At 41.1% G+C, this 72,089-nt stretch overlaps 2 protein-coding genes across 8 annotated transcripts; one reads left to right on the top strand and one right to left on the bottom strand.

The window, feature by feature from the left end:
• Window positions 1–33,251: 33,251 nt before the first annotated feature.
• PRDX4 (peroxiredoxin 4) lies at window positions 33,252–41,177 on the top strand. 2 transcript variants are annotated; one of them, XM_071430393.1, is made up of 8 exons: window positions 33,252–33,558; window positions 35,277–35,394; window positions 36,387–36,503; window positions 37,050–37,172; window positions 37,795–37,925; window positions 39,478–39,512; window positions 40,684–40,730; window positions 41,054–41,177. In XM_071430393.1, the coding sequence occupies exons 1-8, from the start codon at window positions 33,267–33,269 to the stop codon at window positions 41,055–41,057; spliced, it is 867 nt and encodes a 288-aa protein (XP_071286494.1). In that variant the 5' UTR covers window positions 33,252–33,266; the 3' UTR covers window positions 41,058–41,177. The 2 variants fall into 2 exon arrangements, with proteins under 2 accessions (XP_071286494.1, XP_071286493.1); XM_071430392.1 differs by lacking the exon at window positions 40,684–40,730.
• Window positions 41,178–45,160: 3,983 nt separating this feature from the next.
• ACOT9 (acyl-CoA thioesterase 9) lies at window positions 45,161–68,503 on the bottom strand. Of its 6 annotated transcripts, none has more exons than XM_071430387.1 (16): window positions 67,995–68,503; window positions 66,479–66,570; window positions 64,891–64,917; window positions 61,898–61,943; window positions 58,191–58,361; window positions 58,061–58,098; window positions 56,092–56,175; window positions 55,408–55,511; window positions 54,539–54,612; window positions 52,418–52,485; window positions 51,343–51,454; window positions 50,200–50,290; window positions 49,339–49,424; window positions 48,471–48,558; window positions 48,133–48,283; window positions 45,161–47,857 (listed from the first exon to the last, which is right to left on the bottom strand). In XM_071430387.1, the coding sequence occupies exons 1-16, from the start codon at window positions 68,006–68,008 to the stop codon at window positions 47,799–47,801; spliced, it is 1,305 nt and encodes a 434-aa protein (XP_071286488.1). In that variant the 5' UTR covers window positions 68,009–68,503; the 3' UTR covers window positions 45,161–47,798. The 6 variants fall into 6 exon arrangements, with proteins under 6 accessions (XP_071286488.1, XP_071286486.1, XP_071286489.1 ...); XM_071430385.1 differs by lacking the exon at window positions 67,995–68,503 and adding an exon at window positions 67,593–67,965; XM_071430388.1 differs by lacking the exon at window positions 64,891–64,917.
• Window positions 68,504–72,089: the final 3,586 nt, after the last annotated feature.

The following is a 72,089-nucleotide window of genomic DNA, read 5'->3' as shown; positions in this document are numbered from 1 at the left end:
AATATTGTACACATAGTTTTTAGTATAAAATATAACACTGCCCCGGGGGAGGCAGAGTGCCTGGATTGTCTGGCTGAGCAGACCTTGGCTGGACAGGAGACAGAATTTTATAGATGAGATACAATAAACAACATTGAGACTGAGAAATGAAGAGCTCTGACTCCTTCTTCGACCACCGGGCTGGGAAAATAGACTTTTTAAATATCTCAGGGTCACTCTGACCAGCTAGAGATCCCAAGAAGTCCCTGCCTGTAGACATTCTCCCCCCTATCCAGTTCTCCAATGTACAAACTGGCACAGTGAAACCTGCCACTAGAGTCTCTGCTTCCATGAGCAAGGGGCTACTCTTGCAGAAACTCTTCTTGGTTCATCTGCTCTCAAACAGCAAACCCAGATGGGATGAAAGTTGCTCCCAAGGGCTTCCACTGGGAAGTATTTTCCTTTGTACTGAGTAAGTACAACAGAAAACGAAGCAAAGCAAATCCCTTGGGCACATTGCCTCTCCTCAGCTGTTCAGCATTGACCTCCCAGCCTGAGTCAGGCTCAGCAGTCCCTGCCAAGCAGGGCAGAGGAGCAGAGGAGGTGCCATCCTGAGTGTGGCACTCACACCATGAGCCACCATGCAGCTCCACACCTGCACAAGGGCACGGCCAAGTGCCACATCAGCCACTTCCAGCAGGGAGGGCAAACACATTGCCAGCTCTGGGGTCTGACACTGGCTTTGCAAGCCACATCTTTCAACCTAATGTTGCCTTGAACAGCAAGGAGTGTGTATCCATGTTGCATTCAGCACACTTGCTGCCTTGGGGATACCAAAAAGATTAAAAAAACCCAGAAAGGAAAACAATCTGTAACAACTGCTCTCACCTCTGCAGTCACAAAAGCTGTCAAAAGAAAGGTCTGGAAAGTGAAGCTTCCTGTTCATTCTGAGCACGGGACAGGCCCAGAGAGGCTGTGGAGTCTCCTTCTCTGGAAATACTCACATTGTTTCAACACATTCCTGAGTGATGTGCTTTAGGGGAGTAGGGAGGTTGGGCCAGATGACCTCTGGTGATCCCTTTCACACATTCTGTGTGATTTGGTGACTCATCATTTCCTGGGAATGAGGTGGTGCTCCAGCAAACCACACAGCACACCATACATGAGAGTCAGGGTGACACAGTCAGTGGATAATGGGAAGCACATACATCTGCTCTGTTCTGCAGGGATCAAAACATCCATGCCCTTATCCATATCCTTTTTGCAAGGATGAATCATACCTATAGCAATTATGTTTTCATTAGTTAACACTGCATTGACTTTACTGAATTAAAAAACAAAAACAAAATTTAAAAAAAATTCATTTTAAAAGTTATAATTATATGAAACAATGCTCTTCTGCAGGACATTTAAACTTGCTTAATCACATGCAAATCTCTAAAATCAACATTAACATACTGCTCAGTCCATCACTTTTTTAATTGCTCACACAATTTTATTCTTATTATACTGGGTCCTCTACAACACCTTTGGAAAGTATGCCACAAAGTACAAGTGTATGTACATTCAAAGCATAGTTGCAAAAAACCTCTAGTGCAAAACATAGAACACTCAAAACTAGTTCACATGCATATGGGTTTTTAAAGCTGCATAAAACCCCAACAGAAATGCAAAACACTAAAGACTTGATTACCATCTTTGCACCACTACAGCTTCCAGGAAGATGCAATATTTTCTTAGTATTTTTCAATTGAATCTTTATCAAGAATATTATTATTTTGGTGTCACTGGGCTTTGATTAGTACCTATTCACAAATGTTTCAGTTTTGGTTTTGTGGTTTTTAATGTTCAGCTGGGAATTGTAGTGTTTCACCTGCCACAGACATCATGGGAAGCATTTGCACTTTGGGATTTTTTCTTCTATCTCTGGAGTTACAGCAAAGGCAGCTTCACCATAGAGTTTAGGATCTCCTTTAAAAACAATCTCTCAAATTTGTTGCTGCTGGGAGCTCAGTGGGTAGCAAACACTCCAGGTGCTGCTGAACATTCAGTTCATGCATTGGGCATAACTGGAATTGGAAATAATTAGATGAATATTTCAGCCCTGAACTGTGCCTGTTCCTCTAATCCTCTCAGTTGCAACTGTATTTGCTGCTTAGCAATATCAGTTTTAATTCCCAGTTCCTAATAAGAGCTATCAAGCATCACTCTCTCAAGTTCATTATACAGAACTGGATGAAACCTTAGGTCAAGTGTAACTCCCAGGTGAGCTCACATTACCATTTGCCTGCAGGTTTCTGGATGTGCTCTACATGCTCCACCTCAAGCAATGGCAGATCTTTTGTAAGTGCTGGAATTGTTCAGCTGGGTCCTCAGGGAACCCCAAAACACAGCAGACACCACAGAGAGCAACAGGCACAACTTTCCCAGCATTGTCCTGGGGAAGGCTGTGAGAAGATGAGAGAAAAGAATGAGAAACAATTCTTATCTTCACTTGCTGCACCTGTTGTTGTGAACATGTGAAATGTGTTATGGAGATTTGTTACCAAAGAGTGGTTTCTTAACTGGCCAATGGTGATGGTGCTTTAATTAAAGAACCAATTAGGTCAACCTGTATCATAGTTGTCTATAAAGGCAATGGGTTTCTTAAGAGTCTAGAATAATGGAGTGATTGATCAGCCTTCTGGAATCATGGAGTCAGTGCTGATTATTACCCAAATGGGGACGTCATCCTATGGCACAACAACTGCCACAGCCCTGGGGTTTAGCTATGGCAGGGCAGCTGGCAAAAGCAAGCAGCCCAACAGCTGATAAATGTCACCAGGGTTAGCACAAATCATCCTTCACTCAGTGTTTTCCCCATTCTTCCCATCCTCTTTTGTGACTTTGAAATGAAGTTGCATAAGCAAAAACTGGCAGTTCAGGTCCACAACAAATTGCCAGCATGAAATACGTGACAACTTTACATATTTACAAGGCTTGGAGGAGGCATTTGGATCATCAGGAGCCTTAACCACATGGTTTTTAATATGCATTTCCAACTCTCAGGGACATGATGAAGAGTGTTTTACTGCTGGCTGAGCACTAATGGATTTGGAGATGTTAACTGTAGTCTACAGGCATCCTGAAATGGTGAGCTAATGTGCATTTAATTTTGCTTATTTGGTTTCAGCACAACCAGGTTTAGTTATAACACTGTCGTGTCAGCACCAGCCATCTGAGGTTGAACACTGAGAGAAAAGGGTGTGAGTGGTTAGTGAAACCCTTTGAGAAGGGGAAATTTAAAGAGAAGCAGATGTAAAACAGAGAGGAAACAGGCAGGGATAAGAAAAAGAAAAAAAATGTCAGAGAAACAACAGCAATAACAGGCAGTGACAGAATAAAGCACCAAAAGGAAGTGCCTCAAATAAATACCCACATGTCTGGTTGCTCTACACATCTGGGTAAAGACTGCCAGGAAACTCTCTGAAAAACACTAATACCAGCAAACTGATATTTGTTCCAGTGCTCCTATTTTAGATATCAGCCCTCAAATTAGGATTTGAGTACTGGATCCTCTCCTGGAAAAACAGCAATCCTGAAACCATCCAGTAAGTCCTGGAAACATTTAGGGGCTGCATTAAACAGCTCATGTTAAGTTTCCTCCATTAAAAGCATTCAAAATGCAATATTTCAAAACAAAGCAGGGAGGAAATGATTTTCAGGGAAGAAACTTAACATAAGCTGCTTTGATATTTTACTGTGGCCTTTCACCTGTAAGCTTTGCAAGTTATAATGGCCTGGCAGGATGTTGGCATAGGAACTAAAGGATGACAAACCAAACAATAATACAGAACCACAGAATTTTCTGAGTTGGAAGGGACACACAAGGATAATGTACAGGAAAACAAGATCATCTCAGGCTTTTGGAAGTGTTGCTTCCAGCAGGAAGAGAGTCTAAAGAAGCAAAAGGATCAAAGACATGAAAACTAGAAGGTCTGAGCAGTGACATCTCTTCTGCAAACCAGGAACACAATCCTCTTCCTCAGCTCTAGACAGGCACATCCCAGCTTGAAAGGACCTGAAACCCAGACACATTCCCAGGGAGAGGAAGGTGTGAACACAAGGTGCCCCCTCATGTTCTTCAGGGTGAAGAAAAAGCAAGAGTGCAGTAGCTGGCATGTCCAGAGCTGTATGCACAGAGCAGCAGCCAGACTGACACCAGCACAGAGCAGCATCCTGGCAAGGAGACCATGAAGCAGCCCCAGCCTGAGCAGCACTTGGCACTAACAAATGGACCATCCATAAAAAAATCTCAATAGATCATTTTCATCCTTATAAATTTTGTTACTAATGATTCACATCAGTCCAAAAGAACCTCCCATAGCTCTTACCCTGGCAGGGCCTGAAGCAAGGCCAGCTCTGAGCAGACAGTGGATATATTCCCCTAATTTCTAAGACTAACTGTGTAATATAACTTTGTCATCACCAGCAACAAGGAGTCTCCCAAGAGGAGGCCTTGGAGAGCCTGGGGGGGGGACTTTAGAATCACATTAAAATATGTCTGGTCTTTAGCACTGGCCAGAATGTCACTGTTTTTCATGTGGTAAAGTAAACTGAAGACAGAGGAAAATCCACCATCCCTGAGTGACTTGAAACTAGCACCAGTTTAATCTGTAATGTCAGATGTACAAATTCTTACTTGGAGTGTAGATTCAGAACTTGATGGCAAATTAATATTTAACAGAAACCTTAGGACTTTAAAAGTATGCTGCCCACTGCAGGCTTTTTTATAGTAAAGAAAAGAAACTAAATACCAGCTAAGGCTTCATTATGCATTCATACACCTGCTTATAATGGGATATTTTTGGAGTGGTCCCTCATACCAAGGTCCTGCAGCAGTTTAGGCCAGGTAGGAGCAGGGATCCCAGCACAGATGTGCTGCCTCCATCACACTAAAGCTGCATCTCAGATATGGGAACACCACCTGAAAGTGGATCCTGCAAGGGCTCAGCGAGCTGAACCAGCTCATTTGGCCTGGTACAGGGATGGTGATTGCAGCAGAAATTGCAGACAAATCTGGAAGGATTAGTGGCTGGAGAGCAGGAGTTGAACTGAGAAAACTGCTCCTCCTGCCAAATAAATGCAGCAAGTGAGTCTTGGGTGATGGAAGTAGAGGGGGTTATGTGAAGGAAATGCATATTGCTGTGTCCTATGGTGAGGCCCACAAAGGACTGGTTGCACCAATTAAATTAAATCAATTTCATAGCCAGTATTGCACTATTGCACAACCATCTGTAGAAAGTGATATTTCAATTAAGAGCATTTCCTCTCACTTTAGATTAGGACAGTTCATAGTAAATATTTTTTAAATTAATATAAACCATTTCTGAAGTGAAATCTGAGACTTGAGAGAACACCATTAGCTGCTTTCATGCAAGCCTAGAAAAAATAACTTCTCAACAAGATACATAAAGTTGTAAGAAAGATTTTTGGGTTCTGTGAGAACATTTATTATTGCCATTTCTTTTCTAAACTTCATTTCTAAAGCATTGGGAGATTTTACTTTATTGTGGCTGGCTTTGTGCTTGAGTGCTGCAAAGCAGTTTCCACTGAAAAGGGCTTTTTTGCTGATAAAAGATACTGAGAATTCTCTTGAGCTTGGACTATTAAATGGCCAATGAAGATCTATCAACTTCCAAGCACTATTTTTTTTATTATTAATGTATTAATTCATATGAGAAATCATTGCAGGGCACTTCAAAAACTTTGGGAGTTTTTTGTTTGTTTGTTTTTATAGAAGAAATAAACTCTTGAATGGCAAAACTGGTGAACAGCGTTGGTAGGTAAGCCTGCCCATCAGAAGCAAGAGCACTCAGGATTTAGTCAGACTGACACAGGTTTACTGCAAAAAGTGAAAGCACACAGACATTTGAGTTAAGCTGCCTTGTGGGAATACCTCTTGGAGTTGTCTTCCCCTGCAGTGAGGTTTTATTGTCACCTCATCTCAGGCAAGGTCTGCTCTTGGAGTATTTGCCAGTATAATCATCTTCTCTGCATATATGGCAAAGAAGGGAGCAAGGAGGGGAGAGAGGGAGGAAACAAGGGAGAGGAGAAATGAGATCATAGGACATTTTTAGATTTGCCAGTATAGATATATTTCTGTTGGAAAATCACTTTAGCTAACCTCATTTGTTTTATTCCTTGTTTTATGGTATACCTGGTATAAATAACAATGCCAAGTGTAACTTTTTGCTGTTAGAAGCTTATAAAGTCTCCAACTGTATTAGACAACTATGAAAAATGAACATACTGCTCATCTAGAGGTTATCTGAGATGCAGAGAATGGCTTTTCACATCTCCTCAGTTCAGTTTAGTACAAAGGGCAGTGGCTTGGATTGTTTCACCTCAGCTGGTTTGAGGTAGCATAGATAGAGAGGTAGAAATCACCACACCATTCTGCAACAAACAACTTTCTGTCTGAGAGCAAACCAAGCAGTCACAGCTGCTGCACTGAAAACCTTTTGACCACTTCAAGGTCCTGCTGTGCCTGCTGATGCCATGAGAGGGCTGGGCTGTGCAGCCATTCCACTACATGGACAAGTTCTAGAGCAGCCTATGGCCATGACTCAAGAGGATACATCCTATGGCTCCACTTGCATTGTTCTGCACAATTTCTGGTCATTTCTCCATCCCCCTTATGAATAGGCAGAAATATCAGCCCCCAAAGCACAGATGAGCAAAGGTTTGATCCTGCCCCTCTGACCCTTCCTAGACCTCAGCTCCCTGGCCATACATAAGGCTTCTTTGAAGCTACACTGGTACAACTTGTGTAAGGAGTTCCAGCCTATTAAAGTATTCCCTGGGGAGTTTTTCTCACCTAGAAAAGTCGATAATGTCCTCATTTCAGTTAAGCATTCATTAGCTTTCTGTATGCAAGCCACTGAGTGGGCAGGGAAGAGCAGAAGGATGTGTATTGAGAAGACACAATGTTCTCCTCTGGCAATGTGGGAAGACTGGCACATCATAATGTTCAGGAATAATAATTGCACCTCTAGCACTTCCACTACCTACTTGATCAATGTTTAATAAAGATTTAACGTACTGATGTTTTTGAAAAGTAACCACCAGTCCAGATACACAGCTTGTGAGGGTCAGGATAAGGGCAATGGAGGAGAACTCTTCAAAATGGCTCAATAAGACATTTGATTGAAAACAAAAAGAGTTGAAAAGCAAGTTACTATTTCTGACCTTTGCTATGGGAAAGCAAAATCTCAAATGAAAAAAAAGAATATATTTTCACTGAAAACACTGGGAAAGCAGGAATAATAACTGTCATTTGAGTGACTTATGTAGGCCTTCATGTAGGCCAAGCTCTGTAGTCCAGTTGTACATCCTGTCATGCCTGAAGATACCATTCCCCCTCACAATGAAAACCATTTCTTCTGGGGAACCATTGGCTTGCAGAGCAAAATGGGGGCACGAGGAAAACAAATGGCAGATTTACAAAGGATTTGGCATAGCACTTCCAAACCAAAGGCACAGGTCTTGGCTGGGCTACCTCTGTTTTCAATGAAAAGCACCTATTTCTGCCAAAATGCTATTGAAATTCAAGTGATTATTTTATTATATCTTAATTGATTGAAAATGTTACCTCTCAATTTTTGTGAATTACCTTCCTTGAACCATTGGAGGCAATGATGGGCTAATCTTTTTTCTTAAATTAAAAAGGAGAAAATGTGGTGCTATAGTACTTGACTAATTTTGCTAGACTTTCAAATCTAATAATAGCATTCTTCGTAATTGATTTAGTCTTTCTCAATTCCACTTAAATTAGCTTTCTGCTTTAATTAAATCACAATATATTTTATGCCAGGAGAGAATTGGTCGTTTTTACCTGCTGGTATAATTACAAAATATCACCACAATGCACAAGAGAATCCTGAGGTCTATAGTTATAAATAAGCTTTAGAGTTAATGTTATGCTTCTGGTTTCCCTCCAATATTTACAGCATATTTGCATTTCTGATCTATTTTATGCTGCTATGTTTTACAGTGTTTTGCAGATGGTCTTGCAATTCTCAGCATGCAATAATAGGAATTAAATATTTATGGTTGTGCATAACTTCAGTTCTCTCTGCAGTCTTCAGAGCTCCCTGTAGAAGTCAGCATTTGTCAGCTCGGAGCCTGCACTGGCACCAGCAATGATTGTGCTGGCACTGCCTTGTGCTACAGCAAAGACTCTCCCTAGCCCCAGCTCATCCATCATTTCAGTGCATTTCATCCCATCCTCTTCACAAAAAAAGTTGTCAAAGTCAAAAATGTTGCCCTACTTTTCCAGCCTGAGGAAGGCATCATGTGAGAGCTGAGATACTGCTTTGGTTCCCGTGCATCTCATGCACACCTTGGAGTGGGAGGTGCAATACAACAGTTTGACTGTGCGGGACATTTGTAACTCATGTCTCCAGTCAGGCCAAGACTTCCCTCCACCTTGGAAGTAATAATTAATTATTAATAGGAAGCAATAGGTCACACAAAACACACAAGGAAGAGATGCACAAACTGTCTCCAGGGCTCTTGAGCCTGGCAGTGAGGGACTGCAGGAGCAGCTTTTCAGGGACAGCTGCTCTTCTTCCATCCAGAGCCACAACAGGACAGGACCAGGGCAGCATCCAAGCTCTCAGCAGAACCAAACCTGCAGCTGACACACACAACAGCTGAGACAAGTCTTTGCCTCCTGCTGTCCTGGGTCCTACTCCCTCCCGGGTCTGGGTCTCCTCCTTAAACCAGTTCTGGTGCTGTTCACAAACTTTAGGATTCTTTTCTAACTAGTAGACAGAAAAGCCCTGCTAGCGGCAGGCCATCCCATGCATTTATTCTATAAATTTCAAAATTAAGTAAGAATCAAAAATTAAAAGCACTTCTAGTGTCTGTTAAAAATGTCTAGACTTTTTATTTCTTTCTCTGTTCCCTTATCTGACCATCTGTGCTGCTTTGAGAACAGGAACTCAAGTTGTTATCTCCACTGTACACAATGAAATGGACCCTGGTAAATCTGCAGGTCCCTCCCCACAACTTTTGCCCTCTGCTATGTAAATGAAATTATTTTATGAAGTTACTTTAATTATAATATGGTACTCTTACATTAGGCCTAATTTCCTTTCAACAGAGCCTCAAAAGAAGGAGCTCATTTACAGTGTTTTAAAGCACCTGTCCTTCCTTATTGCCTGAACTTTTCTAATATGAATTCTTATAAGACAGAGCACAATGTGAATTTTGTGTATCTTTATTCACTTATAAGCCTATAAAAATTTGCATCCACTCCCTTCCTGCTTTTCTTCCTTGTTGGATTTGTTGTTTTCTTCTCAACACAATCTGTTAGGGAGCTGGTAAATCCTTTATATCAGTACGTGTAACCATGTACTTTTCAACCTTGAATGTAAGCACCTAAAGAAAAAAAATAAAGTCCAGAAAGTAAAATATTCCTTTGCTATACATACATTTTTTTTGTTCCTAAATATAATTTCAATTTTTACCTGGCAGAAGCTTGGAAGGTACAGTAATGATTTCTCTTAAAAAATGAGAAAAGCTTAAAAACTTCTGAAACAAGATTTATGCCTCCAAAGAGGTACTCACTCAAAATGCCCTGTGCCTCAGTGTGAGCAGAGTTACATGCCTTCCATTTGAAGCACTTCATCTCTGAAGTGCACTGTCTGAAAGAACAGTCTGTAACTTGGACATTCATTAAACAGAAGTGAGGAAATCCTTTTCATAATGCTGTGCATAGACACAGAAAATTATCCCTTGTGCATAATTGCATATGAGAATTCAATTTTTTTACATGTGTTTGGATACATATGTGTGCATTTATATTGATATATAAATAAGATAAATATGTTATTAATGACTCCCAATAATAATACTGCTGTGTATTCTGCTGGTAAATGACTTCAGAAATCTCCCAAGGGATGTTGTCATTGCAACAATGTTCCAGCACTGTTGGAATAGGACAAGTGGAGTGGACAATTGCTACAGTCAATTCACTCCTCATGTGGAGACTTACTGACAAGCTACTAGTCAAGCTACTACTACTTTACTACTAGTCTCTGGTAGCTTTCCATGACAGACCTCCACCTACAGCTGCACCAGCTCTCTACACAAAAATGTAACTAAAGTCTTCAAATCATGTGAAGGCTCAGAGCACTAAAACTAAGATCTGAAAATATTTTATGGAAATATTCCATATTTTAACAAAATATGGCTGTGTAGTAAGTGGACTGGTTCAGTAAGTGCTTGATGTAATCACATACACACGGCAGTGTCTATCTGGAGATCTCTGTCAGCCTAAAATCAACTTGAGTTTTAATAAAAGATTGCAAAATGAAAACAGATAATTAAAGGCAAATGCAAAAAAGTAATAACTTCTTAACTTCTAGTTTCTATCACTATGACCACAAACTAGTAGCAGAATGCAATCAATGATTCTACATATGAAATCACTTAGATGTTACCCACAGCCTGCTGATGTAGTAGCTGAAGGCAAAAGAAGTAAGGTGAAGAATAATTAAGCAACTCACAATACATTGCTGCTATACATACACAAAACATGGAGCAAAAAGAAATCACATTAGCAAGAAAAACACATAGAGGAGACCTAGTGCTTTTCCTGAAAAATTGTCCAAACTTCTTCCTTTAAGTAATACTTGGGAGCACATTGGGTGTTAAGGCCAATTGTTCTCACATATTGAAATTGTGGGAACATTGACTTTCTTCATTAAGTCAGAGCTATAATCCATAAGACTGACAATAAAAATATTCATGGTACTTTGTCCAATTTTCAGCTGATTATCATCCTCTGCAAGCAAAGCTGCAGGAAGCAAAAAATTGAGTAACTCATTGAAAAAGAGACCAAACTGCTTCTCTCTCACAAACTAAAATGTCCATCTTTGGGAACACACTGGCAAATTTAACTAAAAGAAAAGTATCTGACCATGGTCTGCTCAGCATATTACCTACTTCATATATTATCATTTACTTGAAATAAATTAAGCATTAATTAAGCATTGCTAATTATCTATTTATGCTAATTTTATTGCCAATTATGTATTTATTGAGCATCACTGGGCTTGTAACCCAAAGATCCTAATTTAGTTTGAGAGTCACAACTCTTTTTAAAAACTTTTCCAAGTCTGTCCTGTACTTCTTATAGAAGAACAAGATTGTTCTACAACTTTGCTATAACCATGTAGCATTATTAACTTGACAGAACTATTGGTGACCAGACCAAGCACTCATCTGCAGGGTAGCTCATGACATTTAACCTCTGGCCTCCTCTGCCCTGCAGCTCCAGTTTCTCCTCCAACTGGGCCAAGACCAGCATTTCTCACAGAACTGGAGCAACCTTCCCTCCTGTGGGCCACAGAGGTCTCCAGGATCACCTGCAACACACTGGAGTGCTCCTCTCAGCTTGGAATCACAGAATCAATTAGATTGGAATTAGGGCTCTTTTTGCAACAAGTCCAGACTTTTGGCCTGAGGATACGAAAGTTGCTCACAGATTTCGGTAGATTTGCAGTGAGGGACACCCTAAGCCACAAATCCCAAGCATTTGGGAGAATGTTAAGGAAGTATTTGGGAGAATGTTAAGGAAGTATCACTGTATACTTTCTCTTATCTTCCTCTCTCACTCGAGTACCTGCAGCTCAACAAGAGGCAGGATAACTGGTCTGAAATTTATTTTTTTGCTTATGTTCATTAGGAATTACTGGCCAAAATCTTATATCCAGAATTTAGAAAAAGAAAGAGGTGACATAAGTTTCCCTCATTTCCTTTTCTTTTTGATATTCCAAGGAATACAAACAACTCACTGGTTTTAAGAAATCAATGAAGACTGTCATGTCCCTGCAAGTAAATGAATGACATTTAAACTTTCCACTATACAAGTTTGAATATCTGATTGATTTTATGCTGGAGAATTTAGTTTAGGCAAGCAGTACTGCTAAAGTCTCATGCATCAAAACAAGACAGACTTTCATTTGACATCTCCTGAAAAAACAGAGTGAAACTGTCCAAACTCCTCAAGTACACTTGGATTGCTTGACCTTGTAGGGAAGCTACTTGTATCACCCAGGGAAGTGCAGCACAGAGTGAGACTGTGGCCTCCACTTTGCTATACCCTTCTATATGAATGATTAAAATTATCTCTGGAATTAAAGCACAGATTAAAAAACAAGTCCAAGATGTTCTCAGAACAAGGGTGTTAGTAGCACAGCACTAGTTAAAGCTTACAAATTGTGCCAGCAGAAAAAAAGCAGTGCAGAGACACTTCAGCTAGAAAACTTCCTGGGGGAATAAGGATGGCAGTGGCTGAAAATTTTATTCTGACCTTGTGCACATTAGAGCAAAACCATCCCCAGCCATGTCAGTGACTCCAGGTCACTGAGAACTACAGCTTCCCTCCCAATACCAAACTGAAGGGCTCACCCAGCCCTAGCTGACTAGTCTACAGTTAAATATCACCATCTGATTTAATTCTGAGTTTTAAGATTAATTCTTTTTTCTGTCATTTGACTGGATTTTCTCACCTTCCTTATTAAGGAGAAAGTTGGACTTGAGTTTTACATTATGACAGCACCTTTCCCTGAGACTGTGTGCTGATAAACAAAGCTCTGCAACTTCCATAACCATTTCTTCTTTTAGATACCAACCAAGGCAATAACAATTTTATCTGAAGAACACAAATATATTTGAGGTGACCAACAAAGAGAAAACAGCTTTTTATTACCTGAAATATTCTACAAAGTTGTCAACAAAAGAAGAGTGGGTTGACTGAAATGCACATCAGTCAGTAAAGCAACAATCATCATTTCAAATCACTCAGGGAAAAATACATTTATCTGTGGCTGCTTTTATGAGTGGAAATTAATTCAGCCAAATTTCAGAGAGGAATAAATAGCATTTTGTCAGAACCACCATGGCAAAATCGTTATTACTTTCTGAATTCTAGCACGATGTCAAAACCCAGAATCTCACATGACAAACGCAGAATCTCACATGACAAAACCCAGAATCTCACATGACATGTGAGTGCAGAGTCCCCTCAAACAGAGACCAAGGAGGGGATACAGCCAGCCCCTTCCAGAGCTGGATGGGGGCTACCCTGATTGGGGTGAAAAAAGAAGATGGTGCAGGGTGAATGTGCCAGCTCAAGCCCAAGGCAAGGTGTGCTGCTGCCTTTCAAATGAATGGCAAGTGGCAGGTCAGTTTTGGACAACAAGAAGGGAGCCACAAGCATTACATCTCAGGAAAGCACAGGTTATGATGGCCAGATCAATACTAGATAAATAACAGTGCACCCCACACAGACTGCTGTCTTAAATCAGTGCTGCCAATCTATGCCCTCTGAAGGAGAGCTAAAAATGACATTGAAGGTTTTCATGGGCTTTTACTTCAGAGTGAATCCATTCAGCCTGGGGAGCCATAAAAATCCTCTTAGAGAATCTGCTCTTATCCAGCAGCAGCATTCCTGCTTCACCAGGACACTTTTAATGCATCTGACCAGCAGGGTCACTCAGGCATCCCTTCCCACAGAACAGAGCCCTAATTTCATGCCTATGCACAGCATAACACAAAAGAAAATCACAACAGCTTTAGACCCTGTGCCCTGCTCATCTCCCCAAACAACTCCACTTCTGCTTTCAGTGACTAGTTCCCAAACTTTTCTGACAAATGAGTCATTACCTATCCACCCATGATTCTTTTGGCAGAAGAAAAAAAAGCCTTGTGCAATATCCATCACTCTGAGGGATAGCAGCAACAACTGAAAAACAGCTCTTAGCACCAGGGTGCTGCTCACAGAGAGCAAGGGACCAGTGTACAAATCCTTGTGCCAGGCTCTCCCAGGCCACAGCAGCTGCAGAGCACCACCCAGAAAGCCCCTGCTCCAACAGAGGGACAGGGCTGGCTCCCCAGGACCCCCCATGCCAGGTTTTTCCACGCTGAGAGAAGCTTGGCCACCCTGAGTGAGTGCCAGCCATTGGCAGATCTGCCCAGAGCTGGTCCCAGCACCGCAGCCCCACTGCTGCACACAAAAGTCTCCTGGGGAATGGCTGAGGTCTCCAGTTACCCTAATGCCATAACTAACAACTACCTCATACAGCAAAAAAGATGACTTTTATGCATTTTTTTCCTCAACATTTGAAGGAACAATCTCCTAAACACCACCTTTCCTTTGAAACTCTGAGTTTACCCAGGTTGCATCTCACTCCGTGCCTACCTCACCCTGCCTGACCCCACTTTTCCCACCTCCCTTCCCTCCCCCTTTTGTTTTCTCTATCATCAATGTGCTTCTGCTTAGAATCATTTTTAAATTGTTTTCATGTTAGTTCTTTATTAAGTATCTTGATCTAAGTTTGTTCTGTTTGTTGTTCTTATTGAAAAATAAGTGAATGGCATTTAGCAGGTCCATTCCAACCCAAGTCATTCTACGATTCTGTGGCTCTTTATTTGCAATTTCTTGTGCAGAGTATAATCTGTGCTGCATCTTCCCGTCACATCATGCTGATAGAAATCTAATTAAAGATTTTTATACTTTTCTCTGTTTTCTCAGACACAAAGCTCTGTTTTTTAGTAGCACCTGATTTTTATGGAAGTCATCTCTTCCAGATAGACATTCTGGAAGCAGCAGCAATAATTTCTGACCTATTATGGGCAAATCAGCAGTATTAAGTGATCTTCAAAGCACTTCTGTAGTTGGTACAAAATGTATATAAGCTGCTCCATTGGCAAAATTATCTACCTTCTGGTGCCATTACACAGAACAGCCTAATATGCATAATTACAGTAATTATGCAGAGTGCAGCACAAACAAAAACAAAATTATATGCTGCTTCACACTGGCACTCTTTCAGACAGAAATTCATTTTCACATTTACAGTATTGCAAATATGGACAACATTATTACAGCAGAATTTGAACGTAATTATGCATACCAATTCCACATTAAATTGGTGTTTTCCATCTTCAGTAAGTTGTAGGTAGCTGTTGTGGTGTCTTTTTGATAGTACACTAAACCACCCAAACTTTAACAACATGTAAGTCCACCTCTGCTTTTCTTTCAACATTATCACTGAAAGTATCACAGCATCTGTAACCACCTGCTGCCTTCAAGCTGATTGACTCTGGTTTACATAGCATACAGAACGAGTAGGAATTGCCAGCCATCGAAAATAGACCTAAAATCACATCTTCAGGTAATTCTAAAAAGAAACATCCTTCCTTGTTTAGAATTTAAAACATTAAAAACAAAAAAAAAAAAAAAAAGAAAGAAAAGAAAAGAAAAGAAAAGAAAAGAAAAGAAAAGAAAAGAAAAGAAAAGAAAAGAAAAGAAAAGAAAAGAAAAGAAAAGAAAAGAAAAGAAAAGAAAAGAGAGAGGGGGAAAATATTTTAAGCAGAATGGGCTGTTTCGTTTCAGTTCAATTATTTTTAAACAAAATGAAAACTTGGAGCCCAAGGTCTGAGACTTCCTACAACTGCAGTAACAACCTGCATGAGCACAGCTCTTTCCAAAACACACATCCCCTATAGCTTATGATAAAATTTCAAGCTACTGTTATTTTATGCATATGGTTACATAAAAAGAGAATCCCTGTGGGGACACAAGACTGCTCTGACATTGGCTGGGAAGTGTCCCAGAGCTTTTCCTCTTGTCAGCCCCAGCAGCTGGGCAAGGCCCTGGGGTAAGAACAAGAGGGAGATGAGTGAGTAAGTGTTGAGGGCACCTGGAAAGGACTCACCAGGCACCAGAGATAAGACACTGCTGGGACTGAAAGAGCATCCAGAACCCATCTAGACAAGCAGAGAGTGCTTGTAGTGCTGGGGTGTGACTGCAGGCAGTGAGTTGCTGCTGGCACAGAAATCCTGCACTTGGAAACTCAGTAGCTGGAAGAAGAATAATGAGTGGGCCAGTTTAAAGCTTCCAAGAGAAGAAGGTTGATGCCAGTGGCAGTTTTGGAAGTCTTTCTCAGCTGTTTGGACACCAGCTCTTTCAAAATGGCTTCATCTATCCAGGCTTTTGATACTTAGGAGAGGGAAGACAGAGGAAGAAGTATCACTGCAAGCAAGCTGCTGAGGAAAGCAAAACTGAATAATTTGTTAAAGGACTGAATTAGTAGAACAGTTTTCTACACTGCCACATTATGATGAGCTCCTTCAGCTCAGAGTGGATACACTGGCAGACATTAAAACCAAGACCAAGGCCAGGAAATGCAAAGATTGCTCATGTGAGAGGAAAGCCACGAAGCCTTGCTGTGGGTCAGCAGGGACAGGGATGCTCAGACTTGTCCAGACTGATCAAGCATGGGAGAGACAATCAGCCAGGCTCCTTCAGGCACTCCCCTGTCCTGAAAGCCCCAGGGCTGAAGAACCATCTGAGCAGAAAAGCACTGTTTCCTTCCAGATGTTCCTCTAGTCAGCTGAGTGAAAGTTAAAATGCTAACATTTCTTAAGGAAGCAAGGCTCTTCATGTCTGCAGCCAGGACTGTTTGTCTTTTGTTGTGTCTCTTCCCTAACCTTTTGTGAACCCATTGGACAATTTAGATCTAATAAGACAAGCCAGAAGTCTTACAGTCATTAAGTTCCTACACATTTCCTGAAAATAACATGTGGGTGGAAGAGAAAGAGCTCATTAATGCTGCCTGTGGGGGAAAGGCTGGTGAACAAACTCCCACCTCTTTAGAAACCAGATTGCACACAAGGGACAGAAAGCAAGTGGTTATGAAAATCCCAAGTGTGGGGAAAGCTTGAGGTCTGCAGAGGACCCAAACAAAAAGATCAAAACAAACACAAACTCTCCTTCTTCATATGTTTTGACACTCAGTCTTACCACTGGGGGTAATCCAATCTATTTTAGTTTCAGGACCTGAAAAGAGAAGGGGACCAGATGTATTTGTGTTTGGAGTCTAAGTGTGCACACCTGTGAGCCCATGTAAGCTTCATGCAGGAAGGAAACACTCCAGAAATAACATGAAGCTGTCATGTATCTTTAACTGCCCTAAGACTGGGGAATTGCCATTTGTAATTGCTGATTGTAGGTGACCATTGACAAAATTGATGGAGCCCTGGTTGTCAAGTGGACTGCCCTGCACAGCTGACAACAATGGAAAAGAAGGTTTGGTTACCACAAAACAACTCAAAACTAGGGTGAAAGCTTTATAATCAAAGCTGTGGTTCATGTATTAGCTGAATATTCTGCTTCCATGTGAAGATGTATCCAGCTGAACAAATCAGTTTTGACTCTTTGATAAAATTATCCATTTAATCACATTTACAGTCAAATAGCAGCCAAGTTCTTCACTGTTAACATGGGTGTGCTTTTTGTATAGGTATTTTAGCATGCAACATTCTGTGTGGTCTCTGGATCTCCACCAAGTGCACGGACTCAGGCCTTTACTTTTCTTGGCAGAAAATATCCTACAATTTTCCTAAAGTTCAAGGCTTAATTCTCATCCCTACATTCCTACTCTGACTATATAATAATCTTCAAGCTGTCACTAAGGAGCTATGGCAATTACTTGAAGACAATGACCTAAAGCAGCTTCTCAAACATCTACTTTTTTATTTTATATTCTTTTATTCTTAATAATCAGAGAAACAACATATAAAAAGATTGAAATATTTTAAATAAGGCAGAGGATATTTTCATTTAATTTCTTTAATCAAAAGATTTTCCAAATGTGACCATTTAAAAGAAACATTACCACTGCAAATACTTGAAAAATAAAATGCATTACACAGAATGATTTCAGCTTCTGACATTTTATTTCCATATATGATTTATTTTATGGGAGTGTTCTCTTCATTTTGCTTTATCCTATGATGCTTTTAGAATGAATTAATTTATTCCCAGATCAAACCACCTCCCTAAGTTCATTTATCCTTTTGGATGCAGCACTGAAGTAAGCACACCCAAGCCAGTCACAAATGAAGACTGCCCTGAGTGCAACTCACTTATGTCCATAAGCCCAACTTCTCACAGTTTGCAGGTTGATAAATCTGGAATCACAGACACTGCCCAGGAGGTAAATTGTCTGAAAGTTGCATGGGACTTTGGTTTTGCAAAAGGACAAAAGCAAAGCAACACAAGGAGCCCAGTTTGATTCATGAGGGAGAAACCCTTTCAGGAGCCTCATTCCCCTGCAGGGCACCTGGGCTCTGCTCTCTGCACCAGTTGCACCAGCTGCCACTCATTAAAAATGTATTCTAGGTTCACAAAGTCATAGATTGGTTGAGTTTGGAAGGCAGATCCTCCAGTCCTGACCTGTACTCAGAGCAGAGTCAAAAAAAGACAGTTTCTCAGGGCTGTGTCCAGTCAGGTTTTGCACATCTCCAAGGGGTTTTGCCTCAGGGCACTTTTTCCTTGATGTTCAACAATAGAAGAATTGGTGCATTATACAACCTGTATCAACAAATTGGATAAAAGCAACCATCTGTCCCTAAAACATCACAGCTCTTATTAGATCAGAATGGTCTTTTCTACTACTGCTACTATTGCTACCATAAAATTTCAATTTTCTTTTTTGGACTTTAAGAGTAGGTTTTACGGATTTTTCACAAGTAATTAAAATCTCCTGCCTCTTACCTCTGCATATTTGAACAGATTGCCTCATATATTCTCTAAAACTATTATTAATCACATTTATTACCTGAAGATTTAAGCCTTCATTTGAGAGGTCCATATAGAGAGTAAGGAGGTACTTTTGGAGAGGAACATTTCTGAGCTGTGTACATCTTCCATTAATCAAGGCACCAAAGGAAGGATCTCCACCAATACAGCTACACCAGTTCTCAGCAGGCAACAATCTCCCTTTAACATCTGTAAAGCATTTCTTATTTAATAATACCAGCTAATTAAATAATCAGAGAAGCACATGTCTATGGAGAATCAGAGAAGTATATGCCTATGAAGACTGTTCAGTCCCAGGCACAACTGTGAGAATGTGGTTTTTTTCTTCTAATTAGCATTGAAGCTAAATTCTTTCTTAGCTCTTCACCTTACTGCTCATTTGAATTTCTCAGAAGCATTCATTTTGACTCAAAGAAAAGCTGTGATTCAAATCCTTGCAGCTTTGCTGATGCTCAGATTAAATCTCCTCGTGGAGCAAAGTGTTCCCCAGGACAGCTCTGCTTAGCAGGATGCAGGGTTCAGTATTTGTGTGAATCAATCCAGACCATTTCAGGGTCACTTTTAGCAAAGGAAAGCCTGCCTGTTAAGACCAGATAAGAGTGAGGTCATTGATTTATTTTTCCCTCATTATCTGGCAAGGTTTCAGTTGAAGCCTAAACTCATTATCTCTGTGGAAATACAAACACAACTTGGTCCCTTGAAGCAAGTTAATTTAGTTTGAAAACAGTTAGGGAGTTACCTTCTGAATTCAATTAGCTAATAACTCCTGATGGGTAAAGGTCACAGAAGAGCAAGGCAGTGTGCTGGTTCAAGTTAAATGCAATTCTAGGTAATATCAGAGCAGCACTTTTCCCCTTCTTACTGAGTCATGGCTGCAGCTTCTGGCCACCATCTCCAAATTCTCTGTCAATAAGTGAGACAAATTTATGCCAGAAGGGATCACCTTCAGGGATGAGAACAGCAGCAGTACCTTTGAGCCACAGCTCTTTCAGTGTCTTCCCTTTATATTGGACATAAATCAGCAGGGGAAGACATCCCCCCTTTCAACCACACTTTAATGAATAAAGCCCCTCTACTCACCCATGTTAATCAAAATAACCTGTACATTAAAATCCAAATCCCTTTCTGCAGCAAGGTGCAGGATTCACTTTCTATTCCCAGCTGTAGAAATGGTTCCTGTAAGGACTGATGCTGTAGGAGAGCCGTGTTCCTGAAAGAGATGTGACACTTCAGGATCCCTCATAGACCACCAGCTGCAAGAGGCTGTTTCAGGCTGGGCTGGGAAAACATTTCCAGCTTAACATCCAAGTTAGAAAAGAATACAATGATAGAAACCCTGACAGGCTTGATCACAGTATAATAACTGTTGGTATTACTGCCATAATGGAGGGGAAGTGAATGGTGGAAGGGCGGCACAGTTTAATTGTTCTCGCAAGGAAACACCGGGCTCTGAACCACCGCAGGCAATCACCAGCTACAAGCAGTTCCCTCTTAGAGAAACAATTTTTCATTTTATAATGTGAAAGCAAATTTCTTGCCAGTATTACCTCAGGTCATTAGCTATATTGTAATTCTTGTGTTTTTCCAAACTGATTTCCCCCTTAATTTGATTTTGAGCAGCTGATTAAATTTACCCTCCTTGAAGAAACAGACATTCAATTTAACTCTAGTTCGACATTCTTCTGGTATCAAAATGCAGTTCTCATGGTCACACTTCTAGCTACAAAGTAATTTTGTCACTGCTTTAAAGGGGCATTCTGTAACCAATGACAATATGTTGGCTTCTCCTGCACATCATGTTATGCACAAGCTCAGAAAGCAGAACAATAAACTGTACAATGCAAAAGTACTCTTCAGACAACTAGAAATCATTGAATTACAGGATGAAGGAAAACCCAATGCAGAACTGATATTCATTTTACTTACTTATCCCACAAGGAACTAAATTCTGTACCCAGAGGTACAGATGCCTCTGGTTCATTACTGTAGTCCCCAGGGCTCTCACCTTCTCAGGTGGCTGGATCCATGAGACCTTCCAAACATATTCTCTTTTCAAGACTCTGAGTGGACATCCAGGCTGGGTCTAAATTATTTAAGCAGGGATCAAACCTTGGGATCCTGTAGGTGTCTGAGCTATTTTATGTGTAAAACATAAAAAACATGAAACAGAAACATTATGCAGAAGAATTCTACTGGATCAGATCAAAGGTCCACTTAGTCCAGTATTCCACCTCTAACAGGAACCAGCAGAGGTACCAAGGCAAACAATTTTAAAAGGGGTAACCATGTAGTCATTTTCTCCACTCTTTCCTCCCCACATGCAGAGCCTGCCACACAGGCAGCTCCTCAAGCACAAATTTCATCTCCTTGCCTATTAGTCCCTGATTTTCTTTTCCTGTTGATTTGCCTCATTGGTTTTGAGCCCATCTAACCTCCTGACACCCAGCAGATACTGTAAGACTGGGTCCAGTTTAATCACACACCACAAGGACCAGGTTTGCTGTTGTTTGCTTAAGCCACTACCCCAGTAATTCCACCTGATGTCCCTTGTTCTTGTTCTGGGAGAAACGCAAACAATCATTTGCTACTTATTTTCTCCGTGCCACTCATGATTTTAAATGCCGCTATCGCGTGCCTTTCCACCTTCCCTTTCCCCAGCTAAGGAGTCTATCTAATCAATCTCAATTCAGAAGCTGTTCTTTCATTGTGAAAGCACTTGTCAGGTTTCTCTGTCCCCTTTGAACACTGGCATGCCTTTTCTTAGACGTGGAGACCAGAACAGCTCACAGTAATCAAGAGGTGAATAGACAGCAAAATAATTATTTTGTTTGCTGTGTCTTCCCTAGCAATTTCTGACAATCCATTTGCTTTTGAGCCTTGCTCTGCCCTCAGCCAACATTTCTTAGAATTACTGACAGCTAATTTGAGCTCTGCTCCCTGAGTCACAATAGGTAGTTTAAAGCCCATTTCAGCACTGTACAGTCAGGTTTATTTTTTCCCATATGCGTTATCTTGTGGTTACTGGCACCAAATGCAGGCTGCCATTTTACTGCAATGCCACTCACCACATTTTTAAAAGTAGATTTTTATTTCTCCTACCCTGAATAACTCCATCAAAGAAGCATCCAGCACTATTTAGGACATTTTCCAGACCACTTATGAATATGCCAGACATCACAGAACTCAGTGCAAATCCCTGTGGGATTCCACTTGTTATCTCCCACTGAAATACCTGACTGTTTATTCCTACTCCTCACATCATTTCCAGCAGGGAACTTTCCTTTCATCTTGCTACTGTTTTGCTTCTTTAGGATCTTCTGACTGAGGAGCTTATCAAAAGCTTTAGGAAAATCTGAGCACGCTGTACCAACCAAATCACCCTAATCCACACTCATGTCAGTGCTTCAGACAAAGAGCAGTGGATTTCTCTCAGACACGATTTCTCTTGACAAAAGCCACATTGACATGTTTCCAAAGTCCTTTTTAAACAGAGGTGACAAATTGCTATTTTCCCTTTCTGTGGTGCAGTAGATGTGTGGGGCAGAGGTGCAGGAGTTCACGTTCTGCTGCTGAAAGTTGGCTGAGTCTGAGCATGCAGTGCAATGACCAAAAGTCCCTCCAGCCCTAACCATGCAAACAAGGCCCTGCCTGCCCTTCTGAAGGATGCCAAGCACTGCTTCTTCTCCAGGGATTCCCCTTTAGTGCCTTCAACACAGCCACTGGTGCTGCTTCACAGCAGCAGAAGCCCTCTCACTGTGACTCCGTCTCCACTCAAACTCCTGCTTTTCCCTGCAGCTGCTCAGTTCTGTGAATTAATTCCACACCTTTAGTGCCCAGAACATCCCCACAGAACAACCCTTCCCTCAGCAGCCAGACCTCTCCTGCAGCCAGGCTGCACCCTCCTTGTGAGCTCAGGACTTTCTGGAAGGGGCTGGGATCTGCTCCCACAGGGAGAGGCCCCTGCCTTTCTCCCCCACGTTCGGCCAGCCCTGAAGAACATGACATGACAGAGCTATCTTTTAAGAAGGTTTAACCAAACTCTGAATTAAAATTCACGTGGGTTGCCCAGTGAGGAAAATTTTGAAGCCACAGAACTATACTGGTGCTTCCTTTTACAATCAGAGATTAATCACCTTAGTGTTATGGCTACTCATGTAAAGCCTGAGGCATTAATTAAATTAATGCAAGTGACAGAGTTTCCCTAATAGCATTCAGCTATTTGACAACATATCTGGTAGTTATTTCAAATTGTTGTGGCTATTCCAAATAAAATTTAACTATGCAAACACACTTGGTTTCTAATTTTACCTGGTTTTATGTTAATAGGCTTATTCTTATCCTGTTCTTACCCCTTTTCACATTTTTCATTTATTGCCTTGGAAAATATAAGCATGCACATTTCAGTTGCAACTTAGCTTTTCAGAATATATCACAAGTTCTTAGAGATGTATACATAAAATCAGTAAAAAATCCACCAGGATCTTAGGCACTGCTTTGCATGTATGAGGTGCTATCTGTAAAAGAATTCAATCAGAAAATTCATTACAAAATGTGAGAAATGGCCCAGAACCTTCAGTCTAGTGTATGCTGAAATTTATGAAGTGGTGTTAAGGGAAAATTGTTTCCAGAAGGCATCAGATAAGATAGCAAAGATAAAGACTTCCAAATAAGGAATTGGAAAACAGACACACAGAGTGATGCCCAAAATATGCCTTTTTAATTCCAGGTACCAATGCTCTAGTTAACAGGTAGATCTGTATTTGCTCACGTAAAGCGAGGCCAGGGATTAAAAATGTTCCTGTCCCTGAAAACAGATATTATGAAGTATGTTAATAGTAATGGAGTATGCTCAACTGAGGAGGTGAAGCTTTTCAGTGGAAGAAAAATACTTAATTTGATTTTTTTTTGCTGACACACTTAGGTGTCTGTGTGCATACATGTACATACAGAGGCCATGTGAGCTCATGGAGAATTGTAAAAACACAGGCCCTGAGTTTCTCAGTCTTTTTTATATTGAAAGGTGAAACAGCTAAGGTGGCACTATTTTCCTGCTGTGAAACACCCTCAAATGTTTCCTTTCACATGAAATGTCTGTTGAGCTGGACCACTTAAGTCCCTGGGGCTACAGTAAGCACCACTAGGCAGTAAATGGTATAATTTACTGCAAAATTTCTGTACAAAATATCTCCTTTCACAGCACCCCAGAAGCCAGAAGGACACATGCACAATGAATATTTCAGGACTTAGAACTCATAAAGGAAGGAAAATTCAGAAACTATAGGTCCCAAACCCAACCACATTGGGACATTTGCTGCACAGAAACCGAGCTTGAATGAACAGTTTCCAACTAATAAAAACCTAACAACCATAACAATGCTTCCAGCTCTGCACGCTTCACTAAACATTTAATTTTTTCCACTAACTTTCATTTCATATATTTTAGCAATATTTGTGTCTCTTGATGCATTGCTGATGCTCAGATTCAGTTCAGTTTTCCCAAGTCTTTATTCCACACTAATTTCCTCAGGTGCCTGAGTCAACCTTTCAGAGAATGATGTTCTTCAAAATCCAAGCCTGGTCCAGCAGTTTTGGGATATTCAACCAGGGCAGCAGTGTCCTCTGGGCTGAGTGGGAGCAGGGTAATGCCAGACTCCTCCTGGTGATGCCTGTAACTAACCAGGCTCTGGAAACAGCCCTGACCCTGCCTCTCTCCACAGCAGTTTTCTGCTGGGGAGGGCAGGCTGGAAGGAGCTGCTGCCTCTCCCTCAGCCAGGAGAAGCCTGCAGGAACAGCAGGGCAGCTGTTCAGACCCCACACACTCTGCCCTTACACAAACCTCATGTAAGAACCACAACCAAACCTGACCCATGGCAAAAGGCTCCTCCTCGTTCTGCTTTCAGCCACCCAAAGGCTGGGCACAGTTGTTCAGGAACATCACAGTATTTGCTTGTTTCCCCAAAATCTGTTCTTCAAATGTCTCACAAGTACAGGGAAGCTCATCTTTCATTTAAAACAAGGCCTCCATGGAAACCCAGACATGTGAATCCTACATGCACACCAGGAACCAGACAGGTCCAAGATCTCCAAGCCTCTTACTGCTACTGCTTTCCATCTTCCAGCCTCTCAGGATCTGGGTTTAGCAACACTGCACAAAAGCTCAAGGCACAGGACTCACCATTTCTTCCTTCCAGCCTTGGGGCTGTTACCTGGCTCACTGTGGGGAGTGAGGAAAGAGGGAACATTTTGGCTGGTGTGCTGGGGAGAATCACTGCTGCCCAGCAGAGCTCATGCTCTTCCATTGTGGAAGCACTGCTGCCACCAACAGCAGGCTTCACACCACAAATGTTCAGGCAAAAAGCAAAACCTTTACAGCTTCTGAAAAACAGACAGCCCCTGTAGCTCCAGAAAGACAGACTTCTGTTTTCTTTGAGTGGGTGCAGAAGGATTTAGTACATTTACTGACCAGCCTATACATTCTGTCATCTGGAGCCTTCTGCCTGCTCTTTATTTGCAATTTTTCAAAGAAACCCCTCTGAGAAGCAGGACATTCTGGTGACAGTCTGTCCCTCCCTCCACAATAACAGCCCTGCAGCAGCTCTCCTGCCTTTGTCAGGAGAGATGAGATGGGAACGGGAATGCACCAAAGCACAAAGTGGCTTCAGTGGGATTATAATGAAGCACTGACCCTTAACAAACAATTGGGTAAATATAAAGAGTGGATGCTGTGTGACCTACTCAAGTACCTCCAGGCAGCAGGCACAGCAAGCAGGTGACTCTCAAGGTGTGCTGCTGCTGCCTGGGACGAGCAGAGCACGGAGCTCATGGCCCAGCCAAGCCTTCCAGTAGCAATGCCAACTTGCCACAACAGTTTCTAGATGGCTTCTAGTGAGAAAACTGAACAAATGGGTAACAAAAATTAAATTAACAAAGAGATCATGTCAGGCATTTTTAATGAGGCATTTTTAAATGAATTATTTCTCACTAAACACTAGGAGGCTCCAGTCTGTTGGTAATGTGGCTGCAGATTCACTAGGACAAAAAGCATCATGTCAGGCCTCTGAGAAATGGCAGCAAATGTTGCAAACAACCTTGAAGAGTGCTTTCCTACAGGATGATCAGGAGATACAGAATCTGACTTCTTTGGTTGGTTTTTTCTTTTAATGCTGCTTGTTTCATTTCCATTAAAAATACCATCTGGCAGAAAACTTATCTCAGAAATCAACACCCAGGTCCAAGAGAGGAACTCTGCTCCATGAACTATTCTGTGTTATCAGCTTTCTTAACTGGCAACTTCAGTTCACTCAATAGTTGCTCACAGCAACTATTTCAAAGCGTAGGCTTGAGGAATAATCCCTTGCAACAGCTATTTGTGCAGAAGGTCAACACATCATTTTATATATCTCAGCAACATTTACCACTTCAAAATCTTAGAAAGTTTTAAAGTCTTTTTTAAAATAGGGGGAATTATTCGGCAGCACCTCCCACACAGTGAATGACAGAGATGACACAAATTTTGACAAGACAGCTGCAGTTGTAGAGTGGTTCAGATAAACCCATCCCTGTGTCCAGGGACAGGCTTTGGGTCATGCCTGGAGTAGCACAGGGAGCATAAACTGTGCTCATGCAGAAGTGTTATTTTATTTTCAGATTACACCCATTCCCCTTTTCATCACTTTAGATTCCATTCTGAGGAAAACAGTCAGAGTATACTGGTTCTCATTCTTGTCTTAGGATTTAAGTGTGCAAGTTGCACACTGTGCTTTATTTTAAGCTTCAAGAGCAGCAGAAAAAAGAAAATCAGCTTCACCCAACTGTAGCAAGTATCAGTGTTTTCTAAACATTTTTGTCCCTATTTTGATTCTGTAATGGTGAATATGATTGTAGGGTATAAACATATAAATGCTCTGCACACAGGTAATATACTTCAAGTGTACTACCTGTAGTACCTATAACATCTTGAAATCACTATGCTTGCACTTAAGAATTTGTAAATTTGCAAACTTCTCCAAACTTCTAAGAATGATGCCTTTCTTGAAAATAAGTAAACATGCAATAACAAATAAAACTCATATCTATTTACCACGGCCTTTTTTTCCTTTAATCATGGGAAAACAACAGCACTACATTTCAAGTTTAGTTGTGATTGATCAAATATTTATTCTTGCACAGAGGCATGGCTTCCCAAGGCTACTTGGAAAGTTGGCAAATCAAAGTAGAGAAAGAGCTTTGACTCTAACAGGAGTTATTTTAGTATTAATGCAAAGTAATTTACAGTTTACTACACAGCTTACATGCTAAATTACACTATTGGATTTATCTGAAGGAGACTTAAGTCATATACCTATGGTCCAAGGAACACAAATATTGGGTCGATTTCACTTCCAATTACTAAGGCATTTTTCTTCATAAGGAAATCTTTAGGTCCTTGCATTAGACCAAGCATGCAAGCTGAAATAGTTGAACCTCTGAAATATTTGCAAAATTGAACTGGGATAGGTGAGGACGTTACCATAAAAAAGGTAAAGCCTTCATTTATTTACAGCAATTCTAAATGGAGTAGAGAGATTTCTGAAAGAGCAGAGAAGAACCAGGGCCTGTGCACTCCACTTCAATTAAAGTAGAGATGATCATTTCCTGGACTGCTTCCTAATCTCCCAGAAACCGTGCATAGCTAGCAAAAAAGGAAGCAGAAACAAAAATCAAGTATTGATTTCAGTACTCCATAGTGAGCAGGTTAAAACTCATTTTCTCTTACACATCTTCACCTCTTACACCAGAACTTTTATGGGTTGGTTTTTTTTTTATTTTTTCTTCCTATTTAAGAGATTTCAGAAGCATCACCAGCATCTTCACTCTCAGAGTTTATTTGATAAACTTTTTACTGAAAAATTATATAAGCTTTTTACTGAAAAAAAAAACTTTTTACTTAAAAATTATATAAGTTGTAAAAAGTTCACAGAAACTGGGGTTGTTTGTGAGGACTGAATATAGATTTCAATTTTCATTTCCTACACCTGTGGACCTTGTATCTTAGAGAAGAAAATACCAGATCCCAGATTTTAGGGAATTTCAGACTCTTGGAGAATAGATGACTTCAGTTCCTTCCATCGGCGTAACAAGCATTGTACTGCCATCTAGTGAACAATGTAAAAGCAACTGAAACATCAGGGTGCATAAATATTTCTCATTGCAAGGCATTTTTCTCTTTTATAAGTACAAATAGAAGAGAATAGCAAATTTAGGTATGGAACACTGCAAGAAAATAGATAATAGAAAAAGCTTTGCAAGATAAAAGTGAAGAGGCATAGGCAGGCCAGCATAACAAGAGGAGTTGGGAGTTCTTTATGACCATGTTATCCCACCATGCTGGGAATGCAGCCCTCTCTCCCACACAGACCAAGGGATCACCCATGCTTCAGACAGTAGGGTCAATTTTTTGACAATAGCTAAATATTCACTTTTTCCTCAGTGCCCAAATGCAAGGCATGTAGCACACCCATAAGCTTGAGCCAATAAACATTAGCAACATCTGTCCCCATTCTGTTTAAGAGAATAGGAAAGCAGGTTGCCACAGGGCTTCTCTCCATCCAGGAGGCTGTGGTTCAGACACCTGTGAGGACAAGATACAGCTTTGCTTTGTCTGAGCAGAGAGGGGACAAATTTTCCACCTTTTCCCAAAGGCTGACTGAGCTCAAGGCTTGGCCAGAGTGCTCTAGGATCAGTTCAGGTGTGAGAAGGCAGAACCAAGGCTGGGACCCCGAGGGCAGGAATGTCACTGGTGGAGATCGCTGCCCTTGACACGGTGGGGTCGCTGCTCTGAGGTGAAGGTCAGTCTTGCTCAGCACCACCAGACAAAGCCAGCAAGGTGCTCCTGGCTAGCAAGCTCCTGGCTGTCATGGCCTCAGGGCACAGCAGCAGCTCCAGACATCCAGCACTGGCTTTCCAGAGCAATTCCTCAGGTGTCCTTCACAGCTCACTGACTTGCAGAGAACAGCAGATGTCTGACAGGTGCTGTCAGCACTGAATTTCTCTGTCCTCATCAGTACAGCTGGCCAAAAATTGTGCTAGTGCACAGAGATGTTTTGGGCATTTCTTCGAACACAGACTTAATAAAGGAAGAAGAAATGAGAGCATAAACACACTTGTAACCCACCCCCAGGTGACAGCCAAAGGAAAACTGATGAGGTCCTGCAAGGACTACATGATTTGTCAACTCAAGAAGGTGGTTTCACAATGTTTGTTTTTATTCACAAACTTGCAGATTCTGTCAGCACTTACAGAGGCAGAAGGAACCTTGGAACAGAGGTGCTTTAGGAACCACACTCCCCCTCTCCCAGGGACTAGCAGCACCAACCACCCTCTGTTGCCAGGCTCAGACACATCAGGCACCTGCTCTGCCCTGCTCCTATCCCACAGCCCTGCAGGGTTTTGACACCAATGACACAGGAAGCAGAGCTGCTGGAGGAGAAAGAAATGAAGCAGAACTTTTCTATGGCAGGTGTGTTTGCAGAGGAAAAACAAATTCATCTCTAAACACTAATGCATTCCCCAAAGGTAGGCTGCAGGAATAAACACATCGTTGATGCTTCTATAGAATAAAGTGGCAGATTTTACTAAGTCTATGTTTATGTTTACTCAGTCATCCTGCTTCCAGTAGCTGACAACACAAGCAGCAGTCAGAAGTCAGGATGCAGCTCCTGTTAAAGCAAATGGCCAAGACTTCTCAGCTTGATACACTTTTTCTTCAAGGCCCCTTTGCAGCCAGCACACACAGCTGACCCCACCAGTCTGGCCTTAGCAAGAGCCAAAGAGAAGAAGTCTTCTCTAATTGTTCATTTTAATTATGGTCACTCTGTTCCAATCCTTCTCACAAAACAGATGTTTTCTACCCTCCTTTCTCCAGCAAAGTTTCCTATGCTATAGATTTTTTTGTCATGCATGATGAGCAATGCAATATATTTGTTAAAATGTCCCTGTAAACCATGAGGAGATAAAACCAACTGCTAGTTTCACTAGCACAATATTGAACATCTGCTCCATCTGTCCCAGGAAATGGTGATGGGTATCTTGCTACAATATATTACACTAATTTTTCCAAGATATTTTTATGTTTGGTCATTTAAATTGCAGTGAGGTATTTTATTACCACACAGAACCTCCATAACCACTTCTAAACTGTTTCAGTACCTTAAATCACTCCCTGCTTACATAACTTCAGTGCCACTGTGCCAATGACATCCTGCCACTGTCGAGCCCTTGGCCAAAACTGAACCTTCCTCATGGGCCTGGATAGGGCATGACAGGAGGAACAGTGCCTGAGTGCAGTGGGGGAAAGGAAGGATTGAGGAGATTTCCCTTTACACATGCTGAGCCTTCCCAGCTTCAGCAGAACTGTGTAACAGGGTGAAGGTAGCAGTGTTTCTCTTATCACATTTTAACAGCATCACTTAATATCACCAATTCAAATATAACAATCAGCATTCAGTCAAGAATTTAATCACTGGGAAAAGAAAGAATGCTGCCCATCTTCTCCATTTAGACTCTGAAGAGTGATACATATTTGGATTTCATCATGGATTCCATTTATGAATTTTTTTCATTTTTTAATCACTTGCAGAAGTCTTGAGAGTACAGCATCAGCCAGAAAGTCTTTCTTATTGCTCTTTTGAACTCCATTCCATGCCTATATACACTTAATCACATATGAAACTCAAATTAGTGCTATTAAACTAACATTATATTCTGCAGATAAAACCCATTTTTGTCCTTCAGCATTTTCTCAACTCATCATAGGCCTGCTTTTTTTCTATTTTTACTGCATTGATTTTACTGCTTTTGTCTCTCATTTACAGATAAATGGGAATATCTTTCAACTGAAGGATGCTAACATTATGCAAAGTGCATACCTTGCAACTGCTCTTTTTTTTAACAACCTTACTGTATGTCTACCTTTCAAATCACTGCTATTTCCTACAGCTCAAAACACCAGCACAAAGAAAAGAGCAGGGCCAACCAAAATAACTTTCTCTGTGAACTCTTGATATTAAATTCAGTGCTACTAGAGTTAGACCATGTAAGACAGTAGTCCATCAACACATTTTAGTGAGCTTAAATGTAAAGCTTGTGTGATTCTGAGATCAGTGGGAATACACAGATTGTTTAAGTGCTTTTTTCCACCACAGCCAGAGTGCTTAACATGAGCAAACAGGTTTTCTTCATCCTCTTTTTAATGACATGACCTTGATAGGGGAGGGTGTCAAACAGTAGCACTGAAAATAACAGGTTTTATCCCGCTTTCAACACTTGGGGAGGTATAAACAAAGAATGGCCACCACCAACTCCCTGTGAAAGAAACAGGACAAAGGGATCTCGTGTGCCATCAAGTCCATTTCCCCTTTAGGCAGACATTTAATACAATTTTTTTATAATTCCATACATGCTGATCAAGCCTGGAAAATATGCAGGTGTTTTGCTTCTGTATTCATGAGGGGGCTGTCCCAGAGCCTTACACTTCTGACCCTCAGTAATCTTCAATCCCTTCCTTCAGGTGGGCAAGGAAGATTATTACTGTGGCAATATGGATTAAGTAAGGATATGAGTGGCATGACTAGAATTTGTAGAACCTAGACTGGAACTTAAAGGCAAATACCAGAAGAGATGGGAAAGAAAAGGAGACATTTCTGGAGAGAGGTCCAAGCTTTGGGAGAAAGGAACGCTAACATCATAGGTTAAGAAGTCCAAGCATGCCCACAAGATCTTGTTTCTCCCACTCCTGTGAATTTAATTCTGTGAAGTATCTTTCTGAAGAGTGAAATCTGTTACAGGAAACCAGAAAAATATTAGGATATTTTCAAGACACAACATATAATCACAGGTGCCTTGCTAATTCTTTTCTTCTTTTACAGAGCCTTTATTCTTTGAAAATGTCTCTCAGCATTTTCTTTTGCCTCTGTTCTTTACATGTCTGTTCTGTATCATTTGAGGGGAAAAAAAAAGAGAAATTGTACTGTCCATTCTGGCACAGGTACCACAGCATCCTGAAGCATTTATCACAGATCCTCTGCAGAGACAGGCTGCAATGCAGACATTCCTGACATTGTCAGTCTGGAGAGCTGTTACTGGACCACCAGTTGTCCCAGAGGATGGATGGCACCCACACTGCTCAAAGCACAAAAGGTCAACAATTTCAATAAGGGACAGCTCCAGCTCTTCCACACTCTTATTTTTAAGGACCCTGGGTACAATTTAATTGATACACTTGACAGATGACTTGACCTGTCCAATGGCTATGCCTAGCTCAACCAGAAATGGTGCTGCAAAGCCTTACCAACTGCTTGTCAAAGCTTACTTACTGTCTTCAAAATCTTGTTATTAAATGCACTGTGGAATTACATTCTAGCTATGCTTATCTGTGACATATGTAATTGTTCTGTGAGATGAACCACAATTCACGCAGCACTGGGAAAAATGACCTCTCACTAGGCAAACTTGAACCAAGGCATCTGGGTCACAGAGATTATCACAGTGCTGGAGAATCTCTTCTGCAAAAATTGAGGTTGTTCAGCCTGGAGAAGGCTCCAGGGAGACCTTAGAGCAGCCTTCCAGTACCTGAAGGGGACTTATAAGAAAGACAGGGACAGACTTTTTAGCAAGGCCTATTGTGATAGGACAAGGAGTAATGGTTTTGAGTACAAGACACTGGCACAGGTTGACCAGAGGTGGATGTCCCAACCCTGGAAACATTCAAGATCAGGCTGGACAGGGCTGTGAGCAGCCTGATCTAGCTGAAAATGACCCTGCCATTGGAGGGGCATTAGAATAGATTATCTTTAAAGGTCCCTTCTGTGAATTAAAGCACTTATTATTTCATTTCTGCCTAGCCACACTCTTACACAGTCACCACGTGCACCACATGGTGCCCATTCACGAGTTGCTGCCGAGCTGGCAACAATTCAAGGTTTTGGGTCTGAGGCAGTACCCGTTTCTGCATTTCCTGTATTCACGAGGCCAGAATGCACAATCTGCATTTGGCACAGCTGGCTATGACCGCGAGTGGTGCCGTGCCCCCACAGAAGCCACGCTGCCACAGATAAGCGATGATAGCAGATGGGGAGCCTCTCACAATCATTTTCCTTCTGCAATCGCTCGGATACGTGCGCGCTCTCTCTGCACACACACGCGTTCTTTTCCCGTTTCTCTACACACGAACATCGTTCCCCGTTTCCCCCGAGGCGGGAGGATGAGCCCGCAGCCCCGCCGGCACTGCCCGCGCTCAGCGCCCGCCCCACAGCCGGGCAGGGCCCGGGGCGGCTGAGCCGGGATGGGGCGGCTGTGCCGAGATGGGGTTCCCGTGCCGGGATAGGGTTCCCGTGCCGGGATAGGGTTCCCGTGGCGAGATGGGGCGGCTGTGCCGAGATGGGGTTCCCGTGCCGGGATAGGGTTCCCGTGGCGAGATGGGGGTCCTGTGCCGGATCCGGGGTGGCCGTGCTGTGCCCCGGGGTGGCCGTGCCGGGCCCCGGGTGGCTGTGCAGAGCTCCAGGCTGCCGCTGCCGCTGCCACAGCCCCAGCCCCTCGGGGCCCCTCCCTGAGCCCCGGCCCGGCCCGGCCATGCGGCGGGAGTGTGGCCATGTGCGGGCCAAGCTCCTCCCCGCCGCCGCCGCCCCTCGCCGCGCCGCGGGGACGTGCAGTGGCTCGGCGGGCCATGGAGGCGGGCGGCGGGGCCGGGGCCCGGTGCCCCGCGCTGCTGCTGCTCCTGCTGGCGGCGGCGCTGGGAGGCGAGGCGGAGGCGGAGGAGCCGCGGCCGGCGCGGCAGCGCGGGGACGAGCAGTGCCATTACTACGCGGGCGGGCAGGTGTACCCCGGGGAGGCGGCCCGGCTGCCCGTCTCCGACCACTCGCTGCACCTCAGCCAGGCCAAGAGTAAGTGCCGGGCGCGGCCGGAGCTGCGGGGAGCGCCGGGGCCGGGGCCGGGGCGGGGATGTGCCCGCAGTGCGCTCGGGGGCTGCGGAGCGGGGCGGCGGCGGCGGCAGCGCCACGTCAGGCGGAGCGCGGGGGCTCCCGGGCCCTTCCCGTCCCCAGCCCGCTGTGCCTGCGGCCTCCGGGCGGCCTCGGCCGGCAGGGGAGAGGGGAGGAGGGGGAGCTGCATCCCCATCGTGGTCAGCGTCGCCGTCTCACGGGCGTCCGGCGAGGTCCGCGGTTCCAGAAATGGCGAACGAGTTCAGGGGGGCGCTTCGAGGGATCCACAGGAATGTTCTGTGCTCACACTGCGATGTGAAACAATGAACGGGCGCCCCTCGTAACGCGCTGCCTTCGGCGCTGCCTTTGTGCCTGTGCTCTGATGCGGTTTCGGTGCTTTACGTGACAGACCTGGGGACAAACACCGTAAATGGCATCGCTGGGAGATGTTCAGGGACACTGCTCAAAGTCCCGTCCTGCGGGACATAGAGTACAGAGACATCACACAGATATTATCTTCAGTTTGAAATCCTTTTCCATTACTGAACCGGGGCATATGTTCTGTTTTAAACGTTTGCAAGCAGATGCTACCAAAAAAAAAAGGAAAAGCAGCCAAGATATTTGTAACCGATACGTTTGGGTTGTTCTCCCTTTGCAATGTAAGTTATTACAGACAGATGTTTATAACTGCAAAAACAGCTACCTTAGTTTAGAAAGGGTTCAAGATATACAGTATTTCGTTTAATATCTTTTCCTTCTCCCTCCTAATCTGAAGGTCGTTGTTACACATCCTTGCTAACTATATTCTGCAGCTGTGGGTCAGCCTAAGAAAGGAGAGCCAAGCAATTCAGGCACCCTCCAGATAATATTTATGATTCCATATGTTTTTCACAGAAGCTTTTGCCTAATTTGCTGGAGATGTAAGTCAATGTCCTTGACATGGCAAGTGTATTCAGACCACCTTGTAATCCAGCATACCCTATCCTTTGTGTCAGAATTCACAGTGGTATGAAAATAGAACCTGGCAGATTAATTTTTAATATTTTAAATTCAAGGTTAATCCCTTCTGATAGGAATGGTAAATATATTTAATGATTTTCAAGTGGATATTTTTTTTCAAAACAAAGCTATCCTCAAGTTAAAATTTGCTTAGGAGTTGTAATTTAATAAACATATGCTGCATTTTTAGGTATCTGTCTTTAACTATATTGTGGCATGTATTTTTTGTGGACCAGAATTCCAGACAGGTTTCCATTGTTAGAAAGTAGCAAAGTGAGTTTGAACTATTTTGTGCTTGTGGTTCCCAACAGCTATTTTTAACAGAACAATGAGAGTACCTGCAGTATTAAAGAGCTTTCCCCTTCAGTCTAGCAGGTGCCCTGAGCTGGCAGTGCACACAGGGTTTGTTCAGTCAGCCCAGATAAGGTTTGTGTGGCCTTGATTATCAGTGATCAGCAGCGCTCGTGTGTGAGCACAAGTTGGTCAGATTATTTACTTTGTGTGTGTACTAAAGCCTTCATTTCTTCATCATTCTGTACCCCCCTGTTTAGAAAGCAGTTTCATCTTGGAACTGTGCTGCAGGTTGTTTTTCAAGCAAAAGGAAGAACAGCTGTCCTTGAGCAGCTTGGTTTGAACACAGGTGTTATATTCTGACTTCTAATTCAACTTTCTTTGTGTTTCAGTCTCCAAGCCAGCACCTTACTGGGAGGGAACAGCAGTCATTAATGGAGAGTTTAAAGAGCTGAAGCTAACAGATTACGAAGGAAAATATCTTGTCTTCTTCTTCTATCCTCTTGACTTGTAAGTAAGAGCACTGTCGGCATACCACTGAGTGCAGCTACACTAGATTCATAATTTATTAATTCTTCTCTTTTTTTGAGGTCTTGTATTTTTTGTTTGGTAAGAATTTAGGAGAGAAGAAAGGAGTGACAGAAGAAGATATATTCTTTGCATTTGTTTTCTCATCTTGCATTGGTAAAATTGCAACACAGTCTTTGTCCTAGTAACTGTGTCCACTAATTTGTGTCTCCACACAAAACAAAAAACTTTGTAGTTACCCAATTAGGCAGACTCTATGTTCTGTTTCATGCTGTAAACCAGTGCTGCAAATAGAAGAGAGCATCCTTTCTAGAGGATATAATATATAATATATTCAAGAGGGCATTTTCCCTTTAAGCTTATCCCATAACATCCTAAGAGCACTTGGCATTAACCTCCTTTATTTAGAATGCAGTAACTTCACTGACTGAGTGAAAACATCTCTGCTTTTTACAGGACAATCCCATTCTTTTCCACAAAATGAAGATAAGAGGACAGAGATGCATAACTACTTTTAATATTATATCATCATTAGCTTTACTACTTTAGTTCTTCTGTAACAGAAAAAAGTTGAAGACAAATAAGTTAAAAGTTGCAGATTTGCACAGTAACAACAAATTATAGTATGATCCTCTGAAAAAGTTGGCTTACAGTGCTTAAATTCAGCCACATTTGTAAAGTCTAAAAGAAAGTAACAGTAACAGCTCTGTAAAAGTAAAAGTAAAAGTAAAGCTCTGAATCCAGATAGTAAAATAACCATAGATTTGTAGTCTTCAGAAATAATCCATTTGTAACAAAGCTGGAGTCTGAGGGTGGAGGATTTGTCAGGCAGCATTTTGGTTAAAGACTTGAAAGAGCAATAGAAATAAGCAAAAGCTGAAATAATTTATGATAAATACACCATTTTAAGTTAGGCAGAGAATTTACTGGCTTTCTCATGAAATTCTGACTTCATCTTGTCTTCAATCTTCTAGTACGTTTGTCTGTCCAACTGAGATAATTGCCTTCAGTGACCGAATTGAAGAATTCAGAGCAATAAATACTGAAGTGGTAGCATGTTCTGTGGACTCAAAGTTCACTCACTTAGCCTGGTATGTATCTTTCCCTTGTCTTTTACTAAACATTATTCATAGTTCCAACATAGCAAAAGAACAGCACTCCCCAGATTTTTAGCCTGTAGAGATAAATCATAATGTGTGAAAGTGCAATGCTATTGACACAAATATTTAAAGTAAGTTTTTACCCTAGTGTGTGAAAGTACCTTTATTTTTTAAGTTTGTTTAATGTGTATTGCAATATGTTATGTCTCAGTCCAAAAAATACTACTAATACAAAAAGAAAGCATTAAGGAAACTGTCAGTAAATGCTTCACTTGTCCCAGGTCACGAGCACGTTGGCATAAAGCAAATGCAACTGATAAGAAAAAGGTCATCATTAACAGATATGGCCATAACTGCAAAAGATCTACTGAACATTTTGTTCAAGCCACAAATACTGTTCATTTCCTTTGTGTGCAGAACAGAAAAAATGTCACTTGCACTAAATCCTTCTGTCCATACTGATGTAGTTTGTGATTTCTGACTTGTGTAGGGAATATAAATCTGTATGAGAAATACATCTATATTTCCTTTCCAAAGGATTAATACTCCTCGTAAACAAGGAGGACTTGGACCAATGAAGATTCCCCTTCTTTCTGATCTGACACACCAGATTTCAAAGGATTATGGAGTGTATCTGGAAGATCAAGGACATACACTTAGGTATTTCACTGGGTTGCAGTTTGGTTGGGTTTTTGCTGGGGTAATACTTCCTGCTTTATATTTAAAGAAGCATTTGAAATTTTTCTTTTAGAGCAGCTTTTACTTGGGGATTCATGGAGAGTAGCAAATATTGAAGAACACAAAAAATGTAGTCATAATGAGTCAGAAGAGGGTTCAAGGTTAATATCCTGTGTAACAGCAGGCATCAGTAGATACCTAGGGCATGGCAAATGTGCAGGATTCCCCAGAACTGCAGCTGCTCAGGGACCTCTCAAGTTCAGGTGGAGTCAAGACTAAGGTTACCTGAAGAGATACATTTGCCTAAAACTGAATAGTTTCTTTGGGGATCCCTGTAATGCCATAGCATCTGCAGCATGCCCTGGCAGGGCCTGTCAGAGCTTAGTTCTGTGTTAGTTCTGCAAAGAAGTATTTTTTTTTTGTTTTAAGTGGAGCTCAGCTCAAGTCCTCTGATACTCAGGTAAAGAATAGTAGGTTACTGATGGTGAGTATTACGTGGTGTTTGCAAAGATCAAATTCCTCCCATCCAGCAGACATAAAATAACGCATGAAAGCACCACTGTTATTAATTCTGTTTCCTAACACACAATTTTTTTACCCACAGAGGCCTTTTCATTATTGACAATAAGAGAATCCTTCGACAGATCACAATGAATGACCTTCCTGTTGGGAGATCAGTGGATGAAACACTTCGTTTAGTGCAAGCATTCCAGTACACAGACAAACATGGAGAAGGTGCTCTTTTAACTTTTGCCAGATTGGAAATTGGTTCACTTAGCCTGGAAGCTGTATTAGCTTTTTGGAGGAAAGGTGCTCAGTAGCATTAAGGACTGGCCTCATACAGTGACTGAAGTGCTTTGATTGCCCTGCTTGATTCCGTGGTCCCAGGTCCTTAGGTTGTTTCTAGAATAGTCATTTACATTTTGCTTCACATCCATGAGAATGTGAGCATAAAGCATTCCTCTAGTCTGAATTTTGGCATGATGTACCATATGTCACAAGCATAAATTTGTATGAAATATGAGGCTGTGAAGAATGAGGCCCAATATTTCAGTACATTTTTGCATACTAAAATAATGGAGATGCAGGCTATCCTTGTCCTGGGCCATTCACTGAGGACCTGTGACAAGTAGTGAGTGTTTCATGTCAATATACATAGTGATACTGTGGAAATTATAGCACCATTACTTGTGTTTTCTGTATAAGTGCTGTGTGATCATCTTTCCCCAACAAAGAAATTTTACTGTCTTCAGATCATTACTTTGTATCAAGAATTCTTATTCCTCCTGTTCAAGCATGGGGTGAACTTTTTGACATTTCATTAAATAACTTATTTGAAGATTTGAAGAATACACATTTAGCAACTTAACTTCCAGTTCAATTCAATGTCTCCAAGCATTTGAAAGTACCTTTATATGAAGGTACAAATCATTATCCTGCTGTGCTGTACAGACTTGAAAAGAGAGATGTTGATACTTAGGCTATGCACATCTGACTAAGGAAATTTCCCCACATTTAGTGAAAAGCCAGCTTACAGAATGTTGATTTGACTACTTTTTTCCCAGCTTTTACATGAATGTTGAGGAAAGTTTCAGTAGACACCTCTTTGGTTTCTTTGCACAGAACAAAGGCTCTCCACAATTCCTTCTAGCATGTGGGGCATTTTGTCTGCCAGCCTGTCTTAAAGCAGTGTAATATGATATAACTGCTTGGGCTGTAGCCTCAGAGGGAGAGTTCTGAATAGATGAGAGCTTTACTCCAGAATGTGCAGCTGTTCAGGTGGTCCCAGGGCTCCCAGCCACACTGTGGTAAGCACATGCTGCCAATCCCTTTGCTCCTAAGCAAGGTTACAAATAAAATTAGTGTCTTGTGAAATCTTTGAACTGATCTCTTTGCTAAAAAATGCTCCTAGTTTTGGTTTTAAAGAAAGAAAGGTAGGTCTCTATGTAGTCACCTGAATTTTATTGCAAAACTTCTGTTTTACTAGAATAGGTGTTCATTCTCAGATACTGCTTTGCCAGTACTTTGTGTAGAGGGACACAAGAATTAAACTAAAGCATAGGCATCCATGCAGAGATCTGCAGCTTTCAGGTAACTGGGTGGTGTCAGGTGTAAACTGCTAGGTCACCATCCTATGTGTAAAGAAAACTGCACATTTAATAGTTTGAGATACTGACATGTGACACTTGATGGTGTTTTACTTTAAGGTCAGAAAGAGAATATTAAGCACACAAAAATCTGTGTATGTAAAAATACTTGAGCTAACTTTGTCCTTTTTTTTTTTCAGTTTGCCCTGCTGGTTGGAAACCTGGCAGTGAAACAGTAAGTCACTGTTTATATTAACATGCATGTAGTACTAACAAGCACTCAGTTACCATTTCTACTAGAGCCAAATCGAAAATCTCAGCAACTTCCAGTGAGAAAGTATGAGTAATGTCACATTATTAAACTTAGACCATTTGGATTACTACTGATTTCATTAGGGGATTGTTTCCCTCACACTAGACATCTCCCAGTTGTTTCAAACTCCTGGTATGGAAACAAAATTCACTTGACCAGCAGTGAGTTTGGGATCAAGAACTTTTTCCTGTTAACACCTGATGAGGGAAAGTTCAAAACTCTTGAGATTTTTTATCTTCTTGGTTATTTTTCCATATAAATTCTTGGTGGTTCTTACTGCACTACCTAAAAAAAGACAGAAGTTCCCAGGCTGCTGTGGTATGTGCCAGAGCCAGTGCCACTGTCAGCACTCCAGCAGGGAGCAGAGCTTTGCTGTGCAATTCCCCTCCCTTCTTTGCTACTCCTGGGCTCCATGTGACTGGAGGCAGAGAAGCCAGAGTTCACATAAACACTCACTGAACTTGTTTGTGTTCCCTGGCCCAGAGCAAGCCTCAGCAGAATAATGAAACTTTCATCAGAGGTCTGAGCTGCCTCACTCAGATGAGATCACTGTCACTTACTTGAGCATGTGGCTTCCTTCTGAACCATCTGGTGATGACAGAGCACTGTTGTTAAAGAGCTGGCTCAACAAAAACCAGGTCCCAGCAGCTGCTAAGCAGAGTTAATGAGCACTGTACTTGATAACTTGATGTTAAACCATGTTTCTTTGCTGGATGGGAAAGTTTCCTAGGATGACTTGAGGCTGGGAGTCAGTTTTTTCAAGCTAGCAGAGGAGTGTCATAATGGGGGAAGCTGGATATTAAGACTGTAAAATGAAAGAGGGCAGGCTGGCCCAACATTTGTATTTTGGCACTGAAAAGTTCTGCCCTCCATAACTAGGATCACCTAGATAACATGACATGGATATCTTTTCTAACAAACAGTCTGACAATGCTGATGCTAACAGCTCCAACACTGCCAATTTAGTAATGTAAAGCAGTACTGAAGCATTCTCCACCTCCTCTGTGCAAAAGATGCAAACAATAGCAGAGTAGTTGAAAAAGCCTTTCTCAAAGATGTAGTCATGCCTTCTAAATGTGTTTGATTTAATTAGATCAAACCAGAGGAAGCCATGAGAGTGTGGTGGCCAAGGGAAGAACTGTAAGTAAATTCTGAGCCTCTAGATTACAGATATTAATTTACCAAAATATCTTGCTTTTGGGGCAAGCTGTCAAAATTCTTCCTTTGGTAGGCTGCACTCTCTCATGCCTCAATTGGTTGAATCTCTCTGCTATTGCTGTTAGGTACTTCTAGAGATTAATAGTAATCTACTACCAAATCAACTGATAAATTACTCTTCAGTGTTGCAAGTGAGTTGGCAGTAGCATCTTATTGTGAAATACTGTGCTTTTCTGGCTTTATAGTTTGTATTGTTTTTGTGGCTTTGGTTTTTGACTAACATTTTCATTTTCTTTCTTGCACAGATAATTCCAGATCCAGCTGGAAAACTGAAGTATTTTGATAAACTAAACTGAGGCTCACTTCTGTTGAATTCAATAGGTTACATTCAACTTGATTTTTGCCAATAAAATTTCATTAATTTTGGTACTTTTGTGAGTTTGATTAATATGTAACAGTAGTAAAAACATCAAAGGGCTCATTGTTTAAATAGAAGTCTAACCTGTGTGAGGCACAGGTACCTCATTAGTTATCAGAGAATATTCTTATGAAATGCATGTTTTCTCTTTAAGTGGTATTTAAATGCTCAGTCTTCCCAAATCCATTTAGCATCTTGGGCGTAGATTCATGACTTTTGCTATTAATAGATTTTTTAATTTCTGCAAAAATCTTGTGTGTTTGGTCACATTCTAGAAACTACAGCTAGAAAAGAGCCACTTGGTTATGGTACATTTGTCTGTAGTCCAGTGGCAATAGCAGCTAACTTAAAAGCCAGGAATAAGTTACAGTTGCTGAATTAAATTTCCAGTCTGTGTAAAGCTTGAAAACATTCTTCAACTACTAAGAACATACCCTACACTATATAAATCAGTACATCTGCACTGAAAAAACCACACCTCTACCAGTTCATGTGATTCAAGGGCTGAACCAGTAAATTTTTCTATGCTTAAATTTTGTAGTGTATTTGCTGATAAGATCGATTCTGTTTCACATTTTCTGAGTTTTGGCCCTGTCCCTATACTGTTAACAGATGGATGTGGGGGATAGTGTCCTGTGCCAATCCACTCCCTAATTGTGGCTCCTAGTTTTAAGGACATAGTTGTTGTGACTGTGGTCACAAGGGTTTTCAGGATGAAGAAGAGACGAGAATGTTGACTCCACGATCAGAAGGCTTGATTTATTATTTTATGATATATGTTACATTAAGACTATACTAAAAAGAAATAGAAAGGAAAAGATTTCTTCAGAAGCTAGCTAAGCTAAGAATAGCAAAGAATGAATAACAAAGATCTGTGTCTCAGACAGAGAGCAAGAGCCAGCTCTGCCATGAGTGGTCAGTAAATCCAAACATCCACAGGAGACCAATCACGGGTCCACCTGTTGCATTCCACAGCAGCAGATAACCATTGTTTACTTTTGGTTGCTGAAACTGCAGCTTCTCACAAGGAAAAATCCTAAGAAAGGATTTTTCATGAAAGATGTCTGTGACAAGTTGTAGTCTTTCCTGAGAGAAGTACTGACATGTGATCATCAGCAACTCTTGTGGCTGATGGACAAGAATTTCTTCTTTGAAGTGAAAAGAACATCTCCATGTAAGATATACTTGTGTGCACTGGAGAACCCTTTACTGAGGATGTCATCTTGCTTCTTCCCACCTCTTCCTGTTTTTGACACAGTATTCTAAATTCTGTGAAACTGGAAAAACAGCAACTGAAATGTGTGACCCTTTTGCACCAGGGTCATCCTTGAAAAGTCAACAGGCACCTTCTGTCTCCAATCTGCACCACTACTTTATTACTCTTGATTGGATCCCAACTGCCTGAGAACTCACTTCCCTTCCCTCACCAGACCATACAATTCCCTGCCCTATACACAGACTCTTCACTACAGTTCTGCAGAACCAGGCCAGGACTTGCATTTGCCCTCTGAAGTTACGTGATTTTGTGGACTTGGGTGAGTACTGAGCAGCTCTCCCTGCTGGTCACTGCAGACACAGAGCAGGAACAGCTCCTTCCTTCACTTCAGCTCTGATACAAATAACACACATGCAATGGCACGGGCAGAGGGAACCACAGCCAGGGCAAGCAGAGAGAGCTTCACTGAGCCTCAGCCTCCCTGTTCCTGTGAGGTCTGGGGAAGGAAGTGCCTCATCCCCTCCAGAGGGTAACAGGCAGAATGGGATCAATGCCAAACCCCAAAGGCTCCTGCTGTGCTGCTCCAGGCTGTGATAGCAAAGACCAAAGGGCAGCATGTAGAGAGATGTGCTTTCTCACATGACTAGGATGTAAATCACCTTGAATTTTACTCTGGATTCTGTTTACATCAACCCTGAAGCACCAAGAACATCACACAGAATGTTCAAATGACCCAAGCCACTGCAGCGTGAGAAATGCAGCCCAGCTATCACAGGGACATTCAGCAGCAGCCCAAGGCACAAATTAAACACAGTGCTTGTGCCCCCTTTAGAACTGGTGCCCTGGTGCTGAGAGTCTTTGCCCCTCTCCAGCCAGCTGGCTCAGTCACACCTAATGCTCTCCCAGCTGCAGGAACCTCTGGCACTGAGCCAGCCAGTGACACTGATAAAGACAGAGATGAGTTATCTGCCATGTGCTGAACATGCTCCACCCAGCTCATGGCTCCTTGCAGAGCCCAGTGAGCAGTGAGTTACAGCAACACAGCCACAGGGTGTATCTCTGTAGCAGTCAGCACCAGCACACATCAAAAGCTTACACAGCCTGAGTGAAGAACAGAAAATTGTGCTGGGAACACTTAGTGACTGAAGAAAACTGGGGCCATCTGCCTGCTCTGACCATTGCAAGTTTAAGTCACAGCAGCGTAGCTGAGTAAACTTTCAAGGTTTTTATAATTGCACATTTACATTTTAAACATGTGGTAAGGGATGGCATAGAGTTGTTGGGGTTTTTTTAATGCAATTCAGTGGGGATAAAAAGTATTAGGGAAATAGGGAAGTAGTCCTTAAGCAAAGACTTGAGTTGCCATGTGATTGTACATATTTGAAATGAACAAATGACAAAGCACTCTGTTCTTCCAGTACTCCAACTGAGGTTTGAAATAGTGGAAAACTTAAATTTCATACATCTCTGTTTTCCCAAAACCCCAGTATATATTCAGGGGCCTCTCTTGGAAGTGCATAAAATGCAGATGCCATTGTGAGCTCGTCTTCTACAGAAAAAGCAAAAAATGCTCCTGCAAGGCAAGTAATGACTAATAATGAGATGCAGTCTTCAACTTCCTCTGCTATTTTGGGCAAACATCCCACACCCCTCTAGTGCCCCCTCAGCTGTTAAGCTACATATGGATGTAACTTCCTGGATGTAACTTCCAGAAGTATTGAAGAAGCATCAATTCAGATAATAATAAAGGCACAGATTTTTGATGTTTTAGCTGATGTAGCCCTCTGCATCTTTCCTGGGTTATGCTCATTCCTTGCCCACAGAAACCTCTTCCTCTGCAAACTCAAGTATATCCAAAAAATAACCACCACATTTCTGGGAGCCTGTACTGGTATTAGGTTTACAGTGGGACTTAATGTTTATCTTACAGGTATTTTCCAACCTGCCAATGCCCAGCAGTGCCTCCTGCCTCATGGACAGGAGCCCTGCAGGGCTGAGGATCTCTGCTGGCAGAGAAGTGCTCCAGTGTATTTTCTGTGCAGCTCTGGTCATCCAACTATACCTTCCACAAAAGGAGTCCCCAGTTTCTCTTTCATGAAAGCTGAGTATTTGCCCTTTTATTTTCCTGTTGGCTTGTGCCTAGCCCATGAAGAAATTATCTCTCCCATGCCTAGTTAGGAATGTATTCAGAGCAGGATCAGCAATCAAACCACTGTCACCAAAGGCTGGACTGGATGTGCAGTAAAACCAATTGAGCATGCAGTGAGTTTAGAGCAGGTTTCTGAACTAAAACTGTTGCTCAATATCCCACATTGCACCTGCAAACTTTTTCCAGAGTGCTGTACAATGTGACATGGCTACAAAATCTGACAGGAATGGTCCCTATTTGAAAAAGGGCTACCAGAAGCTGTTACATGAAGTTTGAGTGATTTTAGTACTTTTTTAACCACAGAAAAATAAAAACATTTGAAACAAGGCATTCCTTTGGGCCCTGAGTTCAGCCAATCCTACAGAAATCTCCTTTTATATCACTATTAAATGAAAGGGTAAGGAGACACAATCCTGCTCCTCCTCACTTATTCCAAGAAACAATGGGCACAGACATTTTCTTCCTGCTACAGAGCCACAGTCAATTAATTTTGTTTAAAAAAATTGTATGGTTAAGCTTACTATAAATAAAAAGATTTTCTAGCAGCTCCTTTAGGCTTCTGTGGTAATGGTTAGTCACCTACAGCAGTGACAGGCTGGATAGAAGTTGCAACATAAACCCAACATGAATTACTATGTTGAAATATTTTAATTCCAAACGTGAGATCAGAGAATATTTTTCTCCCGTACACACAAAGGCACAAAGCAGCATGCATACCCTTGAACAAAGATACCAGAGAGGGGACAGCTTGGAGTCACCATCTCGAGGTAAAAAATACATGAGTACATATACATAGCAATAAACAGAAAAGCATTTATCTTTTACATATGTGCATATACACACACACACATTTTCTGTATGGCTTCATATACATTCTGAAACTACTGTCATTGTGGTATATGATTAAGTTATCATGAACTTTGAGAACACATCAATTCTTCTACACATCTTCATTTGTGGCATACTGCATCCAAGGTTCCGATGTCACACCTTCCTCCATACTCTATTACCTCTTCTTCTCTCCAACCCCTTCCCAAAGGCTGAATTTAAAAATTATGATAAATTTATCTTTAAATGCAGCTGAAAAGTCAGTGGAGGATGAATTTGGCATCCCCTTAACTTATGTGTGTTATAAAAAAGTGATCTGGATAGGATCACTGGGTCAGTGATAAAAACCTGCAGATACTCAGGAGGAGAACATAGTTCTGAAATAAATAGGAAGGCAGGAAATGAAAGGATCTATTTTTTAACAGTCAACATTGATCCCTGCAACAAGGGGGAAGAAGCTGAGATACAATTTCAGTTCTTTATTTATGTGGTCAGTCTAATAGAGTCAGTTTTAAAAAGGAAAAACCCAGAAAGTACAATTTATCTCCACAGCATCATAACCATGAAAGATTTTAATGTCAAAGAGCTGAGTCAGCACTGGAGTGTGGCTGAAGAGAAACTATGGAAGGAACCAAGAGCTTACCATCAGAGCAATGCAATAATCTGTTCTGGATCAGGCCATACCCCTGTACCTACTCTGGAAAACAATCTAACTTACCCAATGCAGCAGCTGAATCTTAAGAAGGAAAGGCTGATATGTAACATGCTGATTATTACAATGCTCTATTACAATTCCTTACAGGAATAGCAAAGAGCTGCTAGGGGTTATGAACTTCATGCCATCCTAGCACCAAAGGAAATGCTCCTAATTGTGACTGTCTCAGGTTTCTTACTCAGAAAGAAAAGCTCAACATGCTACTTAATTTTGTCAACATGGTCCATGCATCTGTGCTGATTGACATAATCACTATTTGCTGCATCCTCTTTTCAAAAGATTTTAAACCTCACAGGGAAGCCAGAATCCATGTATTGTAAGACATCACATTTCTGTTTAACCCCTGAGCCCAACTCCTCTTTGGGTGTCCTGATCAATCTTGATGTGAAGGTACCAGAGAACCAGTTTCATGCTTGTGACATACTCACTGCTAAAAGTTGATGCCTCCCATCCACTCAGCTTCCTGATTTCAAGAAATTGGGCTTTATGTGCCAGAAATTGGATATTATTTAACTTTCTCCGTTACATCAAAAGCACTTCAGTACCAAGTACTCTCTTCCTGTTATGTATTTGCCATAGTTATGACCACCATAGTGTCCCCTCTGTGTTGGGGAAGTTCTCTGTCCTTCACAGGTAAACTTGACGACTTTTAGAGCTGTGCAATATTCATACTGCACTTCAGTCCAAGGGAATAGATAAATAATCCAGCTGAGGAGAACACTGTCCCCTAGCTGTACAACCCCTCAGTGGGATAAAGATCCCATCATTCAGCAGCTGACCTGGCAGCTGCTCAACACAGATTCTCAAGACCCCTAACTGCAGCACCAAACATCACCATTACCATTTGGGCAGCATTTTACCTTTTTTGTTCCCAGTCCTTGACAAACAAAAATGTTCTGTTCTACAATGCTATTTCCCAGTCCCATCCAGTCCCACCAGTCAGATCTCTAGTCTCCAAGCCATGAGAAATAATTCACTAAGGAACTCACAGTTATATATTAAAACAAAAAAAAATAGAAGAGGCTGGCAAGGACACAAACAGAGTGCCAAAAAATAACCATCTAGCCACCTATTTTCATTGCAAAAATCAGTTTCCTCCCAAGGGAACATGAAAACCATCCAAACAGAAGCTGCAATAACCTGGTAAAATCCCCAGTGATGGGAAACACCTACTTTCCATTGTGCACACACTACTGAGCCTCTGCTGCTGCTTAGATGCACGTGTCCTTGTTCAAAAAGGAATTATGACCCTTAACCTAATTTACACAAGAATGGAGGTCAAATTGCTTCACCTGTGTGTATCTACTTATTGCACACCTTTTTCTGACAGAACTTCTATCAGGGAAATACAAAAGAGAGCTACTAAGGGAAAGGCAGCAGATGGTGACAAGACAGCCAAGATTGCAATGAGATCTCTCAAAGTAGACAAAGAGAGTCTCTCCAAAGCCTAAGACTGCATTTTCAGCCTCTTTTCCTAGCATTTGCATGTAAAAGATTTCAACAAATTCTAGTAGTAAAGAATAAAAAATCCAAATATATGCAAATACATGAAAAGTACTGAAAAGGCAGGTTTTGGTGTGGAGTTTGGGTTTGGTTGGTTTGGTTTTGGGTGGTTGTTGGGTTTTTCTTTGAGTATTACAAGCACCTGTCCATTAGGCACCTCTAGTGCCAGCTCTTGCCAAGACAGCATGCTGGTGCACTGCTGCTGCAGCACCCCGTGCCTGTCAGATTTCTTTCATGACTGCAGTAAAGTGTCGCTTCCCATCTAAATACAACATGGACTCTGAAATAAAGGGGAGAAAAGAGAGAACCACATTAGTAGATGTGTATCAATACTCAGCAACTACAACTAAACAGACTGGCAAAAGGAAGAAGTAATCCACACTGTCATCAAAGCATAAAATCTATAAAATCTATCTATTGCCATGCAATCCTGATGAATTATTTAAATGCCAATAGTTCATCTATTAAAATGACCAGTGTTCTAAGAGAAACAAATTTTGTAAAAAATCTTTTTTTTACAGAATTATGATGACAACATATTAATGGGATACTTGCCTCCATATGTCTTAGGTACAACTTGTGGGACCTCATTTTCTGATATAAATGTAAAATGGAAAATATTGGTCGTATGGTGCTCCTTGGTATTTGCATTGTAAACTTCACTGTGTACTCGAATTTGGATGTAGTTTTTTTCTGTGTAACAGACCTATACAGTTAAAACAAGAGTTAAAGATTGTAATTTATCAGCAGTGCTGAAAACTGTAACAGATTTCATTATATCATTTAACAAGAAAAGTCACACACTCTCATAACATGTTGTTCATTATCAGTGAGTAACATTGGTGATAGCAAAGACAAGGTTTGCTCCTTTTCAAAAGGAAATCAACTCCTACCTGTCCAGAAAGCAGTAATAAGGATCCAACTTCTACTGGCTTCTGAAACATGATATCATCAACAGATACGATAAAGGGTCTGGAACCCCTGAGGAAACAAAAGAGAAATTTCTTCTCATAAAAGAATAAAAGGGATGTTTGCAAAAATTTAAAATATCTACTTGTCAGCATTTTAATGAAGGTCATTAGAGAATAAATCTCTTCTTAAACAGAGGCAACAGAATAGTAAGGAGTTATGTCATCATTGGAGGAAATCTCTCACATCAATGAAGTACACACTTTCTAAAGATACATTAATGCACCATTATTGTATCTTATAACTTACACTTGCTGGACAATCTTCATGCCATCATTGCTCAGGCATAAGTTTTTCAAGCACTGACACAAACCACTTAACTTAATATCAGGCATTGCATACCCCATTAAACTTATACATAGACCTTTGCTGGGTGATGACTTCAGCCACACTTCCTAAGCTCAAGCAGTTAACAGAAGAAGTTTAGAACCCACTCCTCTTGTGTACTAAATGGAAAGATGTAATATTTATTTAATAGAATAAATATGTTATATGGTTATAAAGTCTATCTCAATAGCTTGGTAAGATAAAAGAAAACAGAAAATTGATGTATTTTTTTTCTTGACAAGTAATGCTTAAAACCCAAGCTCCAAGGAGCAAGATGCCAATCTCTTTGTAAATATGATAGATGCTCCAAGTACAGCAGCACTGTACACTAATAGTGCACGATTCCACCAGACACCTAAGTATTTTCAGCTCAGATTGTCATTAGGTTGGTTAGCTTGGGTCCCCAACCTCTGTGTATGAGCAAAATGCTCTGGATTATATAAATATTGAAGGTCCACAACTCACCCATAGCTGCAAGCAGTTGCCCATCCCAGTTCAAATGCCTTTCTCATGAGAAAACCCCCAAAGATCCTATTGAAGATGTTCCGTTCCTGCACAAAGAAACAAATACCAAATGCTTTTCAAAGCCTTGTGTTGAAGTCTGCAATTCAGTTCACAGTATTTAACAGAAGTCCCAACACCTGAACATATAAAAATCACTACTGAAATATGTATGCAAAATTCAAAATGCCCAAGGCAACTTTACTTAGTAGGAGCTCATCTGACTAATTTGACAGCATAAGATAACAATTCAAAATTGTATCAGCAACCAAAGGCAAAACTTTTTGCAAACACTTTGCAAAGGAATTTCTTTACACAGAATGAACAGTCTGGTAAGAAAACAAGGTCATTAAAAATCATCCATTTTGCAGGGGTAATCCAACCAAATAACAAAAAACTGGCAAAAGAAACTAGGCTCTAAATTTCAAGGACTGCAGAAGCCAAACAAAATAATGATTTGATTAATCTTAGGCAAAAACTCATAGTCATAGAATGGTTTGGGTTGGAAGGGATCTTAAAGACATCTAGTTCCAACCTCCTTGCCATAAGCAGAGACACCTTGCACTAGACCAGGTTGCTCAGAGCCCCACCCAGTCTGGCTCTGAACGTTTCCAGGGATGGGGCATCCACAAATTCTCTGGGCAACCTGTTCCAGAGCCTTACCACAATCACAGTAAAAATTTCTTCCTAATACCTATTCTGAACCTCTCCTCTTTCAGTTTAAAGCCATTACTCCTTGTTCTTTCACTGTGTTCCTGTAAAAATTCTCTCTCAAAGTTACTTCTTAAGTAACTTTCTGTAATACATTAATATTTTTCAAAATACCTCAGGATGGCAAATCTCCAGGCCTTTTAGCTTTGCATCTTCAATCCACACTGAATTGGGTGGTAATTTACGGCTCCGGAAACTCACTGTCCTTTGGAAGAGACAATAAACTTTACAGTCCACAGAATTAGCAGAATTCAGCATGCCAAAAAAGCAGAAACAGCAAATGCAGACACATACTAAAAAAAGCCACAAAAATATAGAACACCAAAATAAACCCAAAACATTAATGGTATCACTAAACAGTGTTCCAGCTGACCTTGAAGCCTTATCGAAAGCTGTCCTTCGATTTGTTACTGCAATAAACTTATGCTCCTGATCTTTCAAAAACTTCTGCTAATGTGCAAGTTTATGTGAATGAAGAGGCTTGAGAAAGGTACATGAAAGGAAAGATGAATCACAACCACAAAGTGCACTCTTTGTCAGAAAAGCCTTGCTCTGTTTTTTAAGTCATAATAGGAAATAAAAGCACACAGTGAGCTAATGGAATAATTCAACATCAAACACGCAAAGAGTTTTTGAAGTTTTCAAACCCAGACAGAAGTACAACCACTAATTTTAAGAGAAAGCAGGTCTGCCCTTGGTAAACAGCTTTAAAAATAACAATTGTATAGGCTAATAAGTCACAGAAATGATAAATTATTGTAAATACAACACTGCACTAATGTAATTAAACATTGTTCTATCGCTGTTGGCATCAGATGACTTCACACCAATCTCAAGTACAAGAAAAGCATGCCAACAACTCCCTCAAATAATGTTGTCAAGTACTGTATTTAAAACACATTGCAAGGTTATTTGGTTAAAAGGTGACCAGTTCCTGCCCTCACCGTTTTTTAAATTAGATATCATGGCAGAAAACCGATTGTGCAAGTCATGAGTGCAAAACCATTCAATTCTCTTATCTGCTTAAACATTATTAACATTTTTCCTCAAAATTATTCCTAACAGCTTGTTTAGAACAACAGAAGACTGCTCTAAGAGCTGCAGATTTCATATTAAAGTTTGTAACTGCATTTCAAATAAATTGCCACCGAATTTAAATGAGCATTTATTGCAGACTACTCTGTTATGAATGCCCACTCAAAAGGCAATTTTCTCTTCCACAAGATGTTAGTTCTCCTTCACCCCTCCCCTTCTTGCCTTGGGTCCAGTGTATTAAGGAATATGTCATGCACAATGTTTCTTTCTTCTGCAGTGGGAGCCATTTTCAGTAAGGAAGCAGTGCTGAATTCAATCCTCTTCAGCTTGTTCACTGAATATTAAAAAAAAAACCAAAAACAAAACCATAGTGTTAAAGTTCAAAGAAAAAACAAATAATGGCTCTGAAGATTTTAACCTGAAATCAACCATCTTTCCATTTATTTTTCCTTTTCCCCCATAAGTTAAAAGCTGTAACTTCATGGTGCTATAGATCCAAAGAGAAATTTGGCTCCAAAGAGAGTTTTGACTGCAGTGAAATAAAAATAAAGCAGAAGTTCACTAGTACCTCACCAATGTGATGAAGAACTTCTACACATATTTTATGACACCCACACACTGTTCCTACAGACAACTTGAGTACTGCCCTCAAAGTACAGAACATATTTAACAAGAAACCATACAGAACAACCAGCTTCAGGTTTTGCCAATGGCACAAAATGAAAGTTTATGACAGAACTCATTACCATAGGCTGCAGTGATTGAAATTTTAGCTTAAGAGCTCTTCTGTCCAGTTTATTCAGTCTTCAGTGTTTTTCTAATTCTCCACTTAAAAACCCCAGCTTGAAACAAATGAGGATGGAGCTACATGCTCCTTCCTCTGCTCTCCCCCTTTTTTTTCCCTGAGTTTCTTTCCAAAAAGAACATGGGGACCCAGACAGGTGAGGAGCTGTGATGTCCTGCAGGCCCACCATGGGGTAATCAGCTGGCCAGAGTGTTAGGAGCCCCTGTGCTGCACTCAGATCCAAAGCAGGGGGAGCATCTTGCCAAGGGAGAAGTCCAGAGGGTGTGCAGAGCACGTCAGGAGTGTCTGTCAGTTTAGCCAAAGAGTTTCCAAGCATGTGGTAGCAGGCTTTTCAACTCTCTTACTCTACTGACACAAACGAGACAGAACAAAAATCTGATTTTAGACAAATTAGGAATATTTCTAAGTAGCAGAATTTCTGAACTTTTCTTCCTCCCAGCTATTAAGTTGAAACTGAGGCAGATGTGCATACTACCAGGAAATATGACATACATTCCCCTTGCTTGAAGATTTCTTCCTCCTCAGGGCTCTCAGGAATGAGTGGATTAACAAATGCTGGCCTATGGACAGGAAGGTATTTTTAAGTTACAAATTTTACAAGAATTTGTCCCATAAATACATTGTAACAGTCTTCCATTTCTGCTCACATACACAGTACAAGATGAAATTACATACTTCAGGTTATATGATAAAAATAAATATGGCTGCCAATACAATATGACATTAGCTTGAGGTCTGAAGAGGCAGTTAAATGATCCAACCACCACCTAGTGCAATCAGGAAAGACAAAGTAACACATCTATGGTTCTTAAGAAGCTAAAATTGTACTCATAAATTATAATGAAAATTGTTCAAGAATAAAGCTGTTCAGAAACTCAGCAAATGAAACGTGATGATCTAGGATAGTTTAAACCAAAACTTGACTGGTACCATTCCTCCTGGAATAGAAGAAGCACAGTGCTGGAGCCAGCAAGTGTTTTTATAATCTACATGCTCCCTTGACAGCCTTATCAACAGCCAAAAGCTGTTTACCACGTGTACCACTTATCAAAGGTTATGACATGCCTTGAGCACAACATTTCTATGTTTATTCTACTGCAAAAATCAGTTTACTTTAACCTAATTATATAACATTTAATTATTTGCACAAGTAAAGACAAACACTTATTTTCAAGAACTGTTCTTCCCCATAGTTTCTAATTATTATATTTTAACTTTCAACATTTATATAAATGCTGAGAACAACATACATATACATACATGCACACACACAGAGACCTGCTGAACAATTCACCTCTACCCCTAGCCTTTACTTGGGCTGGCAACAAGAGGCAGAGAGGTGCTTTTTTCTTACAACAAACTGATCTTTCCTGGTTTGCTAAACCTCTGGATTTTGGACATCCACCAGCTCCTTCTCCATCACAGAGCTCACTTCCCCTCGGCTCAGCACACATCAGCTCTCCTGGCCAAGCCCCAAGCTGCTGAAATACCAGTTTCCCAAAGCCACACAATGCTGTTTCTGTGGGGCTACAGCCAAATTAACATATCCTGTATGTCTCTGAAGGGTTTTGACCTCACATAAATACCCTCCTTATATGGACAGAATGCTTCCACAACACAGCTGGCCTGTGGCCAGCTAGCTTGTACAACAGCCAAGGAAGTTTGCATCTATCTGCACAAGTCCATGTAGTCTTGTCCTCAGTCAATCTCCTACTGTGTAATTACATTAGGTTTGATGTCATTATTTTGAAAAATTAGTCTTTAAAATGGGAACCATAATATAATTTGTTTTCTTAATGTATAGTATATTCACTGTTTCTAGGTTTTTTCCTTCAAATCTGAAGGAAAAAAATCTAGAAACTACTTCTAATGTTATCAGGACCACATAATTATATCAAATAAAACCCCTTCGTTAAACACATCTTTGTTAAATACAAGCAATTATTTAAGCTAATTAGAAACAGAGAAATGTTTATTACTTGGGCAGGCTATATAGGAAAGAGGTAAGAATTACAGCCAATTTTTCTCATGCTGGAGTCATAAACCTAGAGGGCAACTGAGAAGCCTTTTAATCCAATAGCTAAGGAATTATAGGGAAAGTAAAACCAGAAAAATAACAAAATAAATGTCTGGGGTTTTTTATGTTCTGTGGGAATTCTTAACAGTTTCATTTTAGTTACACAAGCAAGTTTTAACCTGAATTATTCTGATTACACCTATTAAGTGTCTATCAGGGAATTAATGGTATTAATCACTCAAAGACTATTTAACCACTGAAACTCAATCATTAATTCTAACAACTACTAGAATGCAGGTGGGTTTCTAGCAGACTCATTCACTTCTGTGTTCATTCAGAACAGTCACTTAAACACACAGAAAAATCTGGTTTAAAAAAAAAGGGTCAGATCCCAAGACTACCAGCAATTCTTGGTATCATGACTGCTGAAGTCTGAAGCTTGTCACAGGAAAGTTAACACTTGCAAGCAGGAAGTATCAACTATGTGGTTTATTTACCACCTACATTATATGGTTCTACACATACAGAGCAAGCTGCCATGTTTGCCATTTTCAGCACAGCAGAAGTCAGGAAAGTTTTCCCATCCTACAAATTACCGTTTGTTCTCTGGGTCCCGGGCCACCATGACAAAGGTTGCATCTAACACAGGGCTGTAATCACCATCATGTTGCTAAAAGAGACATGGAAAAATACATTCCTGAGCTCTAAAATTGGAAATGTGCTTAGCAAGCTATTTAGTTGACATAAACTATTCAATCATACTGTTAATTCTGCTTATTTTCACTTTCTGTCATTCCTTCCAACACCTCTCACAATCGGTCAAAGATAAGGAAATAATAAAAACTTTCATTTCAGGAATTCTGCAATGTAAACATTTACCAGGGAATGCTTATTAAAAACTTTGAGCAGGGAGGAGAGGAAATCAACACTGTCATTGTAAAAGGACCCACTTTACCTTTACTCTGAGAAATGCCATAGTTTTTTTTTTATATATACCACTAATTGCCACTAATGCCAGCACTGTAAGGAGTTCAGAACAAAAAGGTGTAACATTAGCTTCTACATCAGAGACTTTACTTAAGGAGAACAACTGAATTTAAAAACTGTACCTGTTTACCTGAATTGTCATAGAATCACAGAATGATTTGGGTTTGAAGGAACCTTAAAGACATCCTGTTCCAATCCCCCTGCCATGGGCAGGGACACCTTCCAAGATCAGATGGCTCAAAGCCCCATCCAACCCAGCCTTGAACACTTCCAGGTATGGGGCATCTCTACTTCTCTGGGCAACCTGTTCCAGTACCTCACTGTCCTCACAGTAAATAATTTCTTCCCACTCTCTCATCTAAACCCATTCTCTCAGTCTGAAGCCATCCCCCCTTGTCCTGTCACTATATGCTCCTGCAAATTTCCCCTGAGGCACCTCATGCCCGTTGTAAGATGGAGAGAAGTCCCAGGAACCAACCTGCAGCATGTGCATCCTCACTTCCATGGAGGTCTTCCCAACCCAAGAAACATTGCCTGTGAATTTGATGTCACAGTCTGGATGTATAATCTTCTGGCACAAATCTACAAGACAAACATTAGGGGTTACTGGAGACAGATCACTCACAACTAATACTAGACAGGCCAGATTTCCTAGGACCTTTATGTGATCAGAAAGTGGCAACACACACAAAGACAACCCAGAAAAGACAGTTGGTGCAAGGGACTACACTGCTTGTCTGCAGTTTCTGCCTCTGCAGACTTTTGAAACCAGAACAGGAGTAGGAAGGAGACACAGAGGTGGACAGCAGATCCAAGGGAGTGTTCAGCAGAACAGGCAACACAAGCAAGGTCCAACTCACCAGAACAAACTCTGTTCAATAATGAAGCTAAGAATCTGCACACCAAAATAAAACTAAACACAAAAGCGCAGGAACCATTAAGTTGCATTTTGAAGGGAAATGACATGAAATGCTGAAAAGCATCTACAGAAGCCTCTTCCCACCTCTTGTCAACAAAAGCCAGAAAACTTCAAAGCTAAAACATGAAGTGAACTAAACAGGAGTGAAAAAGGTATCCTCAATAACAACCATGAGAAGGCAGTAGCTGATGAAAGAGTAAGACAAGCAGATGAAACTATTGTATTTACTAAATTGCCACTTACTGATTTTATCCACCAGAGCTGTAACTATGGACAAAGGAGACCTCTGCTGCATTTCCTGCTTGGTGTGAGTGTAGCAGATAAGAACTGTGAAGAGATCAAAAATGGAGCCAGCTCTTTAGCAAAAACTTAAGTGGAGCAGATCAAAGTCATCTTTGCAAAGCATAAGAAAACACAAACTAAAGTATCCTACTATAGGAGAGCAGAGCTTCCACATCTTCATGTATGTAACACATGGGATTGCTATAAAGAAAACAGCAGCAGCTACCTCAGTTCTCTGCATATTTACTTACTACAAAGATAAATTTAACTAAGCATTTTAAACCAGCTCATCACTTGACTTCCAATCCCACACAATCTCTTCGCTCTACCTCAGCAGCTCCCTGTCTCAGACTCTCCTAGTTTCTGTTTTGATTTCATGAAGGCTGTCTAAGGATACATGCTATCTGAGGACTTTTTAAATACTGATTCCTTTAAAGAGGTGGAGATTAAATAAACTGTGCCTTACAGGCACAAAACCATAGTCAGAGGTATTTATCACACTGCAATTACTACTAGGCAAACCACTACTTAAACTAATTAGCTTTGTTCATAAGAGGACATCCAAGTAAATAGACTCCTTGGAGTAATTCAAGGCTGCAAAGATGTGGTTTTTTCCTAGTGTTCATGTAATTTTCACTCAATACAGATCTTCATTATCAAAAGTATCTGTCTTGTACTTACTGAGATAAGAGAGAAGGAATCCCCATATGGACCATACACTTCAGAGTTGGACTTAATGATCTTTGTGGGGCCCTTCCAACCAGAATATTCTGTGATCTGTGATCTGGAAGATCTCCATGCTTCCCAGTAATCTAAGATTTTTTTCCCTATGTTTACTGAAGTCACAATTCTAAAACCCGTTAAGCCTATCAACTTATTGTATCAATATGACCACCCTGAATATTGTTTAACTGGGACAGAATCTTGATGAACCCAAAACAATACATCCCCAGTGGGACTGACTGAAGCCCAGTATGACTGTAAACAAAGTAAAGGCATTCTGTGCTGTCACAGGAAAAAAATTAGATCTTCACAGATTTCTGGGGAAATTAAACAAGGCACAGAATGAAAAACAGGCTCATCTCATCTGACAATGTACATGCATTTATTCACTCATTCATTTCTTTCTCTGCCTTCCTCAATTTTGTCCATCTGAACTCTCAGAAGGAACAGAAAAAAGATGTCCTATTCACAACTTCCCCTTATTAAGTACTTAATTCTTTGTCAAAAAACTCCATCAAAAAGTTCCCAACCAGCTATGGAACTAGGATGAAGGAGGAAGTCACGTGGTAATGTTTTAAGAAAAAATATCTCCCGGTTCTATTAACAACCTCACACTTATTACACAAAAGAAAAAGATGGTAAACCTTTCAAGACCACAAATAAGTACTCATTAAATAACTGAGTTGGTTTTACCCTTAACAACAATTTGCAGAACCCAAGAACTTACCTCAACTGTTTTTAATTTGTTCTCAATGGATACATGACATGCTTTCCAGATTATACTCTCTTATATATAATATAAAGATATTTGCATCTCATTAACTGTTGGTATTTGTGGCAATTTTGGTTGAGATTTTTTTTACAATTTAAAAAAATCGTAAGTTTTCATTTTTAATATGCACTCTGCAAATTTTCTCTGAGTTCACACTGAAAATGCAAATTCATAATTTGGGATCCCCTTTCAGTAAATTATTTTTGTAGCTGGTCCTTTAAAAATCTGACAGAGGCAGGAAGCCAAACAATTTTGCATCCATCTATTCTTTATCATCCTTCCTTCTCTTTCAGTACCAGTGTCTTCTTTTTTTCCTTCCTTCTGAGATGGCAGAATTATGGGTTTCCTTCCAAGGCCCTACTGTGTCACACCAACCAGTGCTCAGCAGTAATCAAACTCACTTTGTGCAGCCTTTACAAAGGCATAGGTACATACCTCCTAAACTGTCGAGATCTTCAAGTATCCTTCCAAACCTGCAATATAGGAGATTGACAATGAAATAATTACATACACGGCAAACAGAAGTTAACAGTTTCCTGTAGGTGTAACATGGTTGCTTTGTTACCTTACACTGTTGTGTACATTCAGGTATTTTTCTCTTATTTCAGGCTGACTTCCTAGAGGCAGAATAACTTCCAAGTAGCTATCCTTCATTCTCCTAGGAGGGAGATCTTCCTGCCGTTTTGCCAGTAAAGTATGGAGAGCTTTTCTTTCTTGCATTGCTTGCACATGATCCCTGGTAAGAAAAAAACCTTTACTCTGAAGTACAGCAAGAGAACTGAAACCCTAACTAAAAGATGTCACATCAATGATGATCAAAGTTAAAACCAAATCGTAGATACAGCAAGGCACAGTGAGCGTGCCTTGAAAAGAAAGTGAAATGCACAAAATGAGAGATGTTAAGCAAGACTACTACAGAAATCTTTTAAATAGTTTGTGTACAAGTGGCAAGCACATACTCCACACTACTGAGATGAACAAAATGCATCTAATTCTGAATGCTACCAAAATCATTCCCCTTGAAAAGAACAGATCACACATAATTTAACCTATGAGATTTTGTGCATGTCTTCCAGAGCTACAGTACCACACATCTTCCACACTGCCAATTTTAAAGGACTGACCACCAATTTACAATCTCTCTCAAGAAGTAAAGTAGATGCACAGTGCTGGCTAGCACTAATGATGAGTGAACTAATCTCCTAAGACTTGTCATCATCCACAGGTGAATTCAGTTCTAAAAACTGATCCTTTGCAGCATCAGTTCTAAGAGTAAGCTAAAAGACAAAGAAAACTAACCTACTTTTGCTTCTCTCTTTCTACACAGACATCTTAAAATTATAGAAAATTACAGAAAGAAACAACACAGAAAAGGGAGAACAATTCCTTCAGAGTTGCTTTTCCACTTCTTTCCAGTCCACCACATTGGTTCCTTGCACAGGTATCTATCTACAAGATGTAAGTCTTGCCCAACATGGTCTCTTAACTGTTCCAAAGTTTCCTCCCCTTAGAAGTGCAACCTGACTGAATAAAGCAAGTATTTCATAACATCCCTAGAATCTATACCCATCTATTAAAAACCTAAGGGTTAAACATGCAACAGTTCTGGTTGCATAAAGCCAAGCAGTAAGCAAAAATATGGATCCATTTCATAGAGCAAGAGAATGCATAAAACACGAAGCAACCAAACTTAATGTAAATTTCTGGATGCGTGCCATTCCTTCAAGTTGTGCTTGCTGCATTGCTGAGATTTCAGTGACATTGTGTTTAACAAAACCAATTAAAAAAAGAAGAAGAAATAAAGAAAACAACAGAAAACCTTTTCACCAAAAAGAAATTTTGTCTTATGTTTTGACTTTGGATGAATTCTGGGTATTAGCCACTTAATATGAAGGTTTGCTTGGCTGAGTATTACTTCAGAAAGTCAGGCTTCAACATATGTATATTACCTCTTTTCTGTTTAATAAGCTTCGGGAAAATGCAAATAATCCGTGATCAAAGAGAGTGAAAGTGAAGCAGAAAACTTCAGTTAGTTTCATTTGTTTGTTTGTTTTAAACATTAGATGTGGTTTACCTCATCTGGGAAATATGATTACCATGCAGTTTACAGGAAACAGAAAGATAACAGCCTCTGCAGAGGCTTAATGTTAAAAGTTATGCCACTAAACAGAAATGGAATATTACTGGATGACTAAAGAAAGATGCAAGGTTCAAGATGATGCATCCTAATGCTCTTTAAGAAAGTTTTTTCAAGTTCTTTCAGTGAAAGGCTTAAAAGAAATTAATCAAAAAGTAAATCAGAAATTTGTCTACAAACATAAAGAAACCTAACAATAAAAATTTAACTATATTCTGTTTTCACCAGCTCCATCCTGGCTCCTCTGAGATCAGCAGCAGAATTCTTGACTTCCACTTCAGAATGTGTTCTTCAATATGCAGACGTATTAGGCTCAAAGCAGTAACATTTTTCAACAGACAAATACTGTTACACACTGCAGTACTACTCATACAGTAACAATAATTCATCTAAATATTAACTAGCACCTCCCCTAAACATCCTGATAAATGTTTATATATTTCTGAAATAGCCACAACCCCATCTAGACTATATTTAACAATGAACAGATTAATAGTTTTAACTAGAAGTACAAAAACAGAATAAACACGTAAGCAAGGATAAGAATAAACACGTACTTCTTTTTCATAACAAATACAAAATGCCACTGGCCATTACAAGAGAAATCACAAACCAAAGTCTCCTTTTAGCAAAATCAATGGTTAAAGATGTTCCTCCAACACACATTCCTCCTCTCTCCCAGCATTCCAGACATGTACATCAGTCCTTCCCCAGCTCCCTTTCAGGACCCCTATCAAGCTGTTCCTCACATTTGTCCTCTTTAGTCATTCTGTGGCCTAACTCAGTTAAATCCCCAGCTGTTCAGTCTCCACATGTATCAACTCTTTGTCACTCTATTTTTAAAGTGGACTCTCTCAGGCTACACAATCCATGTCCACCAAACCTCTCTGTATTTAACCTGTCATTCTCAAGCATTCCCATCTGTGGTCTCCCTGGCTTTACTTCTTCATTAGTGAAAGGATCCATTAATCTGCAAACCATTTCTGCTGTATTTTGTACAGCATGAGAGAAGTACCTGTCTAAGAAAAACACTGCTGTGGTGATCTGGCCTGTCTGCTCTCCCTCCAGGATGGGAAAAGTGGGGGAAACAAAATAGATGGAAGATCAAACTTGACCAGAGCCCTCCAAAATCTCGAGTTTCAAAAGGCATATGGCATCATTCCTCCTCAGCCATTCAGGGATGTGGGAAAGGCTTTTTCATAAACAATTTCTAGGGCCCTTTCTACCTGACTTGATGAAAAGTTCAAGCCCCCTCATGCTTAGATACTACTCTTACTAATCAAAAATCAGGTTCCCAGATTCAGGCATTTTTGTTAGAATGACTGAAGCTGTGTTTAGATAAACTGAGTCAGAAGGCCTGGACACATCAGACACTTCATCCAGGCACACCTCTCTTCGTTTCCCTATCACTGCACAAAGTGGGAAAAAAGAGCTCAGCAAACACAGTCAAAATTAACAAAACACATGGGACCAACCAAACTGCAATGTGTAATTCCTCCAGACTGCTAAATTGACTTTTCCAGACTGTAACAGCAGAGGGTTACAGTCAACTCTGGCTTATTCAATGTAATAGAGGAGGAGGAAAGTAACTTAAATAAAGCCAAACCAGCAATTATTTAAAGTATATGTAAATTAATCAAAAATTAAGTTCGTGCAGACAAAGGAAATGCTCAAGATGCTCCTGATTAAGGACACCCAGACCCCAAGCTGACAATTTTCCAAAGAGACACAGGTGCCATTTAGAACCAGCCTGGTACACAGTGAACAAGCTCAGCTACCTCTGAATCCAGTGCAGGAGAAATCCACCAGGCAGGCAACCCACCTAGAGATAACTCAGGAGGTAACAGCAACACAGCATTGACAGCCAGACTCTACAGCTCCTAACTCCCACCGGACTCAAAGCTAGTAGGACAATCTGGTAAGCACCAAGATCAGATATTTTGTTTCTACCAGAGAAATCTTAGAAATTTGTGATCCACAAAGTATCAATGCAGAAGCTTTGTTTCAATTACCTTTTAGTGGGATCTTTTATTTCCCCTGACAACAAGCTAACTATTGTTAACTTTCACTACCACAACCCTGAACTCCACCTTGGTTTCACAAATGAAGTAAAGTAGATGTAATGCACACTGTACCTCCAGTTGGTAGATGCTCCCACTATATCCCTCAATTTGCTCCGCACTGGAAAAAAAAGAAATCAAAGCAAATCAAGCTTAGTTCTGCAAGTGATAAACATGAGGTTGCCTGGTGTTAAAGGCAAAATCCTCATCCCAGAACAGGAAAATTAAGCAAATTCATGCAAATAGCAGCCCAGAAATGAAAGTGTGGCCAAATTGACTGCTACTGTTAGTAGGCATATCACAGGAATGGGCTGAGTAACATGATGCCATAGCTTATTGCATATAGTCAACAAAGAGTGTTTGTTAGGGCAATCAGTCACCTCCAGTGCTAATTAACAGCTGAAAGACAGCATGCATCAAGATTAGATTGGGGAATTTTGATGTGAAAATATTAAGCCTAAACACAAACTGTGGAGATAACATAAATCAGAAAGTCATAGAAGAACATAAAAGGGAACAGTGCAGCTGGGAAATGGAATGAGGAGAATACCAATTAAATAATCCCACCCACGAAGGCAGGCAGTATCAGCAGACTGGTTCTTGCCAGCGAGGTTTCATAGCCCAAATTTTAGCAGTCTGAAAGAACACAGTGTTAAGACACTGAAGACATGCCTGTACAATTTATTCTGGCCCTGTTTGCACTCTCAGAGTTAACAGTAGTTCTGCACATGTTTTTCCTAAACAATAATGTACATAAGCATCTTCTCTACTCTTTCTCAAATGAGATTATTAGGTGTGCTAAGGTCCCATCAAATTTACCAAACTACTTCATGGCTGGTGAATGTTGGCTATTTGGAAACATCTGAAAACAAGCAGCAACAATTCCCAAGCTCAGAAGAAAAGCTGAGAATTGTATAGAAGAGATCCCTTGCTTATATACAAAGATCTTTTATACCAGGAGGTTCAACTGTTGGGGACACATCAAGGAAGAGCAACCAAAAAATATCCAGAATTTCATTGATGAAATTTCATTGGTGAAATTGAAAGAGGCTGCTGGTGAGTCACAAGCTGATTCTTTATCAGGCTTGGCATTTTTCAAACTAAATGCCTGATCAGAGTATTCACAGTGATCAGCAAGCTGGCCTATAAACCCTGGAGGAGCCTAGCTGAATTCCTAGGATTTAAATCACATTCCACTCTCTCAGTCAGATCCACTCAGCTCTGCTGCCCTCCTCCTCAGTCACTTCAGCTTCTGCCCAAGTCCCCCCACACCACCACTAGTGCTGTACCCCAAAGCTCCCCTTCCCTGCTCCTTCCCTGCAGCACCCTCAGCCCCTGGCCCTGCACTCCCAGCCTGTTTCTGCTCTGCCTGCCTGCCAGAGAAGCACCAGCCTGAGCCAGAGGCAGGCAAGGGAATGACTGCAGCCAGCACATGGATCCAGTGACTCACCAACAGCCAGCAAACACCAGTGTCCATGCCTGACTCCAGCACCAGCTCTGGCACCCTAACAAATCTCTCATTTGGAAGCCAATTCTAACAAAATTTGTGGAAATATGTTTCTCTTTGAGACTGGTGGCTCATCTATTTTGGTTGACATCAACAAAAGGTTATGGAAGATGAGGAAGACAAGAAGATAGGCAGACAAAGACAAAAAATAGATTGCTTAGACCTCATTTCTTTAGAAAATTAGACTAAAAACATGTTTTGAAATTAGAAGACTTCTACTACTAATTCTAAGAACAAAAAAATTTCAAGGAGAGAACCTGATTGAAAATCTTGAGAGTTGACTTCTTTTGGAAACAGGGAAGGTCTTATTCCTTTTTCCTTAAGCAGCAGCAGGCTTACAGAATAGGTATTACTGTCTTGTTACTCATACTCCACCTGTGAAGCTGCCATAGCATGCATTTGATCAACACAGTGTTAGCAGAAACACTGTTACAGCTTCTAGAACACAAAACATCAAGTTTTCAACAGTGTGCAGACTGTGCTGGGATGGACAGGGAATAAACAGCACTTTCTCTTTGTTTAAACTAAACTCATCTTCCTTTTCATCTCTAAAGAGGTAAAAAAGCTCTGAAAAAAAAATCTCGGGTTGAAACCTGCAAAAATATCTACAAGCTGTTAGTCCCATTTAATACATCTGATTTCAGTTTTAGGCATAAAAATAAATATTTTCCAGGCTAAGAAAACATTAAAATGTTTATCTTGACAATAAAAGGGACAAAATGTAAAGTGTTTCTAAATGTTGGAAAAGCCATGTAATTATGAACTGTAAAATGGACAAAACTGTCCATTTTACAGTTCATAATTAAATGGCTTTTAACTTTTTCCTTTTTTTCCTTCTGGGAAGACCATCCTGCTCTTCTAGATATTAGAAATTTAAGTAAGTAACAACAGAAATTTAAGTAAGAAAATTAAGCACAAAAATCTATAAGCTATTTCTTTTCTTATCTGGCAAATGTCTCAAGTGTGTAAAACAGTTATAGCAAATGGGGCCTCTCCATAGTGCTCACATAGCATATTGCACAGTATCTCCTAAACTGGCATCAGTGGATCACCAGTGCCACAGCAGCAGGGTCTGAGTTTATTTGCACTGTGCTGTGGAAAAGGACACGAGGAGGGCAGCTGGACAAGACACTGCATTTACCTCCACCAGTGAGATCCATGCCCCTCGTGCTGATGCCTCCCCAGCTGCATCCAGGTTCAGGGAGAACACCAGCTTTGGTACAGAGCTTGCTCTGGACTGAGGTGAAGGACACAGATTCAAATGTCTAAAATGAAGCCAAGTACTGCAGGAGCAGCTGCAGTGAGAGATTTTGTAACCCACAAGCCTCTTAGAAAGGTTTTATCCAGCACCGTAGACAGAGTGTGCTGACAGAGATTTAGTGCAACACTGCCACAATTCAGACCAGGACCATTCACCAAAGGCAAAGGGGCTTTAAGCAAGGCAACAGAGAAGAATAACAGCACCTCATTTTTCATCAATGCTAAAGTAAGGAAAAACAGTAGCTGAGTAAGTTTAGTGTTATAGCAAATATTTTAATATGTACAAATTACCACAACACACCATTATTCACATGAATGGGTGACTGTCCTGTGGAGTACAAAACACAAGTTAGATTAACAGTGAAAAGAAACAATGCAATTTACACCTACTAAGGAGTTACCTGATTATTCTACCTGCTTCTGTTCTGCTTAGGCAGATGTTCCTTAATTTTAGTAACTGCAGGCAATCTATCCTTGCCTGATTTACAGTCAGTGTCCTTTTGTTTTCAACTCAGTTTGTGCTTTCCTTTCAAGCCAGCTTTCCAGTTCTCTGTCTGAGTCTGTGTGGCATCTGCTTGCAGTGTATCCCCAAACAATTCTTCAAACTCAGGGCTACCATGTACTGTTGACAAACAGCGTTAACTTTGGAAAGACTATCTGTAGCATTTTTCAGGAAGTGGGATGAGAGTTTTTTCAGAGGAAAATTCCAAAGTCCTGCTTTGTGTATCCTTTGGGAAAGCCATGGAAGAAGTGAGGGCATTCACAATGGGAACCCAAAATTGTGAAAAGGAAGCATGTGAAAAACAAGTAAGAAAAAGTCTTTGGTGTTTTGTGAAAGCATGGATATCAAATTGAAGGTATAGTTTACACAATACTAGAATAGTTTACATATCAGCAAAACTTTGAACAATTTTGAAACAGAATCTCAAATATTTACAGTTATTGTAGTCCACAAAATATTAGTACCCCTTGGAGTACCAGGATGACCTCACTGTTTCACTGTTTTTGCTGGCCTTCTAGATGTCATCATTTCCAAATCTTCAAATAAACACTCAGGGCAAGCTGCAAGTATGCAACATCATGTATCTTTGCTTCACTCCTTTAACCTCCTAAATTGCCATTTATTAACAACAATGAAAATAAGTTCTCTAACAACAAATAACCCTCATTTTCTCTTTTATTGGATAACCAGTAACTGTTGGTGTCTTCTGTTTAGAAAACAAAGGAAAAAAGAAGATCTCAGAAATAAGCAGAACTCCATGAAGGAATTACTTGTAAGTGGCTCCAGCCTTTTTGCTCCTGCCCTTTTCAAAGTACAAGGGATTGGAATGCAAGAAAATCTTTTTTAAAGCTTCTGAAACAGGAGCATTATGGTTTATTACTATTGGAGCACTGAAACAACCTTTCAATACAAAGCTCTATTGACAAGAGCAATTTCATGAGGCAATGCTGCTGATCCGATTTAAGGATTTCTACAAGTTTGTGAAATTGACAGGATTGATGGATTAAAAGTTCTGTACAGCATTATTTCCTCTCAGTTCCCTATTTCTTGGCCATTCTCTCCAGTCTCATTGTACCTATCTGCACTACATGGGCTTTCTATCAAGACCCAAGCTGAGCAGCAGTTATGCTGCCAGAAAAGAACCAAGCTCTGCCAAGGCTGAAGAACCAGAGGAGCCTCTAAATCTGCAGTTTCAATGATTATGGATATTTGTGCCATCCACCTCCAAACATCCAGTGATTGTCTGCTGCTTCCTGCACACTACTACTATGAGCTAACAGACAAGGGCACGTTCATTATCATACTAATACATGGAGGGACATCACCTGGAAAAATAAACTCCTCAGTAACATCATGAAATCTTCCAGAGCACAGCCATCTACCTTACCTTCAGACATGTCAGGAAGCCCTGTGGAGGCACTGGTCCCAAAAGTGAGTGTCCTAGCCAGAACAGAAGGAAGCTTCCTCATGATGCACAACCTATAGGCAGAGCAGAAGAATTTAGTATCATTAAAAATAATCCCACAAAAAGAATTTAGGATTTAATTTTGGAATTATTCTGGTGGTTTCAGAAACACCAGTCCTTATTTTCAGCTTGATTTTTAGAACTAGATACTATCAGTGCAACAGTTCCAAGACAGTTGAAATTCCAACTGATACCTTTTGTTATCTATAAACGAGAAAGAAGAATGCTTCACTGGCAGTAATTGTTTTCTTCACTGACTACTCAGATGCCCCAAGACAACCAACTTAGACTCAACAACAGCTTCTACCCTGTAGCATCTTAACACAGATGGGGTCCATGTGCCTCCAGGAAATCATCCATGACCCTAAACATACACTTCTCCTGCACTTGGCTGGTGTGCATAGCAGTGGAAGGAGGAATATACCAAAAAAGATTTCACAAGGTATCACAAGCAGTTCCATTCAGCTAAGCCTGGTTTTCTCCTCCATGGCTTAGTGCTGCAGCAATTCAAAAAAGCCTAAAGTGCAGGATATAAACCTCTTAGCCATTAAGCAAGAAGGAACAACCGTGAAACCCTTCAGAGAATGTAATCCACCCACAATTCACTAAGTGTTCTTTCTACAAGGTAACTAGCCAGCACTACTCCTCTAGGCAAGCATACCTGTGCTAACACAAAAACACACAGAGGGTGTGTAAATCCCCTTGTGACAGTTCACAGCATCATCCTGACAAGGAATATGGATTGCTGGTCCTTTCTTCCTTTGGGACTGAGGTTCTACCTCAAAAAAGGAAAGGTGGCAGATCCTCAGGCACCAACAGAAAAGCAAGGCCATTTACACATCTCTCTCTCTCTCCCCTTCATGCAAATTTACACTATCTACACATATGTATCATGTACACACAAGCCTTCACTGTCTGCAGATGTTAAGTCCTCATGGAGGACTTAAAAGAGTAAACGGGAGCACAAACACACACACACACACACACACACACACAAAAAAAAAAAAAAAAAAAAAAAAACAAAAAAAAAACCAACCAAAAAAAACTCCGAAGGCAGCGGAGTCCCGTATGCACAGGAATGACGTGGATGGCGATGTGAAACGCCTCTGTGAGTGCTGCAGCCCTTGGGCTCGGCGTGTCATGGCAGGGCCAGCAAACGCCCTCCCGGCACAGCCGCAGCCCGCAGGGCCCCTTCACGCCCGCCCGCTGCCCCAGCCCGGCCCAGGCGCCGCGCCCGAGGCCGCGCTGCCCGCGGCGCTGCTCAAGTTTCGGGGTGCCCCGCCCTGGCCGCGCCCCGAGCCCCTCATGGCGGAGCGTGGCCCGGCCGCGGAGCAAGGGTCGGGGCACGGCCTCCTTGCCCAGGCCCAGGCCCGGGTCCGCCGGGAGCACCATCTCCCCCGGCCGCCATTCCCCACCCGCGCCGGAGGACGCGCCTTACCGGGTGGGCAGCATGGTGCTCGCCGGGGCTGTCACCGCGGGGCCGCGCCTGCCGCAGCCACACGGTCCTCCCGCACCGGCCGCTCCCGGCTCGCCGCGCACCGAAAGGGCTCAGGGCCGGCCGCAGCTGGAAGCGCTCGCTCCGCCGGGATCCCCGGGTGGCACCGCCGGCCCCGGCCTGCCCCGTGTCCCCGTGGCAGCGCGGCCGCTCCCCGGGGCGGAGGTTGGGGCAGGACACCGTTAGTCGTCGGGCGGGCCCGGCAGAGCGGGCGGGTCCTGCCGGGACTCGCTCTTAATAAACATCGTTATTTTTTCTTTTTAATGCTCCGTTTTTTCACTGTGCCGTGAGGAAGGCGGGCTGGCGGCGCTCAGCTGGGCGCTGTGCCCGGAGCCTGAGGCGCGCCCCAGGCCGTCACACGGCCGTGGGGAACACGGCCTCCTGCCCCGGCCCGTCACTTGGTGGCACTGCTAGGGAAGGTAACTGAGAGGCTCGGAATTTCCTAAGGAGAAGAGGTTTAAAATCTTGAAGAGTGACGTTATTAACTCTGTGCAATTCCCTGAAAGGAGGGTGTAGCCAGATGGGGGTCAGCCTCTTCCAGGCAACCAGCGACAGGACGAGAGGACATAGTCTTACCCTGCACCAGGAGAGATTTAAGTTGGACATTAGGCAGAGCAATTTCTTCACGGAAAGGGTGTTTAGACTTTGGAATGAACTGCCCAGGGAGGTTGCTGGAGTCACCGTCCCTAGCAGTGTTTAAGAAAAAGACTGGGTGTGGCACTCAGTGCCGTGATCTGGTTGACACGTTCGTGTGCGGTCACAGGTTGGACTCGATAATCTCAGGTCTTTTCCAACCTAATTGATTTTGTGAAACTAGAGCTGTGTTAAATAAGCTGTGTGCTTTGCACTGGCAAATAATCAACAAGTTCAATTAATCAGATTTTTTTTTTTTTTTTCCTGGGAGCTGGAGAAACTCAGAGCAGCGATGACACGGGGCCTGCACTGGGGTGTGTGAGAGGGGCAGCCCTGGCTCTGGGCCATGACACCCCAGAGCCCATAAGGACCAGAGCAGTTCCATCATCCTGGCTGCACCTCCCCAGGACTGGGATCTATACACGTGTCCGTGCAGCCCGTGGCTTCCACACCAGCCACAATGTTTGTGGTTCTCCCTGGCCATTTCAGCTTGCCAGCAGAACAGTGTATGCAATGAAGGTGCTAAGCACACCTTGCTGAAGACTTAGCAAATGACCAGTGAGATTGGAGGAGGATATGAGAAAACATGTTCTGGCAAACACAAAGTACATTCATTAACCAGAGTATTCATTACATGGAAGGGTAACACCTGAAAACTAAATGGTCTTTAAAGTCCCTTCCGACTGAAACCATTCTGTGATTCCGTGAAAAAGCTGAGGGCGCTGTTGCAAAGCTTCTCACTCATCTGGTCGTGGGAAAAAAAAATGTGGAAGCCTGGTATGCATGCATGCTGAAAGGTCAAAAATCAAGCTGCCATGAAAGAATCACCTCTAGGCAGTGCAGAAAACTGTGCCAAAGACAAAACTGTGACTGTGATACATAATAAAAACACCTCCTCATTGTGCAACCCTCCCTTAGTTATAAGGAAAAAAATACATGTCATAGGTTTCTTTTTAAAGCCTGAGATATTTCCCCCTGATTTAAGTACACTGCAGGATCAGAGCCAAAGGGACTTCTACTGTATCCAGATACAATACTTCTACTCTATCCAAAACTGAGGCCTGGCTGGATTCTTTCCCAACATTTATTTCTATAACTTTTATACCCCAAATAATTTGTACATGGCATAGATGATTTTTGGATTCAGGCAGATAATTAGTTATGTCTAAATCCCAAATTCCATAATTACAAATGGCAGATAAGATGTATTAACCTACAGAAATAGGGTCTAATGATCTAAAATATGTTTTCAAAGATAATGAAGAAAAATTATGGTCCTTTTATTGCCAGCATATGAAAATTCATGTAGCTTTATCACATGAAACTGTTAATTTTGCATTTGCCCTGAATTCTGAGCATTGCTCATGCAGTATTTATTTAGTATTTGTACTATTCTGACAGATTTTTTTTCCATGCACAGCTTAGTGCTGATAAACTTTAATTTTAAATGGCTTGAATAAAACATCAGAAGTAATTGTGAACTCATAAATATCAACACAAGGTCTAAGGATTAGGAAAAAAACGACCAGTGGAAAATGATAAGAGAATCCCAAATGTCCAAAATCATGAAAAATTACAGGTCAATACTGAATATTAACTGCACTTTCTGTATTTTGCTCCAGAGATTTGGCAGGACATACAACTTGGATTGAAATACTTGGAAAAAATTCATTAGCACAATCAAAAATCATTAACTCACTACATTTTAATGTGGAACAAGGAGTTTTTCTCCTTCTCCTCTTATTTATTACAGAGAACCTCTGAGGCATGAGAGAGGCATCCATACAGGAATGCAAGGAATCTTCCTAGCAGCGGAGGAAATCAAAAATTAGAACAGGGGAAGAGAGTTTGATTAGTTGAACAGTAAAGAAAGAAAGCTGGTGCCTACTTTGAGCATTTCTGTCCATCCTCCAAGGAAAGAGACCATTAGAAAATTTAGATGCAAATAAAAACATGCTTTTGATACAAGTGCAGATGGGGTCCCATAACTCTCTGAATAAATTGTTCAGTTGCATTGCTGTGAAAGGATCTGGGGGGACTGGCTTGGCTGTTTCCTGTATCTTCAGACTAGAAAAGCCCTCCATCTCCAGGCAGGATGTGGGGAGAACTGGCCTCAGTCACCACATAACACTCCCTGTACTTTTATTAACAGCTGTTTATAAAAGTTCCTGTTGCATGCTAAAAAAGAAAGTGCTGCTTGCTATTTTGCACACATTTTTCTGTTTCTCTTATGAGTAATATTTAGGGAAAAGACACAGTAAGAATAATAGGAATTATGCACATTTCAGATAGTTCTAACTATTTTATCATCTCAAACACCAAAGTCCAACCCTCTTGGAAATGCAGATGGATTCACAGTCAGCAGGTTCTGCATGGAAGCAGCTGCTGGCTGGTACAGAAGAGCTATATATACATTTCATTATAACAGATTATTTCAACATTGGTTTACCTTAAACACATTTGCTAGCCACCTGCCAGCACACATATTTGAACAATTTAAAAAAATGTTGATCCTTTTCAGGAGACTTGCCACTACTCACTCCTTGGAGAGAAGGGCAGATAGCAGGCTGTGATCACTGAAGGATAAAATCCAAGCCCTGTGCAGGTCATTAAAGATTTCATCATTGGCCTCAGCTATGTCAAGATGACATGAAACCTGCTCAAAGATAAACAGACCAGAGACAAAAGGAAGAAGCTGTAAAACACATGCCCAATCAGTCTGATTAATTCACAAACAGAGTTCTTTGGGAACCTTTTTGTAAAATATTCTTACCATTCTTATTAAACTTACTTATTCTGGGAAAATTCCCCTAATAATAAATAACTAAGTAATTGTACTATAGTCTCTGAGATCTAGATACCTTAATTAGCTATTTTTAATTTTCTTTTTTTTCACTAAATTCTATGCATTTCCTATTGTTTAATGAAACTTTTTGACACATCATGAAATTTTTTTAATATTTTTTCCTTCTGCCTTGTGAATTTGAAAGCTAAATCAAATTAACTGTATTATCTTGAGCAACACAATATCAGCATATTTCTGAGCAAATTAAAGCAGGACTTTCAAAAACAGTCAAGGGAGAAAATATTTGGGTCTTTTTTTGCTGAGACTTCAGCTTCTAAATCATGTGACTTTTCTGACTTGAGAAGAAAGAAACCAGGCACTTTGCATTCTTACACAGCAGTAGGTTTCCTGATAGTGTGACTTCCTCATTGTGAAATGCAAAACAAAGAGAGTTGAGACAACACAAAGGCTGTTGTCTCTCACAGAAACAGTATTTCCGATTTCTGATTCCAGTCTAATCATTTCTAGGGAATGAAAATATCTGTATTCCTTAAATAAGCTGAGTCTGTTCTTTGGTAGTTTATTCAGATTGAGTCTCCCTACTAAACACCCTGTCCTGA

Source organism: Agelaius tricolor, unplaced genomic scaffold (genome assembly GCF_023055355.1).
Source record: "Agelaius tricolor isolate 1412-34295 unplaced genomic scaffold, bAgeTri1.0.p SCAF_7, whole genome shotgun sequence".
NCBI classification, from domain to species: Eukaryota; Metazoa; Chordata; class Aves; order Passeriformes; family Icteridae; genus Agelaius; species Agelaius tricolor.
The sequence above is the reverse complement of the archived record's forward strand: the minus strand, read 5'-3'. Positions and strand labels throughout refer to the sequence as shown.

Coding starts and splice junctions, on each gene's coding strand:
- PRDX4 (XM_071430392.1), top strand. CDS start 33,267: ATGTGCGGGCCAAGCTCCTCCCCGCCGCCGCCGCCCCTCGCCGCGCCG. Junction 33,559..35,276: donor GCACCTCAGCCAGGCCAAGA/GTAAGTGCCGGG, acceptor TTTGTGTTTCAG/TCTCCAAGCCAGCACCTTAC. Junction 37,173..37,794: donor GATCAAGGACATACACTTAG/GTATTTCACTGG, acceptor TTTTACCCACAG/AGGCCTTTTCATTATTGACA.
- ACOT9 (XM_071430385.1), bottom strand. CDS start 67,948: ATGGTGCTCCCGGCGGACCCGGGCCTGGGCCTGGGCAAGGAGGCCGTG. Junction 64,918..66,478: donor GCTTCCTGACATGTCTGAAG/GTAAGGTAGATG, acceptor TGTACTCCACAG/GACAGTCACCCATTCATGTG. Junction 47,858..48,132: donor TGTACCTAAGACATATGGAG/GCAAGTATCCCA, acceptor CCTTTATTTCAG/AGTCCATGTTGTATTTAGAT.